The sequence below is a fragment of the Fistularia commersonii genome, chromosome 15, assembly GCF_037954325.1.
Source record: "Fistularia commersonii isolate RoL2024-O1a breed Wild chromosome 15, RoL_Fcom_v1.0, whole genome shotgun sequence".
NCBI classification, from domain to species: Eukaryota; Metazoa; Chordata; class Actinopteri; order Syngnathiformes; family Fistulariidae; genus Fistularia; species Fistularia commersonii.
In genome coordinates, this window is record NC_141298.1 from 9,408,075 (window position 1) to 9,479,724 (window position 71,650).

The 71,650-nt window shown below is 44.6% G+C and overlaps 7 protein-coding genes and 2 non-coding genes across 9 annotated transcripts in view; 5 read left to right on the forward strand and 4 right to left on the reverse strand.

The window, feature by feature from the left end:
- Positions 1-9,241, forward strand: part of LOC147226411 (alpha-1A adrenergic receptor-like) — a 15,160-nt gene extending 5,919 nt beyond the window's left edge. The window contains exons 3-5 of the mRNA XM_086160366.1: positions 3,045-3,438; positions 8,276-8,397; positions 8,481-9,241. Coding sequence (XP_086016492.1) covers positions 3,045-3,438; positions 8,276-8,397; positions 8,481-8,813 — 849 coding nt within the window. The 3' untranslated portion in view covers positions 8,814-9,241. The remainder of the gene's footprint in view (positions 1-3,044; positions 3,439-8,275; positions 8,398-8,480) is intronic.
- Positions 9,242-12,890: 3,649 nt separating this feature from the next.
- On the reverse strand, positions 12,891-13,796 carry LOC147226412 (odorant receptor 131-2-like). The gene has a single exon (XM_086160722.1). It carries the CDS (start codon positions 13,737-13,739, stop codon positions 12,891-12,893), a length of 849 nt encoding a protein of 282 aa, XP_086016848.1. The 5' UTR covers positions 13,740-13,796.
- Positions 13,797-16,062: 2,266 nt separating this feature from the next.
- LOC147226413 (odorant receptor 131-2-like) lies at positions 16,063-17,019 on the reverse strand. Its single transcript, XM_086160388.1, has one exon. It carries the CDS (start codon positions 17,017-17,019, stop codon positions 16,063-16,065), a length of 957 nt encoding a protein of 318 aa, XP_086016514.1.
- A 2,490-nt stretch (positions 17,020-19,509) lies between these two features.
- LOC147226414 (odorant receptor 131-2-like) lies at positions 19,510-20,331 on the reverse strand. The gene has a single exon (XM_086160389.1). The coding sequence runs from the start codon at positions 20,329-20,331 to the stop codon at positions 19,510-19,512; it is 822 nt and encodes a 273-aa protein (XP_086016515.1).
- A 3,449-nt stretch (positions 20,332-23,780) lies between these two features.
- LOC147226415 (odorant receptor 131-2-like) lies at positions 23,781-24,602 on the reverse strand. The gene has a single exon (XM_086160390.1). It carries the CDS (start codon positions 24,600-24,602, stop codon positions 23,781-23,783), a length of 822 nt encoding a protein of 273 aa, XP_086016516.1.
- An 8,096-nt stretch (positions 24,603-32,698) lies between these two features.
- Positions 32,699-33,554, forward strand: LOC147226416 (odorant receptor 131-2-like). The gene has a single exon (XM_086160391.1). The coding sequence runs from the start codon at positions 32,721-32,723 to the stop codon at positions 33,552-33,554; it is 834 nt and encodes a 277-aa protein (XP_086016517.1). The 5' UTR covers positions 32,699-32,720.
- A 478-nt stretch (positions 33,555-34,032) lies between these two features.
- trnav-cac (transfer RNA valine (anticodon CAC)) lies at positions 34,033-34,105 on the forward strand. Its single transcript has one exon. It is a non-coding gene; the product is annotated as a tRNA-Val (tRNA).
- Positions 34,106-34,421: 316 nt separating this feature from the next.
- On the forward strand, positions 34,422-34,494 carry trnav-aac (transfer RNA valine (anticodon AAC)). Its single transcript has one exon. It is a non-coding gene; the product is annotated as a tRNA-Val (tRNA).
- Positions 34,495-35,220: 726 nt separating this feature from the next.
- LOC147226419 (uncharacterized) lies at positions 35,221-38,310 on the forward strand. Its single transcript, XM_086160957.1, has 2 exons — positions 35,221-35,358; positions 35,719-38,310. The coding sequence occupies exon 2, from the start codon at positions 35,733-35,735 to the stop codon at positions 38,142-38,144; it is 2,412 nt and encodes an 803-aa protein (XP_086017083.1). The 5' UTR covers positions 35,221-35,358; positions 35,719-35,732; the 3' UTR covers positions 38,145-38,310.
- Positions 38,311-71,650: the final 33,340 nt, after the last annotated feature.

Sequence of the window (71,650 nt, forward strand, 5' to 3'; positions counted from 1 at the left end):
TAATGGTTGTATGTCTCTTATGTGTGGTATAGATGGTAAATGGATCAGGGTGATCTGCCTCTTGCCCAATGACATGCAGGATCGGCTCAGCCTCTCCAATGACCCTGAGCTCACGATAAGCATTGTAGGTAATTAATGAATGGACTTTGGAACTATGTAAATAATAGTATAGTATAGTGATACTAAATACTGGGATTCACAGTCTATCGTTTTTATCATAGGTACTCTTCAACTGTGAGTGATGGAATCTAAAACAAAAATTCAGAAAAACACATTGTATGATTTTTAAGTAATTCATTTGCGTATTATTGCACAAGTAGTTGATCACCTACCAACCAGTAAGAATTGTGGCTCTAACAGACCTATTGGTTTTTCTTAAAGAAGCCGTCTTGCTCCAACTCATTAGCTGTATTAACTGCAACATTTTGAACTCCTTACCTGTATAAAAGACACCTGTACACACACTCAATCAAACAAACTCCAACCTTTTCACAATGGAGAACACCAGAGAGCTGTGCACGGACTGTGTATCAGGGATAAAATTGTAGAGCTGCACAAGGCTGGGATGGACTATAGAACAATAGGCAAGCAGCTTGGTGACCAGGCAACAACTGTCGGCACAATTATTAGAAAATGGAGGAGCACGAACAATCTCCCTCGGTCTGGGGCTCCGTGGGAGATCTCATCTCGTGATGCGTCAGTGATGGTGAGGAAGGTGAGGGATCGTCCCAGATACACGGCTGGACTCGGTCAATGACCTGAAGAGAGCTGAGACCACAGCTTGAAGAAAGCCATTAGTAACACACAACGCCGTCATGGATAAAAATCCTACAGCGCGCGCAAGCTCCCCCTGCTCAAGCCAGCACATGTTCGGGCCCGTCTAATGTTTGCCAATGACTATCGGGATGATCCAGAGGAGGAATGGAAGGAGGTCATGTGGTCGGATGAGACAAAAATAGAGCTTTTTGGTCTAAACTCCACTGGCCGTATTTGAAAGAAGAAGAAGGATGAGTACAACTTCCCAACACCATCCCAACAGTGAAACATGGAGGTGGAAGCATCAATCTTTGGGGATGCTTTTCTGCAAAGGGGACAGGACGACTGCACCGTATTGAGGGAAGAATGGATGAGGCCTTGTATCGCAGGATCTCGGCCAACAGCCTCCTTCCCTCGGTAAGAGCCGAAACACACAGCCAGGGCAACTAAGGAGCGGCTCCATAAGAAGCATCTCAAGCTCCTAGAGTAGCCTCGCCAGTCTCCAGACCTGAACCTATTAGGAAATCTTTGGAGGGAGCCAAAAGTCCTTATTGCCCAGCGACTGCCCCTAAACTTGAAGGATCTAGAGAAGATCTGTATGGAGGAGTTGGCCAACATCCCTGCTGCAGTGTGTGCAAACATGCTTAAGAGCTACAGGAAGCATCTGATCTCTGTAATTGCCAACAATGGTTTCTGTACCAAATATTAAGTTCTGTTTTTCTAATGTATCAAATACTAAAAAGCAAATTAACTAAAAATCGTACAATGTGTTTTTCTGGATTTTTGTTTTAGATTCCATCACTCACAGTGGAAATGTACCTATGATAAAAACGACCAACATCTACATGCTTTGCAAGTGGGAAGAGCTGAAAAATCAGCAGTGTATCAAATACTTGCTCTCCCCACTGTATAAGCAACACGTGTCTGTAAGCCACAGGTCTACATGTGATAACATGAGATATTTACACAGAGAGATGTTACACAGAAATATTTTTTTAAACTTAATTAAATATATACATGTAACAATCTGCAAATACGTATTTGAAATGCTTTTCTTCTGAACAATGCCTGTAACATGGCTGATGAAAAAGATTGTTAATAAACAACAGAAGGAAAAGTCCATCCATCCATCCATCCATACATTCATTTTCTATCCCCGTTTTGTCCTACTCCAGCTGATCGCTATCTTCGTGTTCCTCCCGCGCACTAAAAACATTTGTCGTCTTCTTTGGTGTCGGAATTGAGCGGCCTCAGAATTTCTCGGTAATTTCATCGGTGGGATGTGACAAGGCTAAATGTTTTGGCGGCATGAAGCTCGTAAGCCCCCCCCAAATCCAAAAATTAGCCGCATTGTTGTTTAAGCCACGGTGTTCAAAGCGTGTGGAAAAAAGTAGCATCCTATAATCCGGAAATTACGGTAATGCAGGTGAAGCTGCTTCAACAGCATCCAACCCTGAGAGAGGCTGATCATAAATAATGAAAGACGGCTCAGTTCAATGGAACTTAATCAGTGGATGCTTGAAAATAGCTCCAATGACCAAAGGGGAATGGATATCCAGGTTATTTCCCGACCCACTGCAGGTGCACATGTCACGAATAGTTGATTTGTGGTTTTTTTGGCGGGTCAAAGCTGGCATGGCAAGGTGCTCTTTGGCAAGGGTGGAAGAGCTGGAGCGGTACCAGGTCGTTTGGACCCCCGCCCGTCCTTTCTCTGTGAGCAAGCTCAGAGAAAGGACGGAGCTTGATTTTTCCATTTTTATTTTTTACAGAATAGCCTGGGGGGGAGAGTGTTAGGTAGATATGGGGAGACCCGTGAGAGCCCACTGAGCTGGGGCTCTATCTGCTTTTACAGTGGGTTATCTTTGTGATAGTCTTTGGGAGTGTGTGTGTGTGTGTGTGTGTGTGTGTGTATGTGTATGTGTGTGTGCGGGGGTTCATCCCAGGCTGACACATGGCCGACACTGACGCACGACCATCCGGTGTCATGGCAACACAATTCGGATTTGTCATTTAACCCCGTGCACTTTTTAGAACGTGGGCGGAGACAGGAGAATCTGAGAAGAACCTTGGAAGAAATCTGCAGGTTCAGATCTGCAAAATCCAGGCACAAATATCGTCCAACAGCCGGGTTCACTCATGAGATTGTTGACCTTTGAGAGACGGGGTTGCACCGAGCATTGCTTATTAACCAGAAGTAGCATCATGGTTAATTAGCCGATGTGTTTGTTCTTATGTGAAAGGATGAACAAAGCTTTACTTTAGCACGTTGACCTCTGACCCCCTCGCAGGACGACACGGTGTGCCTGATCACGGAGGAGCCTTTCTACGCCCTCTTCTCCTCGCTGGGTTCCTTCTACATCCCGCTGGCCGTCATCCTGGCCATGTACTGCCGCGTCTACGTCGTCGCCAAGCGCACCACGCGCAACCTGGAGGCCGGCGTCATGAGGGAGCGGCAGGAGGACTCCAACGAACTCACACTGAGGATCCACTGCCGTAACCAGCAGATCCACGATCTGTGCTCCAACGCCAAAGGCGGAGGGGGCGGAGCCTCGGCCAGCCGCAGCCCGCTGACTGTCAAACTGCTCAAGTTTTCCCGGGAGAAGAAGGCCGCCAAGACGCTGGGGGTGGTGGTGGGGATGTTCATCCTCTGCTGGCTGCCCTTCTTCCTGGCCCTGCCCATCGGTAGGTGTGCACGAGCAAGTGCTCCATTGTCGTTGGCGTTGCAATGCATTCTGGGTAATGCTGTCTCGACCACCCGTCGACCGCTTTCCGTTGGTGGATGTCTCAGCGGTCAACATCAAACTTGTTCTGGTACAGATTAGCACGATGCGCTATATGCTAAACTAGTAAATCAATCAGACAAGTCAATTTGGCTCATTTGTGTGCAGGTTTTTTCCATCTAAGTGAAGGAGGAGCGTCCCGTTTTCACCCAGTCTGACGCATCCAGGCACCCGGCAAGCGAAAGCTGTGCAGGCAAATTTTGGTATCCCTGGCGGGAATGGAAGTTTATAAATACAGTTTTTTTAAAGGTTTTGAAAGTTGGCAGCACAGTGGCGCTTCTGCTGCAAGAAGGTCCCTGATTGGGTTCTGACAGGATGCCATTCTGTGCAGAGTCTACATCTTCTCCCCGTGTCGGCCTGCTTTTCGTGGGTGATTGAGAAGGCGAATGGTCGTATGACTGTATGACTGTTTAATACGATGTGTTTTCACATGCCAAGATCAATCAGGTTTAGTATGCAAAGATTTAGTGAGCAATGAATTTCATCGCCAACTAGGCAATGAAAACACATTAAGGCGAAAACGTGCTAATAATTGGGAGTGCCTTTACATTAAATACTAAACAAACTCAAAGTATAAATTATGAAAAAAAATGTATTAACAGAAATAGATCAATGTCTGCACGCAACTTTAACATCATTTGATCGGGATTTTATATCATACAATAGTTACACAGGTAATAAACGCGCGCGTGGCCGTTTTCATGAGAAATATGTCGGAAATGTTCCGTTGGGCTGTAAACAAGTTGGGAATGTTTGTGGGATATTATTTATATATATTTTCATCCTACCAACAACGTGTGTTTACGACCTTCAAAAATGGAAAGTATGGGAATATAGATGCCAAATCCCCCCCCCCCCCAAAAAGGGGTGGAGGGTAGAAATGGGAAAAGAGTCCAAACTCCTCATCTCTTCTCTAAATTTGGTGCAAAAGCCCCTGAACGCCTTGCCAACCTACTATGGAGTTAATATCCAGCAGGGAGTCGTTATCCGTCATATCTGTTTTATTACTGGATCCCGAATCAGGACTTTTAATGTTAATCTTCGGCTCCCTCGTGCCTGCGAAACATTCAAACAGATAATAAGTCAGGAGCATCTGCCAGAGGCTCGGACACCACGGGGAGCAGGCGTGAATGTTGGCTCGCCGTCCATAAGCCGGGTGAGAAAAAAAACGAATTGAACTGGCGTATAACCTTGTTATAACCCCACAAAATATAGTAATTACACACCAGTTTCAAGACCAACAGTAGAAATCACAGCTTAAATGAACTCGGGTAGTGGCAGTGAGCAAAGCCAACATTTTATCCCTTCATTTTTGTGCCTGCCGGGCACAGTGGCACCAGACATTCCCGGCGGGTGATCTCACAGAATTCTGCCGGGCTCCTCCGGGCGGAGGGCTCTGGGCAGAATCGTGTTTGGTTTGTAAATACTGCGAGGGGCCACGTCCGTGCCAGCGTGCCGCAAAAAACGGAAAAGGGAAAAAAGGAAGGAGGCCGGATTCGGCTTTTGCTGGGGATCGCCGTTCCAGCTCAAACCGGCTTATCGGGTCTGAACGCTTAAGAAAACACCGCCTTATCTTGATCAACTCAACAGGCTTATTTGGCGGGTTAGATACACTGATATTAATCCTCCTGGGACGCCGTCGCAGATCCGTCTTTATTAAATCTAAGGATCGATGTCCAAGTATCTCAACTTCTTCAGAGACACTTGATGTCTTAACCCAACAAATAACTCAACGTCCAAATTTGGAGTTCATACTCAACGTCCAAACTCTCAGAGCAAAGTTGACACTCGGACCAAACACAAGACTAGACCCAAAGTTTCTAACTACTAACCATTCAAAACGCTCTTCAATATTATATGCTTTGTTCAAGATCGGACTATTTAACCCTCATATTATGTTAAGGGTCAATTTCACCCATTGACCCAATGGGTCAAATTGACCCTTAACATAATATGAGGGTTAAGATACATTAGGGTATCTCGTTTGTTGGCCTGACGATGTGATTCTGTGTGTATCATCCCACCCTGGTCTTCAGCTCTGGCTGGTAAGGTTCTACAGCAGGATGGGAAGCAACCAGGATAAGAATCAGCACCTTCTGACCTGAGGCCGTGGTCCTCAGATGGGGAAAGAGGATGAGATCCTGCTCCCAGTAGAGGAGTGCAAGTGTTTTAGCTCTTGTTCACGAGCAAGATCAGTGCAGCGATGTGGACTCTGCATCAAGCGCTGATCTGAAAGGAGAAGATCTCAACTCTGGTTGGGAGCTTTCGGGGGGTGACCATAAGAAACAGATCCTGGATACAAGCGGTCAAAATGAGTTTCCTCCTCAGCTGTCCCGGCTGTCCCTTGAAGACAGGGTGAGGAGTTTGGTGACCAGGAGGAGCTCAGAGCAGAAACCCACCCTCCTGGACAGCTCTTCCTGGTGAGATATTCCAGGCCTGTCCCACCAGGGAAAGACCTGAACATACTGGGGGTACTCTGTCTCTTGGCTGGCCTGGGAACGTAGCGGGGATTCCCTCCGGAGGGGCTGGAGGAAGCGAACCGAGGAAGGGGAAGGTCTGCCTGCTCGGGCTGCTGCCTCCAATTAGCAGCAGAGGATGAATGGGTGGATGGACAGATCGACGGATGAATGGTTGGATCAGTTGATGGATGTCAATGGATGGATGGAAGGTAGCTAATACACAGTCAAAACAGCCTTTGGATGGATGGATGGAGGGATGGATGGACAGAAAAGTACGCAAAGATAGCTCACGATTAGTCAAACAATAGCCTTTTAGAAGTATGGATGGATGGAAACCCAGTGCTTCGAGGAGGGCCAGACAGTTCTGGATCCAGAAAGTTCTCTGCGATCCTTGTGGACCCTGGCCGGCCGACACCTTGGGGGTTTTGCTTGCTGATGTGAGTCTGACTGCGTCTAACTGCTTGTGTCACTCCTCCGACTAAAATGTCCTTTTAAGCGGTGGAAATGACATTTCTGTTTGAAGCGTGGGTGGCAAAAGTACATTTTAGATGCGGTTCAGCGCCGTGGTTGTAACCGTGCACCTCGGCGTCAGCTGGATTTTGATTATGTTGGACCCGGGGGTGGGAAGCGTTGTGCGTGTGGTGGCACACACACACATGTCAGACTCCAGGAAAAAAAAAAAGATTACTCTGCCGTATTCCAAGCGTGATTGTTTCACGGCCGGACCGAGCGGCTCCGTCATCGAACTGACCCCATGCCAGGTTTACAAGCGGCAGAGTGATGCGGCGTTTCCCCTTTCTGCTGAGTCACCACCTGCACTGCAGCTCCGGTGGACGGACGCTCGACCCCGCCGACGGTTAATCTGAAAGGGAGGGGGGGTTTTTGGGGCGGCATGCAAATTGATAGAGCTGCAGAGAAGGGAATTTGAAAACGATTTCCAGGGAAAAGACGCTGAGCGAAGAGTCACGTCTGGGACCGCGTGAATTGGAGTGGTCGGGAGGGCGACGAGAAGGGCCTTTCTGTGCTGAGTCAGCGCAGAGTTTTCGGGTTCCTCCCTAAAATCACCCACAGATTCACATGAATAATTGCGAATGTGAGAGAATGAATGGTTGCATGTCTCTGTATGATGTGAATGAGTGAGTGAGTTGTAAAGAATGTCTCCATATGAGGCCCTGTGACCCAGCCTCCCGCCCAATGACAGCTGGGATAGGCTTCATTTCCAACTTTAGAAGCTCCTTTTTTTTAAAAAAAAAAAAAATCAATCAGGTGTTTTTGAAAAGGACGGTCAAATATAGGCAGAAACAACAGCCTCAGGCGCAGGATGGCCTTACAAGTCCACGCTCGGGGAGAAATAATCCCAAGTGCAGGAACTTTCTTATCCGAAAGACATCAGAACCTAAATCCAGTAAATCCCCCCCTGCACCAAACAATTTTTTTTTGCCGACCCCCAGAATCCTGGTGGGGTCATTGGAAATCCTCAGAACATCTTCTGAGGCTGGCGTCCAATCAAATATCGTCTTCTCGGCTTTCACGCTGGACCGCAATCCATGTCATTCTGCTGTCACTGATGCCCACCGCCATGTCTGCTTGTATTCACCCATTCATTCATTAGCTATACCGCATGTCCTATACTCAAGGTCCCCGGGCAAAATATTTATCTTTTAAAGTTCAATTACGCTGTTCTAGCTGTTGAAGGATTATTTGTATCTAGATATTTTAAGAGGGGCTGCTGGAAGGAGGTGAAGGGGTGGTAAATACTGCCCCCTGGTGGTCAATATGACCCGCATCCTTTACCTCAGAAGCATAACAATAATAATAATACTAATATATAGCAGTAATAATGATCACTTTTTAATTCCTCTTCCTTCAGCCGAAGGGAATATTCAAATCTTTGTACTTTTTAAGACCTTAAAACATTGTATTTCTTATTCTCCCTCCTTCCTACTATTATCTATTATTGTAATGTTTTGCTTGAAACTCTGGCACAACAATTTCCTTCGGGATAAATAAAGTTGTTCTTATCTTATCTTATCTTATCTTATCTTATCTTATCACGATCTTCTTCTTCTTCTCCTTTTGGCTTTCCCCTTCAGCGAATCAACCTTCTCCATCTCACCCTATTCTGTGTATCCTCCTTTCTCACTACCTTCATAACCAAATAATAATGATCGTGATGATGGTGATAAAATATATAAAATATAATAATAATAATACTAGCAGTAGTATGGTGGTATGGTTTCCTCCTCCATCCCTCCCGTCACGTTTGCCATGTCTCTCCAGGTTCCTTCAACAGCAGCCTGCGACCTCCGGACACCTTCTTCAAGGTCATCTTCTGGCTGGGCTACTTCAACAGCTGCCTGAACCCCATCATCTACCCCTGCTACAGCCGCGAGTTCAAACAGGTAATATACCCGCCCTAAATATTGCAGAAAAATTGTTTTAATAAAGCTCTGTGGACGAAGCGCCCCTTTGGTGTCCTCGCCAGGCCTTCATTCAGATCCTGCGCTGCCGCTGGAGGCGGCGCCGTCAGGGCTGGCACTACAACCACCGCAGCCACCAGAGCTCCAACAACTCCTCCTTCCTGAACGGCAGCCAGCAGACGCTGTCGTCCATCAGCCCCAGCCCACGTTGTGTCACCTCCAGGCTGCGCCCGCCGAGCTGGTCCTCCAACACCGGCCGGCACCTTCTCCCCGGTCTGGAGGGGCAGCCGCGTCCGGTGTCGCCGCTCACCCAGGGCGCCAGGTTGGCGGCGGCGGCGGCGGATGAGTCGAGGTCGCAATTTAAACAGAAAGCGAACCCTGGCGGGTATCGGGGGTAGGGGAGCAGAGGCCGCCCCCGGCGGACGCTGTTGGGACGGGAAACACGAACCCGGCGCCGCCTTCTTCCCCTTCCAGCCGCAGGAGCTCTCCGGAAAAGCCAGGCCGCTCGGGAAACTCCACATCATGTGATGTATCGGGTTTCTCTCTCAGCGCGTGAATGAACGACAACAGATTGCGAGGAAGACGGCAGAAGGAAAACGGGAAATAACTCTTGATGTTCATTCATTCATCATCCATACAGCTCATCCTCCACTGAGGGTGCCGAGCGCGGCTGTCACTGGGCAAGAGGCGCGTTTCGCCCCGGGCCATTCGATCAAAAGGCCGCTTATAGAGACGTACAACCATTCACCTCTCATTCGCGTATCAAAGGCATACGACCAGTCTCTCATTGACACGCCATACACACCGGCGACCATTCGCTCTCCCATTCGCGACTCATAAAATGCAACCATTCACCCTCTCTTTCACACATCTGTGCAATTTATCGTCTCCGACGAGCCCCCCGCATGTGTTTGGACTGCGGAAGGAAGCCGGAGGAGAACATGGAAGCTGCTCGCAGATCGCCCCCCCCAACCCGGTCGGAGTTGAACCGGGGACCCGGAGGCGCTAAGTCACTGCGCCGTCGTCCTCGCTAAGCAATGGCCGTTTGTCGCAGCTCGTGCATGTGGAATGATGTTTTTAATATGACATTATTGTCTTTTTAAAAGGGAGTTTCAGGCGACCCCGAGGCCTGATCGGCCCGAGTGTCGCAGGGTTTTTTTTTTTGTTTCCGAGGCTTGCAGGCCGCCCTTCGGCCACACGATCTCAGAGTGTCATGAGGCGTTAAAGTAGCGGTAAATACTGTTGTGAAAGGAAGTATCGTATCTGTTTGTGAAGTTTTCCATGTCAGTAATTTTTTTTTTAAAGACAAATTGAATGATTTTTAATGATAAAAGTGGCAGAAATACGAACGGCGGCGTTTGGCTTCAACCAAGCAACAAAAACAACACAAAAAAAAAGACACAATATACTAATAATGTGAGTTGTGTGAGTCACTGTAAACGAGATAAAAGATAAAATCGGCCTAAATGTGTCCGTCCTGTCTGTTTCTGCAAAAGGAAAGAGGAAAAATATTCCTCCCTTATGTTACTTTAGCTTTAACATGTTAGCTTAGCTTTTCAAGTGAGAAGCACAAAAGGTTAGCTCTCACAGTCTCTTGGCCTGGTCTACGGCCTTTTTCTGTTCTGACACCGGCCGGAATGCAACCGCAATTCCGCACCGATGACGTTCAACCTTATCCGTGTCTTATTTTTCAAGAATCCGGTCTCCGCGGCGTCCCTAGGGGCTCGGTCTTCGGCCTTGTCATCTTGATCTTCTGCACGTGACGTCAGACAGAATGTCACTGCAATTCTACGCCGATGACTTTCAACTATATTTCATTCATCTATAATCCTTTATTTTCTCTACTGATAGCCAAAGATGGTTCTGGGGCCGGGGTCATTTCCGGCCGCCAGAGAGCGAGAGGTTAAACCACGTCCGTTCACCTGCCAATCACAGGTCCTACATGCACTCCCAGCTGGCATTCAGGATCCTTCCTAGTACCTTGTTATTATTATTGTTTTCTCTCCCTACTTGCCTTAGAGCAGGGGTTCGGCGACCTGCAGCTCTCGAGCCCCATGCGGCTCTTTAGCCCCTCTGATGCATCCAGCAAGTATTTAATTAAAATGTATTTTATTTTAGTTACTTCATTTTTAAAAAGGCACTGTTAAATTTGAAGATTATGGTGATCTTGTCACATCTAAATCAGGGGTGTCAGACTCGCGTCCCTCAGAACAATATTTTGTGGCCCCCTGCCTGAAATCAAATCTTTGTGTTAGTGCGTGTTTTTTCTAACATGCATCTGGGGGTTTTATACAGTGGATTTCAAAAAAAAAAAAAACAGGCAAGGAAAAAATGAAAAAGTATCTATACAATGTTTTTTTTTTGCTTCAAAATTTGAAAACAAAATGATTTTTTGATGAAGCAACATCTAGTGACATTGTTGAAACCTTCTTTTTTTTCTTATTTCTATAAAACCACAAAAATGACAGATAAAAAAACACAGGCAAAATTAAAAACATGGTTTTAATAACCAGAATAGCCAACATTAGTCTTGTAAATATGATACCTCCTCTTATACATTCTACCAATCAATTTTCTAACAAATTCTAATGGCAAATTTTCCAACAGTGACAAGATTTTCTCTTTTGACTCAACAATATTTATAGGGAGTCATTTCATCAATTATTTTTTAATATTCATTTTTAATATTAATTCATCATGTATTTTTTAGAGGAACAAACATTTCACATAAAGATTTTTGTAATTTACCTGTTAACCTCCTTTACACTGAAACAAAGGAAAAATTTGGACTTATTGTTACTTCTAGGTAATGATTTTACTGGTCCGGCCCGCTCGACATCAAATGATGGAAATGAGTTTGACACCCCTGATCTAAATAAAACGCGTTCGAATATTTTTGTCGCTCTTAATAAGCTACTGCACGCACCAGTAAAAGAATGACAGCACATATAGAGAGGACGGCATTTTTGGTTTGCTCCCGGTGGATTTAAATTCGGCTTCTATTTTTTAAATAAATACAAGAAGGACTCAAACAGACACTGAGTATTTTGCTTAAAAGTAACCTTCAACCCAATGTCCTTTTTTCAGAGTTCAAAAAGTGTTGTTGCATGCAGAAATAAAATTTCATTTTCTCTGCAGTTGTTTATTGATTTAAAAAAATGCAACACGTATTTTGTTTATACATAGCATAAAGGAAAAAAAAATAATGTTACATGCCTTAGAGGAACCCTTATGGTCATTTTATTGGTTAGTATGGTTAGTATGGACAATGAACAGTTTTCGCAACATCAAAGTTTTTGTAGAGGGGCGTCACTTCAGAAGATCTTGTTTATTTTAGCAAAGCGGAAAATAAATAAGTGTGAAAGCAGGACCATGCGCTCGGTGTTGCGCTCAAGTCCAACCCCCGAGCGGAAAGGAGTCATTAACACCGTGGGGCAAAGGTCGGGTCACCCGTGACAGGATTTGGGTTTTTTTTTCAAGGTCAATGGTCAATGGTGGGTCAATGGTGGGTCCAGGTCTGCGGACTGGATTGTGATTTGCCCAAATCACTATCACAACACCACGACAAACCGGTACAAAGTCCTAAAATGCTTTATAAACAGGGAGAATTGGACCCTTGCTGGGGTTGTATTATCATTTGGTACAATTAGCCATCATGAAGCATCCAAATAAATGTGCTGGTGCATTTGTATGCGCTCCTAAAACACTGTAAAATCTTCGTCAGCGATGGACAAAAGGGGCCTCTCGGATTCACAATCTTGAAAACAAATAAATAAAATTAGCATATAAAAGAAGGAACACATTCACCGTGACTCGGCTGTTTTATCAGACATTAAACCCCCCGGCCTTTGTTTCCCCCCGTCTGCACTTTACACGCAATTTCCAAAGACTCAGGATCGCATTGGTTTTCAGTTAATTCACAAGATGACAAGTCACCAGATTATATATAACGATACTTCACAAATTAGCAATAAATGTAAAAAAATCTGATATACAATACAAATCTTGTAACACAAAGAATAAAAATCCTGTGAATAAGTGAATAATTGACAAGAATAGTATTAAATTGTAAATACAACAAGGGGTCATGTCGATAAATTTGTCCTCCGCCCCACAGAAACCCAGCAGCCGCGGGAAGTGGGGGGGCTTTTTTGGTATCATCATTTATAGTTCGGGTGTCGCTTTGCATTTTAATAAATGTGATCGTTTAATTAATTAAAAACTTATAATCGTTATAAATGTACTTTTACCCCTACTGCCTAGCGGGCCAGTTCTGTGAATGCGATCGGTTGCACATGATGCAGTAAATATCGACATCGCTGATTATGAAAGGTTTAGCGTGGAAATTTCAAAGTCTCCCCTTAAAAGATGAACAGCTCTATCCCCGTGACAACAACAACTCACATTTAACGTCTGGACATTGTGTTTTATGAAATGAAAAATGTAAATATGAGCCGTCTTTGGATGGGGTGGGATCAGCAGAGGTGGTACAGGAAGACGGATCGGAAGGTCCGGTCTCGGAAGCCGTAGATGAAGGAGCTGAGACACCTGGGGAAAAGGGACAGAAGCACGTAGAGGAACGTCTGGACTCGCACGAATGTGGTCCTGCTCACCATCTTGGCGACCATGACGGTCACCGGGTTGAGAACGGTAGAGGAGAGGCTGAGCGCCAGCTGCACCAGGTGCAGCAGCAGCGTGTTGCGAGCCTTCAGCGCCGAGGCCCTGTCCGTCGAGGCCGACCTGGCCGCCATCATCACGCCGATGTAACTGGAGACGACGGTCGCGCCCGCCGAAACGAACAGAACGCAGGTGTAGGCTTTCTCAAAATCGACGGTGGCTTGCATTTGAAACAGAACCGGCGAGTTGCAGAGGGTCGCCATCTGCAGGCTCTCCAGCTCCTCGAAGGGAAACTGGAGCAGCAGCAACACGCGGAGGAGGACGCCGAAACACCCGAAGGCCCAGACGGCGCCGACGGCGGCTCCCGTGCTCCCGCCGGCGCTGATGGCGGCGTGTCTCAGCGGGTAGCACACCGCCACGTACCTCTCCACGGACATCGCCGCCAGCGTCAGCGGGGAGATTTGGTTCAGCAGGCTGGTGAGCATGACAAGAACACCGCACGCGGGATAGGTCAGCGTCAGCCGGCACGCTGTCAGCAGGTACAGCGTCTGGCTCATGGCCAGGTGCGCCGTGTCGGCGAAGAGGAGGTTGAAGAGAAAGACGTAACGGGATGTTTCACGGAACACCGGTTTGCTCCGCAGGGTGAACAGCATGGTGCCGTTGACGGCGACGAACGCGCAGCAGCAGAGCACGATCGGGAACGCCATCAACGCGATTTCCAATACGTCCAACAACTGATGCTCGGCGGTGGCGTTGACCCGAGAGCGATCGACCCCGAACATATCGGAGAGGCCTTCGAAGGCGGCGTTTAACGCCAACCACAGAACCAGAGCGATTCTTTTGTTTCCTTTCTCCGCGGCTGAGTGACAGCGGGTCATGGTGGAAGGCGCCGGCGTTCAGCGCGCGCACATTTCCCCGGTGAGCGACTGCGCTCCGTCCTCATGGGTCTGCGGAGGCTCGCCCGGCTTCACCCGTGGTATATGTGCTCAGCCTCCACGCCCCCTTTCCTACGGCGTCGCGCTCACCGATCCGAAAACGTGAAATCACATGATGTCACGTCAGCCGAAGCGCCGATATGACATCATTCCCCATCGTCCACGAATCAGTTAGTTTACCCGTCTTACCTCCGAGCCTGGCGTCGTGGCGGCGGCCCGTTCCTCTGGGGTATCGGATCGCAAATGAAGAGTGTGTTTGTTATCGAATTGTGTGTTTTACTTTCATCCGTCTTCTGAGTGTGTTTCATTTGAAAATTTGTCACTTCCGCCTGCACCTTTTTCCCATGTGCCAGTCAAATGGGCAATTTTACCCCGAACCGAAAACAACCAGTTCTGAAGTATGGCAAGTAGATATGGGTGTGATTAAAGGTGAATTTAAAAAAATGGTTCATAATAGTTAACTAAGGGACTTTGGCACTTAGTCAACGTAACACATCCTGCAGTCATATGTATGTGTTAAGAGATGGGGCTGTGAGAAACTGAATATCATTATGGTTTAGAGAAAGGAAACTGGAATAAAAAACAAAATATAAATATGAAAAAAATCCCCAAAATGACAAATCAAACTGTCGTTAAAAAAATACATAAATATGAAAAAAATCCCCCAAATGGCAAATCAAGCTGTCTTTAAAAAATATAAAAAAACAAAATATAAATATAAAAAAAATCCCCAAAATGACGAATCAAACTGTCTTTCAAAAATATAAAAAAAAACAAAATATAAATATGAAAAAAATCCCCAAAATGACAAATCAAACTGTCTTTCAAAAATATAAAAAAAAAACAAAATATAAATATGAAAAACGCCCCAAAGCGACAAATCAAACTATCATTAAAAAAACAATAAAAAAGAAAACATTTTTTCTTTCCTCTTCCACTCTGCCATCTGAAGAAACGGCCTTTCGTTTCGGCAACTGTGGAGACCAAGAGTCAAAAGGTCAAATCATGCAACGTTGATATTTTATTTTTCGATTTTTGTGCGGGATTTCCACAAAATCCGTTTAAGTTGCATGGAACGAAAATCAAGGATCGTTTATTTTAAAAGCCGTGTCAGATAGAGGGAGACTGTCTGGTGATATTATGGGCTGGTCTATTTTCTGGATTCTGAAGGGGTCAGAAACAAAACCACCCATCACCACCACCATTGTTTGTTCTCCCTGAAGACAGACAGCGCCCCCACTCCCTTTTATTTAATTTTATTTTTTATTTTCAAACCTACAATCTACCCTGTCTCTTTCCAGTCACTGAACTGTGTGCAATGTACCTAAATCAAATTTGCATCTGAATATTCTCACGAGTGTCTTTTTTTTTTTTTTCAACTTAATTTATTTATGTTATGTATATATTTGACACTCATATCTTAAGATTTTTTCTCCTTTTTTTTTAACAATAAAGTGCACCAGCTCATGGGAAGTAAACCCTGCAATGTTTCATGCAAAATCCGCAAAACTACAGTATGTTAATTCTATTCTATTCTGTTAACCATTCCCGCTCCTTTGTCTCATATTTAAAAAAAAGAACCACTTGGATATGATAGTGAGTGACACTTGCAGAGCCCTGCAAACAGGGGAGAAGGATCATCAAAAATAACAAAAAATGACACCATAGCAGCCAAATCAAACATTACCATATAAGACAATTTCTGACATTTACTTGATTATTTCCACTGATTTTTAATAACACATCTTAACGTTCCCACAAGACGAATAATAACTATAGTATAATAGTATGACCGGATCTGGATGAGGGGTTGCTGTTGATGTGCGAGTCAAATTGCAGCAGATTCGGTCAAAAAGAACATTCCCCTTGGATAAATGTAAAATTTGAAATAAATTCACACCAAGCCATTTGTAATCACAGCAGCAAAAGATTATATTGATGTTTATCTGTGTGTCAGACAGGCCCACACACACGCCTTGATATCTGTAACAATTAAACGCTAACACACATTTATAAGGAGCTTCATCTTCAGCAGTTACACTTTAAAAGCAAATTACTACACAAGGCCTCCGGAAAAAAAAAAAAAAAAAAAAAATCATTGATCTTTCGGCTGCACGGCGGGGACTTTTTTCAAGCAGCAGAAGTGATACATCAGGACGGGTTTGAACGTCTGATCCCTGATGCCGTAGATAAGGGAAATTAGACACCTGGGGGAAAGGAAGACAAACAGGTAAAGAAAACTCTGAACCCGCATCACATCAATTAGGCTGGTAATTTTGGAGATTGCAAAAACAAGAGGGCTGAAGATGGTGGAGGAGAGGCTGAGCAGCAGCTGCACCAGGTGCAGCAGCAACGTTTTGCTAGCTTTGCGAGCGGACGCTTTGTCCGTGGAGGCCGACTTGGCCGCTATGACCACGGCGATGTAGCTGGAAAGGACCGTCAAGCCGGTCGACGCGAGCAGAAAAGCATTGTAGCCTCTGTCGTAATTGTGGAACGCCGGCACCAGGAACATGACCAGGGTGGTGCAGAGGGTTCTCATTTGCAGGTTCTCCAACTTTTCGAAGGGAAACTGCAGCAGCAGCGCCAAGCGGATGAGGATATTTAGCAGGGAGAAGGTCCAGACGGCGGCGACGGCCACCGCCGTGTTCTTCATGGTGACGATGGCGGTGTGTCTCAGCGGGTTGCAAACCGCCACGTACCTCTCCAGGGACATCACCACCAGCGTCAGGGGGGAGATTTGTTGCACAAGGTGGCCGAGCATGACAAGAATACCGCAAACGGGATAAGTTAACATTAACTGGAAAGCATGAGTCAAGAACAGAATCTGGCTGATAACCAGGTACCAGGTGTCAGCGAGAAGGAGGTTAAAGAAGAAAATGTAGCGGGAGGTTTCACGAAATACGGCTTTGCTCCTCAGGGCCACCAACATGGTCGTGTTGATGATGATCAATGCGCAGCAGGACAGCGTGATGGGTGTTGCGAACCAGCCGATTTCCATCAACAGTGCTAAATGTAATTGCAAAGAGGTCTGCGACTCGTTTCCGAACGGCATTTTCGAGAACGATTTCTGAACAAACGAAAGTAGGGAGCAGGAAAGCGCAAGCGGTTTCGCCAAGCCGACTCTCCGAGATCGCAGAGGGCGGGTCATCGTCGAAGTTGCACGCGTTAATATTTTGCGTGCATCCTCCTCTTCCCCGAAAGTCTCTTACCCCTCCGGCACGAGCAGAGCGGCTCATCTGAGGGAGTCATCTGGCTCTGCGAGCTGTTTATGAGTTATGTCTTCACGTTGTGCTCACATGACGCCACTTCAGCAGCCAATCCCGTCGCACCTGACTTGTGTATGTGTGTGTGTGTGTGTGTGTTGGGGGGCAAACCTTTTGGACATCATTGTGCGGCCCAGTCATGTCGCTCCGAACTCATTTCTGTGTTTATGACAGTATTGGCACATTTGTATACATCGGCTCAAGAAAGATGGTGTTGCTTTTTACGTTGAAGATTTTATGCCTAGATAGTTGTGTGTAACTCTGATTTCTGACACTGAATAAAGCAAATTTTGTGTTAATGCTGTCGGGCCCACATCTGCTCCGTATGTTTTATCATTCGCCTTTTAAGGCGCTGCAGCTTATGGTCTGAAAAATACGGTTAATTAACATAAAACAAGCTGAATTGTTCTTAGAATCGCTGTTTGTTGCGCCTACTTTTTAGTAGGCATATAAGCGATGGTGTGATTGTGCCGTTACAGTATTTCAGGATTACAATGAAAAGTCAGACAAGCTTTGCTCAGACGGTAGCCACAGACAGAGATGGTGAGCGGGGACTTATTGATAAAATATGAAAACTTTCTGATAAGATTTTTTTTTATTATAAAAAGCCACTTTCTGTTTGTTGCTGCCAAAGCTAAGCTTTTTTTTTAAAAAAAAAAAATTTGAAAATGAAAATGAAGCCAACTTGGGATGTTGTTTGTCCATCGCCTAAAGTATTCTGCTCCAGTCTAGGAGTGGAATGGAGGTTTTAGATTTCAGTTTGATATTCTGGATAAACCCCGCAAAGTCCTCCGGTGAGCCCTCTCTACCTTTCTCCTTTTGGGGAGTTTGCAAAGCCCTTAAAGCTTTAGATCATGGAAAATCTCCCGGACTTGATTTAAGAAACCCTTCTAGATGATTTTGTAGCATAGCTTATGACAATACTTTTCAACCTCATGATGGAAAAAATGACATTCCCTCTTTTAACACATACATTCGTGTCTGACAGTCAGCCTTTTCCTTGTATGTACATTTAGTACATTCAAATGCAAATATTTGCTTGTTTCAAATATTGCCATTTTTGCTGATCACTCTTGGTTATTTAGTTAATTTGTATTCTTTATATATTATATTGTTCCTAATTACATTAGGTGACTCTGCCTTCTCTTATCCTGATGATTTTGTTCTTTCTTGTTCATTTTGTACATTGATTTTGTGGCCTTTTGTCATTTTTATTAATTTTCATAACATGGTTTCTCTATTTTATTTTCATTTTTTATGGCAGTAAGAGGCTGGTGTTGCTCTCATTTTGTTGGATGCTGGAGCCAATCCCAGCTGTCATTGGATGAGATTCACCCTGGTCACTAGCCAATCACAGGGCCTCTTACAGAGACATGCAACTATACACTCTGTCATTCATAATAATAATAATGACTGAAATTCAGATTAATGCAATTATGTTTTTATCAACTATTTTTATTTTTATATGCTACTTTCACCTAATGTAGTCCCTTAAGTAACATTACATCTCCTAATGCCAAACCTTTTCCCATCCACATAAAGTAAGCAAATTGAATATATTATTTTCAAAGCCATATTGGACACAATTTTTCTCTATGCTGTAAATTTATAGCTGCAGAGTAAGGTGCATATAAATAAAGTTTTACTTTACTTTTTGTCTGACTTATCATCCTGCTGGTGCCCCCTAGTGGCGAGGAGGATCAAATGTATTTTTCAAATTTGCAAACAGGAAGATACAAATATGGAGATAGTGATTGCTGTCATCACAGATAGAATTTATTTATTTATTATTTATTAAAGATTTGAGGCTTTTTGTTCAGTGGATTCTTTTATTTTGGGGAAATGTTTCTTTTTGTTTGTTTTTTTATTAAATTCTTCAATACTTATTGAATTCTTTTTCAATCATTACTGCCATGGAAGACACTTGTGTTTGAAGCCAAGCTCTTTCCTATGTGGGCAAGATATGATTACGATTTTTGCTGAAAGGGAAAAGGTATAATTGAATTTCGCTCATCATCTTGTCAAAAACCGCTGAGTGCTTTGTGAAGAGTCTAAACCAGAGGGCATTTTGTTGACAGGAACATTTACTTTTGTGTCACAAATATTTAAAATTTACATAAATTGTGATACAAGAAGGAAACGTATTTAAATAAACAACTCATAACAGCGGCCATCGCATCACCCGTTTTGACATAAAAACACTTGATATCCCAGAACCGCCTGAAAACACTGCAATTTTCTTGATGGGCCCTCTTTTCTCTTTCGACATGAAGGATGGTTCAGTGCCTCTTTGCCGGTTTGAGCAGACAGCAGAGATGGCCCAGCAAGACGGGTTTGATGGTCTGATCTCTGATGCCATAGATGAAAGAGCTCAGGCATCTGGGCAGAAGGCTAATAAACACATACAAGATATTCTGCATCCGCGCCAAAGCTAACCCGTCCAAGACTTTGGAGGCGGCAACAACCAAAGGGTTGAAGATGGTGGAGGAGAGGCTGAGCACCAGCTGCACCAGGTGCAGCAGCAACGTGTTACGTGCTTTATTAGCCGACTCTTTGTTCGTGGAGGCCGACCTGGCTGCTACCATCACGCCGATGTAGCTGGAAATAACCGCCAAGCCGGTGGACGTGAACAGAACACAGATGTAGGCTTTGTCGTAGAGGTCGGCTCCCGGCACCAGGAACATGAACAGGGTGGTGCAGAGGGTTTGCATCTGCAGACTCTCCAGCTCATTGAATGGAAACTGCAGCAGCAGCAGAACGCGAATGAGAATGTTCAATAAGCAGAAGGCCCAGACGGCCGCGATGGCCACCCCCGTGTTCCTGCTGGTGACGATGGCGCCGTGTCTCAGCGGGTAGCACACCGCCACGTACCTCTCCAGGGACATCACCACCAGCGTCATGGGGGAGACCTCATTCACCATGGTGGTTGTCATGACGAACACGCCGCACACGGGATAGGTCAACATGAACCTACAGGCGTAAATCAAGTACAAGATCTGGCTGATCAGCAGCTGTGCCGTGTCTGCAAAAAGGAGATTAAACAGAAGAATATAGCGGGAGGTTTGACAAAACACAGGTCTGCTCCTCAGGCTGAACATCATGATCCCGTTGATGAAGAGGAACACAAAGCAGGACAGCGTTATGGGAGTCAAAATCAATACAATGTTCAGTAACCCCAGTGGCTCCAGTCCAACTGTGACGTTGGTCTGAAATGAACCGACAGATGACATTTCGGGGAAAAGCGTTAAGACCCAAACACATCGGAATTCGTCCAGGTTCTCTTCTCAGAATCCTGAAGGCGGGCTGTGGATAGCGTCCGCGTACATTTTCATCTCCGTCCTCCTTTCTCACGAGCAGACCGGGTCTGCGGGAGTCGCCTGGCCGCCCCCGTCGCATATATGAGCTCAGGCTTCACACCCATGACACGTGACAGCCCTCGAATGGCCGCTGAGACAGCTGACGTCACAGCCTCCTCAGCGAGATCCAAAAGGGTGACATCATGGAACCATGCACTTTTGATGATATCGTCGTGTTTCGGAGAAAACTCAACGGTTTATCGTCGACCAATACATGGATGGTCACGATAAATCCTATTGATCTCATTGATTTCTTTCAAGAAGTGGCAAATGGACACAACTTAAACACCACTTTACATTGACATCCTTTCACATACACTTATGGCGGCAGAACATGGTGCAGCTTTTGGGGTTCAGTGTCTTGACAAAGAACGCTTGGGCTCTCAAAGAGGAGCGATAAGATAAGATAAGATAAGATAAGATAAGATAAGATAAGATAAGATAAGATAAGATAATACTTTATTGATCCCCATAGGGGAAATTCATTTGTCACAGCAGTGCTACAATAAACATAAATATAAATATAAATAGAAATATAAATAGAAATAGAAATAGAAATAGAAATAGAAATAGAAATAGAAATAGAGTAGATAATTAAAAGGATAAAGACAATTACAGAATGACACATCATTGCGAGCAACCTGATGGTTCGGTGTCTTTGTCTGAGGAAACTTTGAGGTGCAGCCGGGAATTGAACCCCCAAACAGTTCCTAGATCCTTTTAAGGAACTAGGCTCTCCCGAAAAAACAGTAAAAGAGCTATGAACCATGGACCTCAGTTTCTATCACCTTTTTTGTACCTACTCACATGAACGTGAGTGGTTTTTAGTATGATAATCATTTAGTAATTTAAGGGAATCCAGTGGCGTGCAGTCAGTAGAGGCATCATGGAGAGAAAAAAATGTAAAATGAAAAAATAAATTAAATGGTTATATTTATTCAGTGATTTGTATTATATAGTTATTTTCCACCAAACTTCACAATTTTTAGTCTTTTTTTTTTTCCAAATTGCTGAAAAAACAAAACACATTTAGCGTTTAAATATGAAGAAGAGACATTCGGTAACAAGGCAACCAGCGGAGCCCACGATGGATTGCGCAATTATTCTGCAAACTGTGCTGGCATGCTATTCGGCTGAGACCCCATTGCTGTCTCTGTGGATGTTGCTATTAAAATTTTCAAACACTTCAAGCACTAATATATGAACTAAATTTCCATACTTTAGCTGATGTGAAATTTTTTTTTGTCAACAACTGAAACGTGTTTCTTGGGATGTCCAGGATTTGGCTTTGAATGAACAGCAAAGACTCAACATCAGCATCCACAACGCAAAGGTAAAGGAAAACCAAGAGATTCATAAAAACATACAGTGGGAACAGGACCGATCAAGGACGACTGTCTTCACTGGCAGTGATTTTTATTGAGGCAGACAGACTTTTATTGCTGAAGAAAGACATGGACGATTTCTACAAGCAAGTTACCGATGCTTTTCTTCAGAAGGAGCGGCGCAAGGACTTCATTTATAAGTAAAAGTTAGGGATAATAAGGATTTTTTTAAAACTTGCTTTTTTCTATGCTACAGTTTGTATATGTAAAGAATGCCGATATGATATTCTAAACAAAATACATCAACTGCTGCCATTAAAATGGTGAATAAGCTACTCCGTTGGGTTCATATATTTGTAAATCTGACGTCAGTGCCCCACCAGCCATGAACCTCACCGCACGTCACTGTAATGGCCTGAGTCACTTAGTCAACCTAAAACACCCTAAAGTCAGATGTATATGTTCGGAAACAAAGTGAGGCTGAGGGAAAATGAAAGGGAGAACTTAGTGATAGTACAGAAAAATTACTGAAAAAAAAAAAAAAAATCTAAAGATGATAAAAATCCCCCGAAAACAAATTGAACTGTGATTAAAAAAAAATCACTTCATTATTTTTCTGATGTATCCACTCTTTTTTTCTTTGAGGGCTGGCATCACCTTTCAGCAGCCATGTTGAAGGGTCAAAAGGTCAAAGCACGCCACGTTTGAATTGTACGTCACGCTGCTTTAAGTGGAAATTTAATTTTTGAATTACTTACAGGATCACGCCGCCAAGTCAAAACATCATAAATCTTTCTCAGTCCCATCAAACAAATATGAAGGATGCGTCTTTCATTTTAAAAGCTGCACCAGATAGAGATAGATATTAAGGCCGGTCTATCGCCTAGATTCAGGAGGGATCGTACAACGATGTTAATCCCGAGTGTCTCGGCGCCATCTTCCGGTTCCCGATGGATGACGGCCCCCGGCAGCGCTGAGGCGAGGAGCAGAGGAGCCCACCAGGACTTCTCCTCCACGCTGCTGACCTTGTAGCTGCGGAGCAAGCCCTTTTTTTTTCCAATCATTGTATATTTTACTTTTCTATAGTTTTGTTTTTCAGTCTGACTTATCTCCTTGTCGTACCGCTGATGCCGCCCCCTACTGGTCAGGAGGCCAAAATGCATTTACAATGTAAATAGACAGAAACAGCTATGGTGATAGCTAGCATTATTTATAGGATTTTTGTTTTTTTAATTTTCTGAGACTTTATTTTGTGAGAGAGCAGTTCTGTCAGGTGGATTTTTTAATTTTTTTTTATAATGTTTTAAATTGTTTGTGGTATTCAACACATTTACGGAAATTTAACTGCGATGGAAGACGCTCCCGCTTGTGGCCGAGCTCTTTCAGATGGAGGAAAAAATATACAAGAAAACTTACAGCACATCTAAAACATTTTTTTTTCACCAAATATTTATCTTTTATTGTTTCTAGATTCTTTTTAAATTGAATTTGCATCGCTGAGGAGGGGGGGGATTGGATCTCACTTATCATCTTGGCAACAGTGAATTCTGAAGCAAAGGACTTTTCAGTCACAACAGAAACATTTCTTCTCCATTTTGTCATAAATATTCGAAATGAACATAATTTAAGATGCAAGGCAGAAAAGTGTTAAAAAAAACAACTCATAACAGCAGCCATCAGTGCACAAAATGTATTTTCATCTGAGACGCAGTGAAGCATAAATAAAACGAGAGAAAAAGAAAATCAGAAAGTAAAACAACTTTATGTTTTTGCTTTTGACACAGTAACACTCCCATCACTTGGTCAGAGAGATCAAACCGTCAGAAACACTGCAATTTTAGGGGCTACTTTTCTCCAAACACGGATGCTTCAGTGCATCTTTGGCGGTTTGAGCAGACAGCAGAGATGGCTCAGCAGGACGGGTTTGATGGTCTGATCTCTGATGCCATAGATGAGAGAGCTCAGGCATCTGGGCAGAAGGCTAATAAACACATACAAGATATTCTGCAGGCGCACAAACACCGCTCTGTCCAAGACTTTCGAAATGGCAAAAACCAAGGGGTTGAAGATGGTGGAGGAGAGGCTGAGCACCAGCTGCACCAGGTGCAGCAGCAACGTGTTACGTGCTTTATGGGCCGACTCTTTGTTCGTGGAGGCCGACCTGGCTGCTACCATCACGCCGATGTAGCTGGAAATAACCGCCAGGCCCGTCGACGTGAACAGAACACAGGTGTAGGCTTTGTCGTAGAGGTCGGCTCCCGGCACCAGGAACATGACCAGAGGGGTGCAGAGGGTTTGCATCTGCAGACTCTCCAGCTCATTGAATGGAAACTGCAGCAGCAGCAGAACGCGAATGAGAATGTTCAATAAACAGAAGGCCCAGACGGCCACGATGGCCACCCCCGTGTTCCTGCTGGTGACGATGGCGCCGTGTCTCAGCGGGTAGCACACCGCCACGTACCTCTCCAGGGACATCACCACCAGCGTCAGGGGGGAGACCTCATTCACGATGGTGGTTGTCATGATAAACACACCACACAGGGGATACGTCAACATGAATCTACAAGCGTGAATCAAGTACAAGATCTGGCTGATCAGCAGCTGTGCCGTGTCTGCAAAAAGGAGGTTAAACAGAAGAATATAGCGGGAGGTTTGACAAAACACAGGTCTGCTCCTCAGGCTGAACATCATGATCCCGTTGATGAAGAGGAACACAAAGCAGGACAGCGTTATGGGAGAAGAAAACAGCATAATCTCCAATATCCCCCGTAGATAGGGTTCAGCTGTGATGTTGGTCTGAAACGAACTGACAGATGACATTTTGGGGAAAAAGCGTTCAAGACCCAACCACCTTTGAATTGTTCAGGTGTCCGTTCTCAGAATGCTGAAGGCGGGCCGTGGATAGCGTCCACGTACATTTCCGTCTCTCTCCTCCTTTCTCGCGAGCCGAGCCGGTCTGCAGGATTCGCCTGGCCGCCCCCATTGCATATATGAGCTCAGTCTTCACACCCATGTCACGCGACAGCCCTCGAATGGCCACTGAGACAGTTGGCGTCACATCCACCTCAGTGAGATCCAACCACGTGACAGCGTAGAAACATGCACTTTTGATTGGGTCTCGAACATAAAAAAATCTACTGGAAGTCTGAAGGTCAACAACCGACATCAATATTATCACTTGAAAATAAACCAGTTGCAATATTTAACGTCAAGTTAATCACTTCGTGGATCGTAATGATAAATCTCAGCGATCTCACCGATTGATTCTACAAGAAGTGGAAAATGTTCTCATCTACTGTAATATCCGGACTTTATGGATTTTTTGGGGGGGCTAAAGAGCTTCACGCAGCTAAAATATTTTGCTCCATCACATCAGACCAATAAAATCACCATGAAATTCTGAGGCCGTTCAATTCTGACAGAAGAAGACGACTTTAACGGTTTTAAGGCACAGGAGGAAGACGAAGATAGCCATCAGCTGGAGTAGGACTAAGCAGGGATAGAAAATAGATTATTCTTAATCTTTTTATCTGCCGTGTTACAGGCACTATTAGAATAAAGCATTTCTAGTATGTGGATGTTACCGGTATGTATTTAATTAAAAGTTTAAAGAAAAGTTTCTGTTTAATATCTCATGTTACAACATGGACAGCTACGGCTTATAGACAAGTGTTACCTAGATATGTACTCATAAATATATATATATATATACATATATATATATATATTTATTTATTTTTAGCCGGTGCAGCTTATTTTCAGTTGTTCTCAATAGCTTAAAGTAGAAACCAATAACCCACTCACAGACTCTCCAAAGGCGTGCCGTGGGAGGCGCAAACTAGACCACTGGCATCTTGGTACACTTTACCAATTCCGCTGTTCTGTCAATCACGCTGGCAGCCACGACTCCCAATCTTCATCGACACCTTGCTTAACCGTACCATCGGAAGCGACTCGATGGGTCAATGTCATGCCTGAGGAATTGAATCCCCGGTAATTTACAAACTAGGAATCATGGACCGCAGTTTCTGGAACCGTTTTAACTTCCACTCTGACACGGGGTTCTTTCAGGCTTCCACAGGAATTCATATGACGGAGGTGATTGGCATTTGGTGAAGCTCATAAGCTGCACCCCTTAACAGATACTTCACCATTTTAAAACCTATTGTGATCACAAGTCTGCTGTTTTCTTTCCACAAAATGGACAGAACCAGCGAGAAATGTGTCAAAGAAGAGATCCAAGCTCTTCTTGGCTTCTGCATCACAGAAGGGTTTCCAGAACTTGCAGCGGAACGTCAACATTTTGGCTAAAAGGAGTTCAGAGTTATTTTTCCCACAATAGACTTTGGTCTCTGCCAGAGGTGTGTGTTTGAGTGTGTCCCTTAACCCTCTTATTATGTTAAGGGTCAATTTGACCCATTGGGTCAATGGGTGAAATGGGTCAAATTAACCCTTAACATAATAAGAGGGTTAAGGTGCACATCGCAGACGCTTCTGACAATCAATCCTTATTGCCTGTTCCAATGCATAAGTAAAATGTTCACCTATAAAAGGCTGGTTCCTGGAGCACTATTCTAAGCTGGAACCAGAACTTTTCTACGTGTCCAGAAAAAGCAACGGACTGAAAGTCGGCAGGGGCAAGGTCTGCTTAAAGTTACCCAGAGAGCGTTACTGCTCTCGTGACTACAGTGTTTTGGTGATTGTTGCACAGGTCCCCTCGTGACTCATTGAGACTCATTAAAAATTCCTTTTCCCAAAAATATTGACACCACTGATGGCCCCTGCGGAGGGCTACTAATGAGGCGCACCTGCAAGACCAGGAAGTTTGACAGAACAGGGAAAAACATTGCAGAGTCAGCGGAGTGACTTGCAAACTTTTGTCTGCCCATAAGGTAAGTACTCAACGTAGGCTCCGATCAGTCCTCTTTCATCGTAAAACATTTAATGGATTCATAACTCGCTCAGCATTGAGGGGGAAGTGAACTTTAAATGTAACACGCGGATTCTTTTAAAGGATAGAATCTCAACAAAGCAATGTTTTCGGTCCATTTCATGGGATTGCGAGGCAATGATGTCACGACCTCCGATTTAATTAATATGTTTACATGTGTTTTTGTTTTTTTTTTCCGCTCCCTCCGCTGCTACGCTGTTCTCAGTGTTGTGTCTACTAATTGACCCGTGTTGACTAAAGAGCCGCCGAGGGGAAGCTCCTCCCAGCTGACCGAATCTCCCGACGCCTCATTTGGGTGCATTAAAAATTAAAAACCTTAATCACCAGTGTTTTCTCTGTCAACGCCCGTGACAAGATCCTCTGGGTGTTTACCTGGATGGGGTCATGTGCATGTGCTCGCACGCTACCGACTCTGGCCAGTTCAAGCAAGTGGAAGCTAAAGAGGTGAAATTTTAGCATCCGAACGCTCTTCGTCCAGCTGGGGTTGCGTCCATGATAGGTCTCATGTCCTTTCATTGCTTCATTTCATTGAAAAACTGAAACAGGCTCCTTGTGGATCCCCTCCGAATTACCATATTTGGAGGAAAACGAAAAAAAAAGAACTTTTCTACGCTGGATACACTGAACGGCGTACCTGGAAACCGTCATTAGACATCTTCTCTTATATGTTCTGTCATAGGGCGCCTCTGTGACTCAGAGGTTAGCACTTCTGCCTCGTGGAAAGAAGGTCCTCGATTCAATTCTAAAAGTCTCTATGTTCTCTCATTGGACCTCCAAATGGCCGGCATGAATGAAAGAGTGAATGGTGATTTATTGGTGACCAGTCAAGAGTGAATCCCGCCTCTCACCCAATCACAGCTAGGATTGACTAATTTAATTGATTCATTTGTTCTCTACTTTTAGAACAGGGTTCCCATGCAAACATGGCTGTGTGTTTCATTTAAGCATCTGCTTTTTCATAATGAATGTGAAAAAGTGTATTCCTGCTTCTTTGCAAAACACTGGAAATTTAACATGTCTGTAATTTTTACCATTTTACGCAAATGTACACTGCGAATACCTGTTATAGAACTGCAGCAGCCTCCATCTCATTGGTCTCAGGTTGGTTGAAGGGAAGCGGTTTCAAACTCTTAGCTATTAGCGCTCCCGCTGTGAAGCTCGTGCAAGTACATCCATGCAAAATAAACAAACTGGTCTGCCATTCACTTCCATTGTCTGGAATGGGTGACAGAGACAGAGGGAAGGATGGCAAGAGAGCGAGAAGGAAGCTGGGAACCAATCCACCTTGAACATACGTGATAGCGTGTATTAGTGGAGTGAAGAGGAGGCTCCAGAGAGGTGGTGTTTAATCCACCCATATCTTCAAGCCTGTAGAAAGATATAGACAAAGACATTGGATGTTAAAAGACTGAGCCATCAAGAAGATGTTGATACCCGCCGATCCAAGGTGTATCCTTTGTTAAGCTTTTGGTTTTAACCTGGACCCCTGCTGTTTGGATTTTAACATTCATTGAAATCTCAGCAACGATTTGATCCATGTCGCTCAGATGGCCTTTTGACGTGTGACAAGAGAGGGCAAATCTCTTCCCTGATAGTTAAGCTCACCCTAGGACCAAGAATTTATGAGAAAAGCAAGAAATGGTGTCGCAGGTGGCTTTTTGTGGCCTAAAAGCATGCCCGCGAATGAGCAATAAGACTGATAGCTAGCCACGTGCAGCAGCGTGTCATTAGCATATCAATGTAAGCCCAAGAACCCGGGGAACATCGCCAGGATACAATTAAAAATAATAATCTGTGGATTTGTGAGGATTTTAAGTACCGGAGCAGCATGTGTCTGGGCAAACATACAAACTCCACAAGCGGTCCCTTGGACCACTGTGAGCAACATCAGATGTGTGCACTGTGGTCACGCCTGTTACACATTCATCGAAGTTACACGGTTTATTAAAAGAATCAAATTACAGCAGTCATTTTAATTAAGTGATATAGTCCACTTCCAATGACAGGCAAAAATTCTGTTCATGACCTCCGTAGTATGCTAACACCATTGAAAGAATAAATATTTATTTTAACTATGGCTTAACATGAACTACAAACTGAGCCACACCACCTTTAAAGTCCAATTTTTAAAACACAGTTAGCATTTTTATTATAAAACTCTGACTTGTATTACGAGAATGAGTTTGTATGTCAGTGTGTGAAGCTCCTACTGTGGTCTGGGAGAGAGATATATCTGAGAATGCTTCATTATTTACTTGAATTCAGCATATTCACTGTTCATGGCCTCAATGACCTCATACTCCTTGGCCAGTGTCACAACGTCTGCTGATCTATACTCAAAACCGATGCCTGAGCTCAATACCTCAATGTCAAATTCAGACCACTCCTTTAATTCATCCTCTGGAAAACCAACATCCAAGTGATCACAGAGGAATCTCACCGGTATTTCTGGCATCAAGTGCTGAGGCCCTCATCACCTCTTTGACCCGGTCACTCCACTGAACATCCATCTCATCCCTCGGGTATTGAGAACGCAACTTCTCGATCTTTGCTCTTGCAAAGCGGTGCCCTTCCATTACAGTCAGGTTGTGTCTTTAAAAAGAAAGACAGAGTTGTGCCAGCTTGCTAAAAACATCTCCCAGAGCAGTGGGAGTAACCTTGAACTTTGGATCGGTCAGCTTTTTGTAGCAGTAACTTGCCACTGGATCTCTGTTGTCAATGGATTCTCTCTTGCAGAATACTTCCAGCACAGTGCAGTTCCTCAGAACAGAATTCACATTTTTGTGCCGTGAATAACTGTGGATCCTCATCAAGAATCTTCGCTAGGCCTTCCAATTTTACAGTGGATCTAGAGAAAGTGGAATATACTGTTCTTTCCACATCACGAATCAAGGGTACATCTTTCCACGCATCATCAATGCCCAAGTCCTCACTATGGGCCGCACAATGTTGTTCGGTAAGATATGAAGCTGCAACTCTGTTGTGCTTTCCTAGCATTACCCATTGTAACGTTTTTATCTTATTTTCGATTCAGGTTGGAATTTTATTTTGAGTGCAGATTTTCTGTGTGCAGACACCATGTTAGCAGCTTAGAGGGAACATTGCCGGGCAGTCATGGGCAGACCTCAGCCCGCAGGCCATATATTGGACTTTTTAAATCGTCCCGCCAAACTTAAAGTTTCATTGTAATCAAACATCATTAATTTTATCTTATGAGCAGATCACGGAAAAGAAAAACGGACAGTGGCTGCCGTGTGTTTAGTCAGGACTCGAGTCCGATCAGTGGCTGTATACCTGATATGCTAAGAAACCGTTGCAGTTTTCAAAGAATACAATATCAAGTGTCACTTTGATACGAAGTATGCTAACTGTGCTAGTGAGCGGCCAACGCAAGAATGGGCTGCCACAGCTCAGAGGTTGTCTAATTTACTGACCCGGCAAAAATGTTTTCACCGACAAACCGTGATTCAAAAGTTGAGTACAAGTTCCAACAGGTGGGGTACGGACACGATGGCAACACTGAGACTCCAAAAAAAACAACAAAAGAATTCATAGATTTTACTGAGGCTCTGGTTGAAAACTTCGTAATAGGAGATCGCAGATGAAACAGGGAAATCGGAGTCAGACAGGAGAGCATGGAGGCTCTTGAAAAGATGGACAGGGTCGGTTCCAGGTGGTTTCCTGTGGCAAACAAGGCAACCTGTCCACTGGGAAGGGAAAGAAGCCAACCTGGCAACCGGTGGAACTGGAAGCAAAGCTTTTCAGTCCCCACTAGTTCCAGCTGCGCGTCCAGGAACTAATGAGCTGGCAAAGTGGAATCACCGGACAGAGCACCGAGAACCGGGACAACCAAGGCAAGTTTTAATCAAATTAGCATTTCCAAATCTCCGGAGGACGGCACAAAAGCTATCACAAAGTTTGGCTCGACCTACATATGTGAGCAGATTTTCATGAACTGCCCCAACAAAACTATCATAATTTCTGTTACTTTTTTCACACGCTTTGAACACTGCGGCTTAAACAACAATGTGGCTTATTTATGGAGCGATGAAATTACCATGAAATTCTGAGGCTGTTCAATTCCAACACCGAAGAAGACCACTTTAATAGTTTTAGAGCGCAGGAGGAAGACGGAAATAGCGATCAGCTGGAGTAGGACAAAGCTGGGATGGAAAATGGATGGAAGGATGGACTTTTCCTTGTGTTATTTATTATGAATCAGTCGTGTTCCAGGCACTGTTCGGAAAAAGCATTTCCAGTACATGTATGTGTATGTATATAATTGAAAGGTTAAAAAAAAAACGTGTCTTTGTAACATCTTTCTGTGTGAATATCTCTTGTTACAAAACGGACACCTGTGGCTTAAAGACAAGTGTGGCCTATACATATATATATATACATATATATATATGTATAAAAAGCTTATTTATTTAGTTTTAAAATACGATAACACCAGACTTTGATGCACTGGCGTGAAAGGGAGATCAACGATGCTGTTCCTATGGTAACTGAATGTGAGTTTCTCTTACGGTGTTTGGAAATCAGTGCATTTGAATAACAATTTGTACAATGAGCCTTGCTGATCATGCTTTGCTAAAAGGCCATACATATAATTGCTTCGAGATGTATTTCTGCTCTATTTGTGTCATTACCGTAATTTCCGAACTATTGAGGGCACAGAAATATGGGCCGCTCCATTTACCTGATCGCTATCTTCATCTTCCTCCTGCGCACTAAAACCATTAAAGTTGCCTTCTTCAGCGTCGAATTTCACGGTAATTTCATCGGTCTGATGTGACGAGGCTAAATGTTTTGCCGGTGTGAAGCTTGATTGCCCAAAAAAAATCCATAAATTAGTCACATCATTTTTTAAGCCACAGTGTTCAAAGCGTGAAGAAAAAAGTAGCAGCTCGTTGGAACAGGTAAAAAAAATGTCAGGTGCAATATAATATTGTTTATATATGTGTATAAAGGACTTTTTCAGAAAATTAGAATATTGTGATAAAGTTCTTTATCTTCTGTAATGCAATTACAAAATCAAAAATGTCATACATTCTGGATACATTACAAATCAACTGAAATTATTGCAAGCCTTTTATTATTTTAATATTGCTGATTATGGCTTACATCCCAAGAAAACTCAAAAATCCAATCTCAAAATATTAGAATATCATGAAAAAGTAATTTTTGTTTTTTTAATTACATTACAGATGATAAAGAACTTAATCACAATATTCTAATTTTCGTGGAGGTTCTCTTTTGGAGGGAGGAGAACGGAGAGGATCAGGGTTTGGACGCGGTCAGAGGAGGGACCGAGAAGATCTGGGTTGAAGGATCCTGAGATTGGAATTCCAAGAGAATGACCAGATAAGGGGTTCCTGGATGGAGTTTTTTTTTTCATCACTTTTGCTCGGTCTGTTATAAATCTGACAAATAATCAGTCGCTAATTGAAAGAATACCACAAAATGTAAACAAGTTTCAGCGGCGGTGTTGGATTTCCTGGTTTTACCCGATGACGTATGATGCGGACCAGGGTGTTACCATATTTGGCGACTAAACTGATGTACTCAGTCAGGGACTGGGCTGGGGGCGTTCATAAAAGCTGCTGCGAAAACCAGCGACGCCTCAGAGCGACCCTGCGCTCTTGAATGCACGTCAGACGCTCCGGTCGAACGCCGCCTAGATGATTTTAGGTTTGTGTTACAGGGGCACCGGCCGGATAGTATTTCGGACTTTCTAAAAAATGTCTCTGTCCAACAGCACTGTCGAGCTGTGGTATCAAGGATTACTGGAGCGGGTGATGTTTTCCAGTCTGGCCACGTTGCCTTGTTGCATGTTTTTCCTCATCAACATCTTCATGCTATACGCATTGAGGAGCAAACCCGTGTTTTGTGAGACGTCCCGTTACGTCCTTCTCTACAACCTACTTTTCGCAGACACGGCGCAGATCGTAATCAGTCAGGTGTTGTTCCAGCTGGCCACTTGCAGAGTGATTTTGTCGTATCCTCTTTGCGGTGTTTTTGTCATGCTCGCTAACCTCACCAATGAAATTTCCCCACTGACGCTGGTGGTGATGTCCCTGGAGAGGTACGTGGCGGTGTGCAACCCGCTGAGACACACCGCCATCGTCACCATCAGAAACACGGGGGTGGCCGTCGCCGCCATCTGGGCCTTCTGTTTATTGAACAGTCTCATTCGCGTTCTGCTGCTGCTGCAGTTTCCCTTCGAAGAGCTGGAGAGTCTGCAGATGAAGACCCTCTGCACCACCCTGGTCATGTTCCTGGTGCCGGGAGCCGAGTTTTACGATAAAGTCTACACCTGTGTTCTGTTCACGTCGGCCGGCGTGGCGGTCGTTTCCAGCTACATCGGCGTGATCATAGCGGCCAGGTCGGCCTCCACGAACAAAGGGTTGGCGAGCAAAGCCCGCGACACCCTGCTGCTGCACCTGGGGCAGCTGATACTCAGCCTCTCCTCCACCATCTTCAACCCTTTGATTCTGGTGGTCTCGAAGAGCGTCACGCGGGTCGTTCGCGTGCGCTTCCGGAACAGCTTGTACGTGTTCATTTTCATCCTGCCCAGATGTCTGAGTTCTCTCATCTACGGGCTCAGGGATCGGACCATCAGATCCGTCCTCGTCTATTATGTTTGTTTTCGACTGAAAGCACAAGTCAAGAGTGAGACCTCACGCTGAGTTTGCGTGTGCGGTTTCTCTCGCACACCCGCGTGCCCCTGTGTAGCAAATTGGTGTGTGACTGACTGATATCCGACAGGGTTTAAGGCTCAGAACAGCGGCGTGTTGCTCTCCACAAACTCCAGCTGGATTCGTTGCTGAACATTGAAACCTATTGCAATGTGAACAGAAAAGATACTTTCAAAACAATTATAATGTTTCTGTTTTTATTTTTTTTACCTCTTAAATATATGGAATGAGGGATATAATTATAATGTTTCTGTTTTTTTTTTACCTCTTAAATATATGGAATGAGGGAAACGATTATACTGAAAACTAATATGTGATCACATAACCTAAAACACAGGTGTCACACACAGACACATTCAACCTTATATCTCCTTTCTGTTAAATGATCTGATCTTGAATTACACACACCTGAACAGCGTTCAGTTATTTGAATAGCTATATAAAAGTGTTTTTGTTCCCCGTTATACAAGTTTCCGTAGTGTAGTGGTTATCACGTTCGCCTCACACGCGAAAGGTCCCCGGTTCGAAACCGGGCGGAAACATTATTCACTTTTCTGAAAGATCCATATTTTATATAAAATAAAACCCACCAGACAAACTGTTTGCATTTTCTGCTTGAGCATGTATATTATATTGTTTAATATTATTGAAATGTTTTTAGCCGCGTGGGCTGCGGGGGTATGTTGTCATTTTCTGTAATTTTGCGTTTTCCAATAATTGTCCAATAAAATAAAGGTGAAAATATCGAAACCAGCGAACGTGCAATTATTGATTCACCACCCTTATATCAACGTAAACATAAAACGTATACATGTATAGAAAATATTTATAAGGGCTAGATTTTCGCGAAGCCTGCAGGTTTCCGTAGTGTAGTGGTTATCACGTTCGCCTAACACGCGAAAGGTCCCCGGTTCGAAACCGGGCGGAAACACGTATTAACTGTTTTTTTCTGTCTAAAATTTTATTTCGTACAAATTTAAAAAAAATCACTATGGTCTGAGCGTTTTACAACAGTGATACCTCATTGACTTTGGTGGCGCTTGATGAAATTCGCTGCGGACGTAAAGAGTGAAAGGAGCTTTATTTTATTTTCACGAACATATAACCCCCATTTCACTTATAGCTTACGTAAAGCATCGTTTTATTACTGTAAGTACTGCAAACTCGGCAAAACTTATTTATTGAAATCACATTGTCAATTTTCCACGCAGACACATTTAAATTGGCATGCACGTAGTAACTTGAGTGGGCTGTTTTGCCGGATAAAGCAAACTATTGCGATAATGATTTTACCGGGGAATAACTGGTATGCAATATTGACATAAAAAAAAAGAATTAAGGTTTCCTGTCGGAATTATATTAATTTATTCAATTACCTTTCTGCCGATTCGTTTATTTATTGTGTTTGTTCAGTCAGACATTTGTTCGTTTACTCGCTTGAGTGACAGGCGTCGGGCTCGCGCGGTAAATTCGGGGGAATGTGGTTGGATGGCGCGTCCAAACAAACGGGCCCCATGCCATCTTTCTGACACCTGTGATTGGTTTATTACTCGGTAAAGGCGGGTCAAGTTGAGGGTGAACACGTTTCCTATTGGATGGCCGAAGGATGTGTTTGAGTGATCCTGTGCGGGCATATCAGTTTAGCCTACTCAGTTCACCAGACCCGGCGCCAGTCGCTGCACTCGAATGAGTTCTTGTTTTGAACAATTCGTTTGAACAAGTTGTTCTTTTGGTTCATTTAGGGTTCAACAACACCGACTTCATCTGGCTGCGGACCGTTAGGACGCACTTGTCGGTAAGCGCTTTCCCATCACCTCTGTTTGCCTCAAACGGCTATAACACCGTCTTAGCTTTCCCTCCTGGTTGAAACCTCAGCGACGCAAACATTTAACGGATTAAACTTTAACTGCACTCCGGGAACAATGTAGTCCGGCACGGCATATGTCTCGCCGTTTCCCGCACAGTGGACGACGTGTGTCACGTTAAAAGCAATGTCTTTTAAACGTCACGGAAGGACACTTCCGGGTTGATGGCGGCGGCCATATTTGAAGGTAGTCGTGTTGCGTTCACGCTTCAGCTGTTAAAATGGTTTTTGGTCTATTTTCATTGATATTGCTGATTCAGGTTTAACTCATGGAGTCTCTTTTCACTCTAGGTCCAGACAGCAACATGGACGTTATCGACAACAGCTACATCTGGCAGCGTCGCATCCTGCACGGCGTCCGGGGCCAAAAAGTCATGGTCCCCTTTCCCGAGTCGGTCCGGGTTGGTCTTGATTTCAACGCAGCACTGGAGCGAGATGAGAAGCTGGATGTGAGTTTGCTGACTAACGGTTTGATGCTGGAGCTCTTGTCCTTCGCTAAGACCGTGGTGAAGTCAGAGAAGTACTTCTTGTTTGAACTCCTGGCGTACAACTTTGACCTCAGCATTGACATGGACAGCGACATGCTGTACTATGAGTACGCGAGCCGCATCCACCACAAGGTCAAGCTGGTGAAGGAGCAAATCAAGATGAAGCCCCAAAGGCTCAAAGAAGTCTTCACGATCCCAGACCTGAGTTTTTTGATCGAGACTTCGAGTTTGGACACAGCAAAACGTTACTTTCCGAAAAGGAACAATACCGTAGACGTGTCTACACTGACTGACGTGAGCAGGAGCAGCGCGTCGTCCCAAGGTATCGGCGCCGCATTTGTCTTCAAGAAGCCGCGGGGGCGATTGAAGGTGTGGACCGACGCGTTCCCCTTCTGCCGGGAGCTTGGCTTGACACTGGCCATCCAGCCAGACGAATCCACCCGGCAGAAGCTCGACCCCGGCCTGATCAACAACGGCGTGATGATGGAGTTCCTGGACTTCGCCAAAGTCCTCTGCGGACTCCACGGCAAGATCGTCAGCGACTTGGTCAAGCAGAACTTTGGCCTGGAACTGGACAGGATAAGCTTCCGCACGCAGGTCACCAGGCTGATGGAGCGGAAGCAGGCGTCCAAGCTGGACGGGACCTGGCCGGAGGTCCTGAGCGAGCGCTTCAGACTTCAGAGCAACAGACAGGGTGAGGGAAGCAAAAGGAAGCAAGAAGCAGAGGCGGACGAGGAGATGGGCTCACCGAAGAAGACCAGGACGATGCCAAGGAACACCTCGCCAGACGGTGACCTGATGTACACGTGTCCCCTGGAGTTTGACATAGAAGTGGCGTCCGAAGCCGGGGAGGGGCTCGCCTCCAGTCCTTTCCTGGAAGACCCAGACCCAGGCACAGCTGCCAAAACGTGGAAGCAGAAACTCTGGACGCGGCGCGGCAGCCGCGTGAAGGACATATTGAGGGAGGGGCGGGTGAATGATGTGTTTGTCAGCTGCCGGGAGGCCGGCCTGGACTTGAACGTCGGCTCCGGGAACAAACGCCACCTAGACCCGCAGCTCCTCACCGGCCGCGTCCTGTTTGAAATCCACAAGTTTGCCACGGAGCTGAACAGGAGCCACCAGAGCTTCTTGTTCGAGATTCTGAACAAGAACTTCCGCCTTGTCCTTCAGAGTGAGGCACAGAAGTGTAACCTCCTCTATTTCATCATCACCAAAGAGCAGTTCCTTCAAAACCACGCAGACGGGAGCAAAAATGATTTCCTGTGCAGCCCCTTTCCCCTCCCCGAAACTTACGTCGGCGGCCACATTGAGCCTGGACGGGATTCCAAGACGGACTCCGACCGTGAGACGCGCGGGAGCTCGGAGGAGGACACGGAGCTGCATCCCTTCTGCAAGAAGATCGGTCTCAGCCTGTGGTCCACAAACGAACGGCCCGGCCGGCACAGGTTGGATTTGTCCGCCTTGACCAACGGCGCTGTCCTGGAGGTCCTCCTGTTCGGGCGAGAGCTTTGCGGGAGCGTCCCGGAACTGATGAGGGACCTGCTGGAGCACAACTTTACCCTGACGCTGGAGCGAAAAGAGGTGGAGGCCATGATTCAGAGCTGTCTCTCCGCGCAGAAGAGCGTCACGAAAAATTCGAACCTGTCTTTCAGGATACCTAACGGGTTAAACCCAAACGGGGCCAGTCGGGAGCCGGAAGCAGGCGGCCGTACCGAGGCGGAGGTTTCGGTGTCGCCGGAGGCTGGCGGCGAAACCAACAGCTCGATCCCGCGGCAGGAGAAGAGCGCCGGCGGATTCGGCGCATGCAGCGCGATCGGGCTGGACCTGGACGTGAGCAATCTGACCGAAGCCAAAGCCAAGCTGGACCTGCGTGTGCTGACCAGGCGGGCGCTTTTGGAAATCCACCGCTACGTGCAGCAGAACTGCCTCCGCTATGTACCGGCGCTGTACCAGATCCTGGACTACAACTTTGACCTGAGCTCGCAGGGACACCGCAAGGTGGAGTTCGCTTGGTCCATCGCCTCCCAGGTCATCGCCTTGGCGGGGAAGTGGAACAGGAAGAGAAGCTACCTGGACAGGGTGTTTGAGCTGCCGTTCGAGCTCCCGGAGGAGCCGGACGACGCCTGCAAGGACGAGCCGGACGGAGATCCAGGCGGGGCCGAGCCGAACGGAGACGACGTCGTGTTCGTCCGGAAACTCGAGGCAGTGGACATCGAGGTGGAGATCTAACTTGCCATGGAAAAAAAGATGAGACGCTTTCTGGAGCCCCTTCAAACATGCCATGGCAGATGATGGAGATGTTCTCGCAGGGAACGGCCTGAGTCATCTTCCTCTTCAGGCTCTTGAGCTCCCGCCTCGTTTGTTGTCAATCAATGACCAATTAAAAGTGTTTACAGGGTTCAGTGGCTCCATCTTTCAAATAATCCTTTATTATTCTGAACGGGAAACCGTGAGAGACAAAAAGCCCCTGAACGCCTCACTCATGCAGTAACTCAATGTGGCCACTAGATGGCAGCAGAGCTCCATTGCATGTTCCAACACCGGTCCTGGTTGCTCAATGTTTTGAGGGAAAAATTATTTAAAATAGTCATTGTGTAAGTTATTTATTTATGATTTAATATGCATTTTAATTATTTTGCCTTTTTTTAATTGGTTAAAATTCTAGAGGGGATTTTTTTTTTTGTGAATTTTAGTTTATTTTCTATGAAAACTTATCAAGAACTGAACCAGAGAATCTCTCAGTCCCCCCTGAACCCCGCTTGAAATGAGACATTATAACGTTTGCACTTTAAAAAGACGTAAAATGTGAAAACACCCAACGGTTGTTTGTCTTTCATCCCTCGTCTCGTTTTACGTGATGATTTTAGGATCCGACGTCACCATGACCGGCGCTTCTCGCTGGATCTCCCATGATTTAATGATTCCCTTAATGGCATGCAGTATTTTATCGTTCATTTCTATTTCTTACTTTCGGATAATCATTGCGATGCAGACATTTGTTATACATAAGAACATGATCATTATTTGTGTCTGCCCCTGACTGGAGCACGCAGGGCTTCAAATGGTCCGTCATTTGTAGTAAAACAGAGTACAACAACATGAAACTAAAATAACCCACAGCAACCTACATTAGTAAATCAGCTCAAACATTTTAAGTGATTCTGTTTTGGATTCCGAAACTCTTACATGGACAGCAGATATACAGTTGAATACAAACAGCTTTAGCATGTTTCCAGGTGACATTCTGTTTTTAGCTTTAAAAATAACCACTAATATCTGCAGTTTAGCTTTCAATAACCCTGATTTGATAAATGGCAGTGTTGTTTCATCCATGCTTCTACACAAAAATAAGTGAAACACGCAACATTGTCCCAATCCAGAAAATATTTGGTTTTTATTAAAGTAGACCACAATCTCAGACACCTTTGTTTTAACACATGTGATGTTTATTACTCCATCTCTCGACTACATCTCTTGTTTTATTGGCAACGAAGATAATTGCCATATTAGATTGTGTTACATTTGCTGTCTTTCATTTGTGATGTTCTTTTGGAAACTTTTTGCCAATATATATTTTCACTCTACAGTCATGGCCAAAAGTTTTGAGAAAGTCTGTTCCTTCAGGGTTTTTAGGTGTTTGCCAGATGTCTCTATGGTATAATGATATACAATTAGAAGCATTTCACAAGTATCAAAGCTTTTATTGAGAATTACATGCAAAAGGTCAATATTTGCAGTGTTGACCCTTCTTTTTCAAGACCTCTGCAATTCTCCCCGGCATGCTGTCGATCAACTTCTGAACCAAATCCTGACTGATAGCCGTCCATTCTTGCATAATCAATGCTTGGAGTTTGTCGGAATTTGTGGGTTTTTGATTGTCCACCCGCCTCTTGAGTATTGACCACAAGTTCTCAATGGGATTAAGATCTGGAGAGTTTCCAGACCAAGGGCCCAAAATCTTAATGGTTTGTTCCCTAAGCCATTTTGTCATGACCTTTGCTTTATGTCAAGATGCTCCATCATGATGGAAAAGGCATTCTTCATCAACAAATCGCCCCTGGATGGTTGGGAGAAGTTGCTCTCGGAAGACGTTCTGGTACCGTTCTTTGTTCATCGCTGTGTTTTTAGGCAGCAACCCCACACATGTATGCTCTCAGGATGCTTCACTGTTAGCGTGCGAAAAGACCAATGGCAGCGCTCACAAGCCTTTTTCCAGATGCCCCAAACAATCGGAAAGGGGATTCATCAGAGAAAATGACTTTACCCCAGTCCTCAGCAGTCCAGTCCTTGTAACTTCTGCAGAACATCAGTCTGTCGCTGATGTTTTTTTGCTGGAGAGAAGTGGCTTCTTTGCTGCCCTCCTTGACACCAGGCCTTCCTCCAAAAGTCTTCGCCTTACTGCGCGTGCAGATGCACTCACACCTGCCCGCTGACATTTCTGCCCAATCCTGTAGCTGAAACAACTTCAGGAGACGGTCCTGTCGCTTGCCGGACTCTCTTGAGCGCCCTGGAGCCTGTTTGGCATCCATTGAACCTCTCTCCTTGAAGTTCTTGATAATCCTGTAGACGGTTGACTGAGGTGCAATCTTACTCGCTGCAATAAACTTCCCCGTTAGGCCTTTTTTGTGCAATGCAATGATGGCTGCACGTGTTTCCTTGCTGGTAACAGATGAGGAACGATGGCAACATCTTCCACTTCCGAGTGTCCAGATCATGAGAGATTGATCTCCAGCTTTGTCCTCATCAGCACTCACACCTGTGTTAATGTGTGTGTTTGCTGGTCCTTTTGTGGCAGGGCTGAAATGTGGTTTTAGTAATAAAGTTCAACGTTTCAAGGCAAATAGGGACTATGCAAATAATTGCAGTTGAGTGGATCACTCCTCATAACATTCTGGAGTATATACAAATTGAAACTGCAGACTGTAAAAATTAATAGCTGTGTTATTCTCAAAATTTTTGGCCATGACTGTACAGTGTGAGTCCTAGATAATGATTTTACCACTTTGTTAGCATAGCTTATTGATGTAAGTACTTATGTACAGTATGTGAGTTCCGAGATATGGCGAAAAATCACATTATGTCTCGCCGTAGGAACGGATTTCCGCCGTAAGTCGAAGACCCCCTGTATACTAAATAAACATAGCGTAGGTGTGTGTGTGACAGCAAAAAAAAAATAGGGGCAATGAATGTCAGAAAAGAGGTTTAGAAAAATAATAAACAAACTATAAGGTGGAGTAACGAGACAGTGAATTATCCAAAAAGTACGAATAAATGTTCAGAAAAAGAAAAACAATGAAATCCCTTATTATTGTTCAGCGCACTCTTATTGTGACCTCAGAATCCTACATTTCTCATGCCAATTTGCGTGATTGCACGCGCCTGTGTGTGCGTGTCTATATGTGTGTGTGTGTGTGTGCTGAATGATGCGAAAAGCCGAATGCGCTGTGGGAACAAAAACACACCTCGACACTCGGGGGAATCCAGAGCGAGAGGCGATGAGGGAGAACAGGGAGATGGAAGATTTCCCTGTAGACACACACACACACACACACACACACACACACACATTGGAGAACAGGAGCCCGCCAAGCCCTGAGGTCAATGTGGAATCACGTTCAGACTTCAGTCACGATTCTTTTCCATCCTGGCGACCGACGGAGAGAAAATAGAACCCCAGACCGTCCCATTACGCAATGGATCCAGCAGAGGCAGCCACTTTGCAATCATCTCCCGCGATCGCGTAACAAACGGCATCTTCACACCGTGTTCAACGTGCACATCGGAAATCTTGCTCCCCCCCTGGCGGTCGAACTGAAAACTGTTTTCACACTTTCCTCACTGTAGGTAAAGTTCTCAGAGCTTTTCCAGGAGGTCGTCTGTTTCTTGGTGCATTGAGACAGCCAGAGCACCAGGAACTGTGGACCTCCCAGAACTCCAAGGCCGGTGCTTCTTACATGGTGGAACTCATAAGCCGCGCCATTTTTGAAAAATGATCGCTGTCACCGATCGACTATTTTTACGGCAAAAATTGGAAAGAAGCGTCGAGAAAGGGAACGACCTTGTCGTCTTCCCCCTTTTCTTGTTTGTTTTCTAGTGCGGCGCTTAATGTGCACGTTGCGGACGCTTGTTTACTGCCTGCGGGAACGCAAAAGTTAAAAAAAAGTTGGGAACCCTTTGCTGTTTCCGAAACGTGAGAGAAAACAGGGACTGGACAAAATCTGACAAAATTTGACAAAATCAGACAAAATCTGCGCTGTCAATCAAACAAACAACGAAAACTCATTAAAAGATAATAATAAATGATAAAGTATCTCATATAACAGATATTTCTATCTGTATTTATGTTGATTAGTTGTTTTATTATTCTTAATGTCACATGGACTAACTCTTGTTATTGACTCGTGTTGGTGGTTTAGGTTAGGAAGCGGTTTGCAGTGTTGGAAATAAGATTTTGCCTGAAACGGAAAAGTAAGTTCAAATGCTTTTTGGAAAACCAACACACACACACTCATGCGTGCACGAGGACACACTCAAACGTGCACCGCAGGTGTTCCTACTTTCAATGGCTCATATTTTATTCATTCATTCACTTCATTCCATTTTAGCCATGAAACCAAGTCATACCGTACCCTCCCAGTCATTTCGAGTCATGGACCCCATTTGTGCAGTTAAACGCACAGTCTTTACACACACACACACACACACACACACACACACACACACACACACACACACACACACACACACACACACACACACACACACACACACACACACAATTGACTGATCAGCATTTTTCCTATTCGGTCCTGACTGTGATGCTTTTAGCTGTGATCCGGATGACAGTTTGTGTGTGTGTGTGTGTGTGTGTGTGTGTGTGTGTGTGTGTGTGTGTGTGTGTGTGTGTGTGTGTGTGTGTGTGATTCCGCTGAAAAGTGCAGGTACGACGGTAGAAGGTTCGCAGGCTTCACCTGCAGTCCAGAATAATCCGATTGGCCCAGCTAAAACCTCAGATAATGACATCATGTGGGCCGGTAACCATAGCGACCAAGTTATTATATACATCCAGGGGAGCAGCGCGGCAGAGATTCAATTTTAAAGCTTAAACCGTAAACTTTATTTCATCGACTACACATAATGGATAATGACGATGATTTATTGATCGATTATGAGCACATTAACAACAAGTTGAATTAGAGACAACCTACAATAAGTGTTTTTATTAAGTATCAATAACTTATTAATTCAATTCCCAGGTTTTGGAGGCCGCCGGAACCGTGAAGCGAACGCCATCTGGATGACCCTCCACCCGAGCCGACCAGGACCTTCTAAGTGGTCGGGACATTGAAGATGATCAGATGAAGCGTTTCCTCATATCCGGGTAATTTCTTGGCTTTTTTTTTTTTTTTTTTTTTTTTTTTATCGTTCTGCCTCGGCGCTGCAGACGATTCAAACTCCTACTTTTGATACATTTTTGTGACAGGGCTGAGGTGGGGGGGGCGGATGGGTGGGAATCTCGGGGACCCGGCCGGGCCGACGGTGACGAGTCACCTTGGCGCCGGGAACCGGAACGAACCGGCGACTTTTTAATTGGGACAGGAGAAGAACGCGGCTGAGAAAAACAATGTCAGGCCGAATAATGTCACGACTTTAGTCATCCCGACGAAAAGAGGGAAGGAGGGCGAGACGCGCTGGACGTCCGGCTGAGCGTCAGACGCCGGATCAGGTCCAGGTGAGATGGGGAAGAACCGGGAGAGATGGAGGACCGACACGTTTCCCTCTTGGTCCAGATACAGCTCCTCCTATTCTCCCCCCCCCCCCACGCCAGAGTTGGTATTTGGCCAAAAGCAACAGGATGAATTAGCGGACGACCCTAATCCGGATGGATGGGAGCCGGTGGATCCTGTCGTCTGCAGGTTCGCTGACGGCCAATCAGCAAATCCAATGTGACCGGCGGGAAGAAAGAGAGACACTGCTCATCCACCGCCTGCAGGAGGGAGGGAGGGATGGATAGATGGATAGAAAGGTGGAGAATAGATAGATAGACAGGTGGGTGGGTGCAAGTTAGATGGATGATAGATAGATAGATAGATAGATAGATAGATAGATAGATAGATAGATAGATAGATAGATGTGATGGATGGATGGATGGATGGATGGATGGATGGACAGATAGATGGATATAAAGTTCAATAATGGATTGATGGGTTGGTTCATCATAGATGGAGGACCAATGGATGGACGGATAGAGGGATGGATAGATAGACAGGTGGGTGGGTGCATGGATGGATGGATGGATGGATGGATGGATGGATGGATGGATGGATGGATGGATGGATGGATGGATGGATGGATGGATGGATGGATAGATAGATAGATAGATAGATAGATAGATAGATAGATAGATAGATAGATAGATAGATGGATGGATGGATGGATGGATGGATGGATGGATGGATGGATGGATGGATGGATAGATAGATAGATAGATAGATAGATAGATAGATAGATAGATAGATAGATAGATAGATAGATAGATAGATAGATAGATAGATAGATAGATAGATAGATAGATAGATAGATAGATAGATAGATAGATAGATAGATAGATAGATAGATAGATAGATAGATAGATAGATAGATAGATAGATAGAAAGTTGGATGATGGATTAATGGGTGGTTGCTTCAGAGATGGATAGATGGAGTACCGATGGATAGAGGGATGGATGGATGATGGCTAAATAAGTAAGAGTCCTTCCTGTTCTCAAAGTGTGTCAGCGCTTTTATTTTGGAGCCGATCAACCAGACCAGGAAGCAGTTTCCTCATTGCCGTCGGGGACTGAACGTCAAGCTTGACGCGGCTGCAAATTTACAGGAAGCTGCACTTATATTCCCCGCCAAAATAAAAGCACAGAAAGCACTTTTTTTTTTTTTTTTTTCCTTTGGCGCCAAGACTAACATCTTGACGGAGGGTACAGTGTTTTTCTGTGTGATGATGAGTGACTGGAGGTCAGAGGTCAGCGCACATCTTAATCCACAGCTGTGTGGCCGCGGGCAGCGAGATGGGGGGGGCAAGACGGCGGAGCTCGTGGAAACAGGAAGTGATGGCTGGAATAAGTGCAGAACACGAGCGCCCCGAGGGAAGAGGAGGAGACGAGCGAGGGGAAAGAATAACGGGACGCTCCTGACTCGCTTCATTAATCCAGAGGATCCAAATACCCCCCGCGGCCAAAAACACAACGTGTGGACACACACACACACACACACACACACACACACACACACAGACACGCACACACTGCAACAGTTGTATGGACGACATGTGGATTTCAAATTTAAAGTGCTGCTTATTGTTACCTTGTTACATGTGATTGAATCATGTTTAAGAACTACAAACATTTAACAAACAATTTTTTTTTCTGGAAATATTATTTATCTATTCATTTATTTAATGCACCAGATAATAACATCAATTGATAATCAATTCTTGTTTGTTCTTCGCTGTTTTTTGAGTTGGAAACAAAAGGCGTTTAAGATTTAATTTAAAAAAAAAAAGAGCAAACATGCATGACAGTGCTTCAAATTTGTTAAAACGAAAATTAAAAAGGAAATGAAGTCAAATAGAATTATAGTTAATTTACATTTTAAAATGTTGAAAATCAACCAAGAACTGTCAGAGGGTTGTATTACCATGCATGAGGATTTAGCGGGAAATAGTTCCAAACAAATGAATCAGCTTGAAATATCACAAAGTTTGTGTGTGTGTGTGTGTGTGTGTGTGTGTGTGTGTGTGTGTGTGTGTGTGTGTGTGTGTGTGTGTGTGTGTGTGTGTGTGTGTGTGTGTGTGTGTGTATGCGCGCGCATTATAAACCATGAGTCATGTGTCTCCGGCTGCAGGTGGATTCGTGACAGTTTTTCACGCCTCCAGAAATTCTTCACATCTGCATCTGTTCTGAAAGTTTTGGGGAGTCACCTTCCAGCCCCTCACCGCCTCCATGGATGGATGAATGGACAGACGGATGGATTGATGAATTGATGAACGGATGGGTGGACATAGTTCCAAAAATGGCTGGAAAGCAGGTTAACAGTGGCCTTGAGCAGTAATTGTTTGGAAGGTTGGATGGATGGAAAGAGACATGCACCCTAAAAATGGATAACAGTCAAACGATAGCTGTTGAGCAGTAACTATGTGGATGGATGGATGGATGGATGGATGGATGGATGGATGATGGATGGATGGATGGATGGATGGATGGATGGATGGAGGATGGATGGATGGATGGATGGATGGATGGATGGATGGATGGATGGATGGATGGATGGATGGATGGATGGAAATAACATTCACCCAAAAAATGGCTAACAGTCAAACAATAGCCGTTGAGCAGTCAGTATGTGGATGGGCAAATCGATGGATGGATGGATTGACGAATGGACGGGTGAACGAATGGATGGATGATGGACAGCCGGGCGGACGGTTGGACAGACGTGAAAAATGGCTAACAATCACCAAACAATAGTTGTTGAGCAGAAACTATTTGGATGGAAGCATGGATGGATGGAATAACACAACAGAATAAGAAAATAACAGAAGTATGTAACAGACACACAGGACTGAGTATCACTTAGACGCAGCTGCACAGTGTGTGTGTGTGTGTGTGTGTGTGCATGAGTGTGTGTGTGTGCATGTGTGGGTCAATGTGCATTATGATTATTCATCGTGCCCAGGGGGGGACTTCATAATCGCTCTGATATCATTTGTCAAAGCGAAGCCAAAAGAAATCAGAGCTCCCGGTGTATCATCGACCCGATCCAGAGGAAACTCTGAGTCTGTGGAGACGCCTCGTCTCAATGCGCTCACCAGCTCACTTGACTTCCCGGAAGTTATTATTGTTTTTCGTTCATCATCTATACAGCTTATCATGCGGTCATGGTCACGGGAAGGCAGCCAGTCATTGGACTCAACCTAGACCCGTCAACCAATCACCTCCTCACTCCTACGTCTTAAAGAGACAGTCGGCCTCTCGTTAGCAAATAATCAAAAAAAAAAAAAAACAACAGTAAATATCGAAATAAGTCAATAAAAATTAAGTTAATGATATGTAAAGTGGGAGTTGTTGCACGGTAAAACATTTATTGCACAGACTATTCCACATACAAAGAATTATTGCACACATTCACATTATATATAGGGAACATAGTAACAACCATTCATCATCCATAAAATCAGTCATTCATTCATTCACATGTTATAAAGAGACCTTGAAACCTAGAAAAATCCAACCTTTCTCCAATGAACAAATAAATTAATGAAGTGTTCTGTAGGAGAGATTTTCACCCATTCATTGTCAGTATGCTTCCTCTGCTCAGGGGGCCGCAGCCAATCAGAGCAGACACTCGGCAGGAGGCGGGGTTTACCCGGGCCAATCGCCTGTCAATCACGCGGCCGCAAAACGTAAACATCGTGACCCGACCCAGAAGCGGCTCTTCGGGCGACATGTGACGTCCCTCTCTGTGAAGCTCAGACGCCCGACTGCTGGGACGGAACCCAAACACGGCGAGGAAATCAGCTGCACTGATTAAAAAGTGTGACTATCAGGGCTCGCATAAACCAGGTGACACCGCTGTGTGTGTGTGTGTGTGTGTGTGTGTGTGTGTGTGTGCACCTCATCGCTGACATTTCCAGGTCGCTTGCTTATGAACTGTCCCCCCAACTTCCTCCCGCTGTCTTTCCACACCCCCCCCCCTTCCCGTCCTACCTCATCCCCCCTCTTCCTCTTCATCTCCACCCTCCTCCTCCTCCTCCTCTGTCGCTCCATCCCACATCCCTTTCTTCTCACCCCTCTCTTCCTCGCCCTCCCGTTCACCTCCACTGTTTGCACCCCCCTCCTCTTCCTACACCTCCCTCCCCCCATTCTTACCTCCATCTGTGTACATCTTCCCCCCCTCTTTTCTCTCATCTTTTCCCTCCTTCCCCCCATCTCACTGTCTTTCCTCTCCCTGTCTCTCCATTTCCACCTCTCCTTCTCTTTCACCCTTTCACGCCCCCTCACTCCTCCGCACCGTTCCAGTAGGAACTCCCCCGTGGGCATCTATAGGAGCTAAACTGAAAAGATTTACACTTGAAGCCATTTTATGAACTCTTTCCGTGGAGTGTTTGTGCACGTGCACGCCACGGGGGTGTGTGTGCACATGCACATGCACATGCACCCTCCCCCAACGTGTGACGATCGCTCACATCTAGTTTAAAAAGCCAGGCCCGAACAGTACAGTCAGACACGCTGATGAAATTTCAATTTTATTCAAATTTTTTAATCAATTTTTTTTCAAACGTATGTAGCAGCAGTCTTTTTAAAATAATTTTATTAATAACATTATTGTTCATTATCTCTGTCTCCACTTGTTTCAGTTTTATATTTTTACATGGTTTTCAAATGTATTGGCCTTGTGTTGTATTCTTTTATATGAATTCATTCATTCATTGTTTATCCATACAGTTCAAGTCTATTCCAGCTGTTATTATTTACAACCATTCACTCACTCATTCACATTTAAATCTAAAAGTCATTCACACTTAGAGACATGCAACCATTCATGTGCTCATTCACATATCATAAAAATTCATTCACGTTATATAGATATGTAATCATTCACCCATTCATTCAGAGCTCATATTTCACTCTCTGAAGTCACACATCATACAGAGATATGCAACTATTCACTTACGCACACACTCTTATCATACACATTCAACCAGTTACTCAGTCATTTCCATGTTATATAAATGTAACAGCCATTCACCCTCTCATTCACATGTCATAAATGTTCAATCTTTCTCTACTTCATGCACTCATCACATAGAGACATGCAGCATTCACACACACAAATAAACATACATTCACCCTCTCGTTCACTCGTAAAGACACACTCACTCTGTCATCACATGCAATCATTCATTCACACGTCCGGACAATTTGGGGGCTCCACCGAACCTCCTGCATGTTTTTTGACTGCAGGAGGAAACCGGAGAATCACGGATGAAACCCACTAAGACACAGGGAGAAGGAAGACCTTAGCGTGGAAATTCAACCGGAGACTTTTTTCCAAATTGAGGCAGAAACTGTGACCAGTCTGTCGCTCTGTATTTTGATTTTTGATTGCTGAATTGCTCAAAAAGCGGCCAAATTGGACAAGGCTTGGTGACAATGGGATAGCTGGTACCTAAGCACAAGCTTGTGTGTGTGTGAGTTTGTGTGTGTGTGTGTGTGTGTGCTGGGAATAAAATGGCCATAGAAAATGCTTGACTTTATGTTTTGAGCGAGCGCTTGGAGACGGAAAGCAACCGTAACCCCCGCCGACACAATAACGCTGTGTTTACATCATTACACAATAGACGCGCTCACACTACCGCCGAGGGGAGGGGGGCATGTGTCAGGAAAGGGGCTGCAAAGGGGTTTGGAGAGGTGTGTGTGGAAAGGGTGTGTGTGTGTGTGGAGGGGTGTATGGAAGGTGGGGGTCGCTGGGAGTCAAGATGCTGAAATCAGCGAAAACATTTTGCTTCACAAGAGTTTTGCTCCATTTAAGGCTGCTTTCACTGCACATTCAGCCTGACACTGAGAGCAGCCGGCGCGCACACACACCTGGACACACTACACCTGCGCACACACACACACACGCATGCATGTACGCACACGTGCGTGCTGGCACACGCGACCGGCGGGTAAACAAAAGCTGACAATGATGAGACTCCCGGAGGCCCGGATCTCGTTACAGCAACACATTTTCTCCAGATTGTTTTCCGGGGGAGAAACATGATGTCAGCCATTTACAGCCTCCGGAATATATATATTTATTTTAACTCTTTCACGCCCTAACGCGCCTCAGAACCTTCGTGAAATGATTAATTCCCCCCCCCCGCCCCCCTGCCTCGAGAGTGGAAATTATTCACGAGCGGGTGTTTTTTTTTTTTTTTCCCCCCACGCCGATTCTGGATTGACACCGGCTCTACTTCTTCCCCTTAAAGACTCGCCAGACGCCAGTAAACGCAGTGATGTGTGTCTGATTTATAAGGAATAAATTTTAAAAAAGTGCAATTGCATCGCCACAACATTCCCAGTTAAAAAGAAATGTCCGACAGGGACGGGCTTGGAAGTGTCTGTCATGAATAATCTATGCAGCTCCGTCCCCGGTGAATAAACACATAACGACCCTCCGTCTTTTCCCTGTCGCGATAGCGGCGTTGTAAAATAAATGGCGACCTGCTGGTCGTATCTCTTCGTGACCCTTGTGGGAGGTGGTTGGTGCTTTTGTGTCTCCGGGCTCTTGAGATACTACATTTCCCACAATCCAGCACAACATTAGCGCCGCTTCTGAGTAACGTAGCCGTAGCGGCGAGCATTTTAGCTGAAGGCATCCAACTCTCCAGTGTTTGTTTTTGTTTACCTGCTGGAGGAAACTGACAAACAGCACTGTTCACCCTCTCATTTGCGCGTCATATAGACATCACTTATTCACTCTCTCACATCATATAAAGATATATAACCATTCACTATCATCCATACGTGGTATAAAGATGTATAACCATTCAAAAAATCGGATAAAAAAAAAACATACAAGCATTCACCCTCTCATTCACGTGTTATAGGCAGAATTATTCACCCTCTCATTAATTTGACATATTGAGATATACAAACATTCACTCACTCATTCACTTCTAACATTTGCTCAATCATTCATGTCATACAGAAACTTACAATGTTCACCCTGTCATTCACTCATCATATAAACATACAATCATTCACCCTGTCATTTGCACGTCATATAGACATACAATTATCCTCACGTCATATAAAGACATATAACCGTTCACTCTCTCATCCACACGTGATATTAAGATACCGTTCATTCACTCATTCACACACTCATCATATAGACATACAATCATTCACCCTGTCATTTGCCGAGCGTATGGACATACAATTATTCAATCATTCTCACGTCGTGTAACCATTTATTCTGTCATTCACACATCATATTGAGACATACAAACATTCACTCAACCATTCATTCATAATATAGACATGTAGTCATTTGCATGTCATATAGACATTCAATTAGTCTCATGTCATGTAAAGAGATTAAGATATATTACCAATCATTCACACATACAACCATTCACCCTCTTATTCACATGTCATATTGAAACATACAAATGTTCACTCACGTCTAATAGACTTACAACCATTCATTGTGTCATATAGTCGTCACATAGACATACAGGGATTCACACTCGTTCGCACGTCATACAGAGACATACAACTATTCAGTCACTTATTTACGTGCAACTATTTACTCACTCGTTGCTACATCTGTACAATGTAGGGCCTCCATTGATCTTTGTTTCCGAACTGTTGCAGGAACCCGGAGAACCCTGAGGAACTCCACGCAGACACGGGGAGAACAGGAATACTTCACATCCCTGTGGGAATGGAACCGAGGACCTTCTCTTCTGTGAGGTGGATGCATTTATCACCTCATGCTTATTTTTTGTATATACTTCGTCTTGAGCTGTGAGCGGGAAGCCCGGCGTCCAAGGGGTTATTGTGACATCTCCCACGTGCAGACGCCAAAACGGTTAAAAGTGGCGACGTGTTTTAGCTGTCGGTGAATAAGAGCGGCATAAAGGGGATAATGAAAGCCGTAAATCACACAAGACACAAACGCAGGTTTTATGACGGCACCGAAAATCGGCCTCGGAGGAGCGGCGGGTGTTTTATTACTCGCATTTTCGGTCCCGGCGGCCACCGAACCTTCATGGAAGACTTTTGCAATCAGATGTGTAGTTTGGCCTCACGGCCTCTTGCGGGTCGGAGGCGGCGAGGGGACGTCCCCGGCTGCGACGTTTACTGAGCTTCCTCCTCTCCCCTGACGCTGATTTAAATTTAATTGTCTTTTTTTTGCCTCCCAATCTCTGTGGCAGGCTTCCACATCACAGCAAGAAGGCTCTGACGGGGTGGCCTTCCTGTGCAGAGTCTCCTGCTTCCCCATGTCGGGGTTCCTCCGGGTTCTCCGGGTTCCTCCCACAGTCCAAAAACATAACAGGAGGTTCATTGGAGACCCTGAATTTCCAAGATGTTTGAATATATGTCTATATGACATGCAAATAGAACAGAAATTTCCTTTAATTGTTCAACAGTGGGGAAACTTCAACCCCTCACAGCAAGAAAAAAAAATCAAAAATGACAAACTAAAAATAATTAATAATTATTATTAATAATAACAGATTAACATATACAATGATGATATAATACATATCAATAATATATAATAATATATTGGTAATATGATATATTATTATGATGATATATATATACTAATATATCATAAATAATATAATTTTATTATATAATACTGATATAGTATAATATAATAATAATAACATATAATATATTAATAATAATATGACAATCATCTAATAATATAATAATAATGATCACACATTAATATATTATTATGATAATATATTATTATAATATTAGCAATTTATCAATAATATATTATTTGTATTATTAATGATATGTAATAATTACATACAAACAGTATAGAGCTTGTTTAACAAGTTGCCACTAAACAATATATAGACAGTATATGAAACGGTGAGGACGGCACAACAGAATAGAATAGCATAGCATAGCATAGCATCCAGAGTAGAGTAGAATAGAATAGAAGATAAGGGCCACGTTGGCCTCACAGCTTCATACGTTTATATGTGAAGTTTTCTTGTTACCTCCCGTGTCCATGGGTATAGATTGTGAATAAATGAATTAATTTAATCACCGAAGAAAATCACTGACTCCTTGTCCAAATCTGCTTGTTGTGGCAGCTGGACTTGAATTTCGCCTTCATCCGAGGCTTCTTCAAGTCTCCAAGGGGCTTTTGCAGAACTGATAAGGGGTGAAACGTCTTTAAGTGAAGATTTTGACAAGAATTCACCATGACCTGGGTGACTGAGAACCTCCACTGATAGAAAATGATTGTGCTGCTGCAAATTAAGCCACGACTTTTCTTCCAGTCTGGTTCACAGCGTAACAGGTGATCCTCACATTTGTTTTCCATTGGTGCAGATTGTATTCTGGAGGGACCAAGACGCTCTTCTCCATTGGATTCCTCAACAAAGACAAAATGAATGAATGAACAAATGAATGAATGTTGCATTTTATCTACCTGACAGAGACTTTTGGCCTGGGATGTGTGTATAAAAGCACTCAGGTCCAGGTGATTCGCGATTGGGATTTTCAAGCGGAATCGTTTCCCCTCCATTATTGAAGCGAACAGACGAGCTGCTCGTTCTTTAAAAGTGACATCAAGACGGGAGTCGAACACAATGGACCGAAAGTGGCTTCATTATCCAAACAAGGCGGCCATGTTTGCATTGTATCGTCGGTGAATAATTGATGGTCACATGACTTCCCGACGGTCTCTGAATCTTTAAACATGCCCTTTTATGATTCACAGCTGATCAATAAACCATCAGGGTGCATATAGATCAAAAATGGCTTCACAATGCTGGGTGATCGGGGGTGGGCGGCCGGACACACACACACACACTCACTGTGTGTGTGTTTAGTCTTGAATTATTTAGACCTCCAGTCATTAGCAGTAAAACAGAAACACACAGACAAATATTCACACACTGGAGCATTTTATCCACATTAACCCAAGAACACACTTTGGAACGTTCAAATCACGTACACACAACTCACATGCTGCATTATGGATGAGTGACTTGTACCGCCGCGACCGGGAACCTGCTGATTCCTGCATTTCCTGTTCGACATGCTGCTCGACATGTGGCCGGGCTCACAACGCCTTCAGGTCCCAGGATGGAGGTCCGCGCCGAAGTCGGACCGGGAAACAACACAGTTCTTCGGAAGCTAAGGTATCACACACACACACATACACACACAAACACGCACGCAAGACCTACAACAAGGCCTACCGTACCACTTCCTGCTTGGGAAAGGAAGTGATGCTATGTTTCATGCTGGAGGTTTAATCCCTTAATGCCCTACATTCTTGTTTACTATATCCTGCACCTGCGCACCAAAAAAAAACAAACATACAACACCCAGCATCTTGCACACTTCTTCCTAGAACCCAAGCATAGCGGATATAGCAACATACCCTCTACACTTTGCACTACAACCTACACATTTTAACGTGCAACCTGTAAACATGCACGCTGTTTCTTACACCCTACTTTCACACTTTGCACTTCATCCTACATCCCAACCCTCCAGCATCATGCATTGTGCACCCTGTGTCCTACAGCCAGAGGCTGCACCTTTCACCGGCAGTGACGTGCGATGAGGTTCATGGCTGGTGAGCCACTGACGTCATCACAGTCAGATTAACAAACATATGAACCCTACAGAGTAGCTTATTCACCATTTTATTGGCAGCAGTTAGCGTGTTTTGTTTAAAATATCATATCAGCATTCTTTACTTGTAGAAACTGTCGCATAGAAAAAAAGCATTTGTAAAAAAAACATTATTATCTCTTACCTTTACTTATAAATTATATCCGTGCGCCGCTCCTTCTGAAGAAAAGCATCGATAACTTGCTCGTAGACGTCTTCCTTATTTTTCTTCTCTTTCTTCTCTGTCTCAATGGAAATCACTGCCAGTGAAGATCCTGTCCTGTTCCCACTGTATGTTTTGAATCTTTTCATTGCTGAGAATTAGCGCTCCGCCGATGCTGTCGTAGCTGGAACGGTGACCACCGGAGCAACTCTGTTGCCTCAGAAACAGTTTGAATGAGATCCATCTGGGCCAAAAAGTTGAGAAGCTGGAGATTTACATTCATCCCTCACCATTTGTGAGCTATACAGCCCGATGAGATCGGGAAAAAAATAGCTGGATGGCCGCACTTGACTTGCTAACTGTTTACTGTAGCTTGTTATTGCTAATTCTATTATTCTGTGGCCGAATAGTAAGAAGGATCCCTGGGATCAGGGGTGCCCCCTGAAGTGAGGCACCGTCACTGCATGCCTCACTTAATGTCTCTTCGCAGTTGTTTTATGATTACGAGAAACCCGTTACAGTTGTTGAAAAAAAAACTGGACACATCAGCTAAAATACAGAAATTTAGTTCATATATTAAAAGTGTTTTTTTGATAGTGACATCCACAGAGACAGCAATAAGGTCTCAGTGCATAGCATGGTAGCACAGTTAGCATAATTACCATGCGATCCATAGTGGGCTCAGCTAGTTGCCGCATCACCGCACGTCTCCTCTTCATATTCGAACAGTAAATGTGAATTCTTTTTAAGCAATTATGAAAAAAAATAACTAAAAATGGTGAAGTAAAGTGGAAAATAACTTTATAGTACAAATCACTGAATAAATATAACCATTTGATTTATTTTTTCTTTCCATGATGACAGGTGAGGCCCGGCCTCCGCTGCCTCTATTGACTGCACGTCACCGTTCACCAGCAACCTATAAACACAACCTACGCCCCATATAACCTGCTCCCTGCACATAAAAAGAAACACAATAAAAAGATCATAAAACTGAAACAACCTCTGGATGGAGACGGAGGAAACAATTCCATGTTTTTTACACTCCATGCACTAGACACCAGAAATCCGGCCCACCGAACCTTGAATTTTATTACGATTAAAACTGGTTTTCAAAGCATACAGTATCAGCTGTGTGTCCATCAGCGGACGAGGTCGATTCACTTGAAAAAGCACTGAAAAACGTGACAACCGAGGCAAGTTTTACGCCGAGATTCCAATTAGCAATTAGCCTTGTTTCCAAACCTCTGGAAGGTGGCACATAAGATGACATTCAAGCAGACATTCAGCATCATGAACATACACAAAGCCCAGCACAGATAAAGACATGTTCACTGACCAACACGTTCAGTCCATCCTGAAAATCACGACAACAAAACTAATTCCGGATGTTGATGCACCGGCAAGAAACGGAGATCAATGACTCTGTTGATCGCTGAAAGTGAATGTGACTCTTTCTACCGTGTTATGAAATTAATGCATTGGGAAAACAACTTGTACAATAAGCCTTGCATGTCCTTGCTTTGCTAAAGGGCCAAATCCTTTCATGTAAGTGCTTCTATTCTATTCTATGTCATTTATATTATTTTTATTTATATTAGTTGATGCAAACACTCCATCCATCTCTTCCTGACCCGGCCCCTCGAGTCAAAAGCTTTGCCCACCCCTGTCCTAGATCCAAAACATCTTGAATCCGAAGTTACCATGTATACATTACACCCTCCACTGTCCTACATCCAGACTTGCAACCCTTTTGCGTGCAACCTATAAACACAACCTTCGCCCGATGCAACCTGCTCCAATGCACCCTACATGCATCCCGAATCCTATAATCTACATCAGGGGTGTCAAACTCAAGAGAAAGATACCAGGTTTCAGGGTTGAACTGAATAATAGGTATTAACAGTAGTTAATATATCGTGATTTTACCCATCCGACCCATTTGAGAATAGATTTCCCTCCATGTGGCCCCTGAGTTTGACACCCCTGGTCTAGATATTAAGCCCCCCTATACTGTACACCCTATGTCAGGGGTCGGCAACCCGTAACACCCAAAGAGCCATTTGGACCCGGTTTCCTCGGAAAAGAAAACACTGGGAGCCGCAATTACTTTTTGACGTCTAAAATAAAGGTACCACTGTATATATTGCTTTTTATTACCTTTACACTTTGTATAAATAAGTGTGTGGTGTGTTGCTTCTGAAATTCACAAAGTATTGCAGACAAAATTCAATTTTATTTATGTAATGAACTCATTTTGAGCTTTGGGCTTTCAGAGTGTTTAGCGGAGCCTTGACCTGAATTTTAAAAATAAATCAGGAAAAAAATCCCTGTGTCAGTAAACAATGAAAAATAAATATTTGCAAAATATCTTCATAAATATTTCTTTTACCTGGTTTATGGGACTTCCGCTCCTGAACTTCTGCGCACGGCATCTGCAAATCGGGACTTTACCGGCTGGCGGGTATACCGGCTTCTGTGAGTGTGACGTTATTTTGAGCGACGAAAAATAATAAATATAATTTTATTTAATTTTATTAAATATAATTTAATAATATTAAATATAATTTAATAATGATAATTATTAATTCTATTAAAATATAATTTTATTGAATATTTCAAGATCACAATAATCTTCCAACTTAGAACTAAAAGTTAAAAAGGGGAATCAACACAAATGAAATATACTTCAATTAAATATTTATAATTTAATTTTCCCAAGCCACTCGGAGCCGCAGTGTAAAGATGAAAGAGCCGCATGCGGCTAAAACCCATAGCTGTGCCCGACAACCTAGATGCTACGCCTTACACCTTTTAACCTGAAATCTATAAACACACCCTTTGCCCTATGTGCCCTGTTCCCTTCACCCTTCCTCCACGCTCTGAGCCTGACACCCTTCACAGAGGAAAGTAAAGTCTGATGTTTGGACGGTTGACGCCTCGCTGTCATCGTAAAGCAACAGCTGAGAAGGATTTGACAGAGAGGAGTGATGTTTGTTTGCTGATAAAGCTCAATATCAGCATAAAATTCAGATAGGAAAGGGGCCACGGTGAGGGATTTTAAGAAGGAGGCAGAAGCAGACTTAACCTGACACCTCCAGTTTGGATGTTGGGCTTTATGACGCTGTTAAAAAGTGCATTACAAGTTACTTTATCATTTATTACTCACTTTAGCTCTCGTCTGAGATGTTGCTGACATACAACAACTGTTTTTTCCGTGTGTGTGTGTGTGTGTGTGTGTGTGTGTACAAGCGGGACGGTTTATAATAGTGCGAATGCACAGTTTGCAGGAAAATTCTTGTAAGTGGCAGAGAAGCAGCCCGCTTATAATTTATTTATTTGAGCAAGCGGTTCCTTCGGCCTTTGAGTGTAAAATTAATTTTGGATTAATTCATTTTTTCTCAGCGCAAAAACAACGTCACGTCACGTCGATCCACGGACTTGCAAAGCAGCGAGAGCGGCTTCATAAAACATGCCGCTCGGATACACAGAGCGTCCAAATCATGCTTTTACTCAAGTTTGAAATGTCCCAACACGGCCACCATAGCGCATTAAGTATTCATTCATCAGAACGGAATTTTGAGTTGTTGGAGTGCACGATCGGTCAGAAGAGTCACGGAGGGTTAAGAGGATTCGCGGATGGGGCTTTCGACTCGCAAAAATTCGGGTTTGAAGGTGAGTCGGAGACTTCAGGTGCGCGGAGTCGACGGTCTGTGGCGGAGGAAGCAAAGTTTAAAGTAGGGCAGCGAAGAGCAGAACAAAGAAGACGTGCGTGAGTTTTCCTTTAAAAATACATGAGGCAACGCCGCCACTCCCCGCCTATCAAACATTAAGAAGAGCACTCACACACACACACACACACACACACACACACACACAATCGCGGTTAGTCCCATCTAATCGGCCCTGGTTAGCCTCGGCAAGCGCCGGCGCCTTGAAGTTTACACAAAACACCAATCAAGAAAGGATCCCTGCGTCATTACTGGCATATTCGTCTTTTTTACATCTCCTCCGGCCCGTTTCCCGCCCGGAAAAAGGTTAAAAGGAAAAAGTTGCAGTGCTTGAATTAAAGTTTGGCGATTTTTATTTTAGGAGAAAAATTGTTTTTACAGCCTAGAAACATTAAAAAGTGGAATAGTGGACGACCTCAGTATCTTTCAGCCCAGTGGTCCACTGTGTCAATTTCTCTAGTAGATAAGATGCAACATTCATTCGTTCGGTCATTCATTCATTGCATCTTTGCCGCAAATATCGTCATCCCCCGGAATAAGACCTGCACCCCATAGGAAACAACTGTGAGTCTGAACAAGTCGGCAAGGTCGTGACGTCATGACTTTTATTCTGGCAGTCCGTTTTTTTTTGAGCCCATAATTCCCTTCATTAGTCTTTCATTCATTTATTCATTCAAAATCTAAAATAAAATCTTGTAATGTAAAATCTTTTTTTCTGAGTTTAAAATGTTTTGTTGCGTGCAGAAATGTAATTTCATTTGCTCTGCTGCTGTTGATTGATTTAAAAAATGCAACATATATTTTGTTTACACATAGCATAACGTTATTTGCCATGTTAATTCATTTTAAATTTCATCAGGGTTTTTTTGACTCCTGATATTTTCTTCATTATAGAGAAATGAGTCCAAATGGCTCTATGAGTGGTAAAGGTTGCTGACTCCTGTCCATACCGCTTAGCCTGCAGTCAGGAAGCTGGAGCCCATCCCTGCTGTTATTGATCCAGAGGTGGGACTCAAGCTGGAGCAGACTCCAGTCATTCACAGGGCCACATAGATATTTACAACCATTCACCCTTTCATTCGCACTTCTGGGAAATTTAGGGTCTCCGGTGAACATCCTGCATGTTTTGGGACTTTTGGAACCCGGAGGAACCCCACGCAGACACGGAGACGCCACATTGAAAGGCCCCTCTGCGGGAATCAAACCCAGGACTTTCCTATGCGCCAGCATGCCGCAGGGTACAATCTTACTTTTAAAATTTGATTTCAAATAAATGAATAAATAAAATTCGATTTAAAAAAATCTATTAAAAAAAGTTAAAGTTAACACTTTAAATTGTCAAATTAAATAGATATTTTAAAATTTTCAATAAATTTAGATACATAAATAAATATTAGTCAAAATAAATACATAAAAAATAACTGAATTAAATAAAAAAATCAATTTAAAAGAATCTATGAAAAAATTAAAATGTAACATTTTAAATTTGCAAATTAATTTTTTTTAACATTATCAATAAATGTAAATACATAAATAAATGATAGTCAAAATAAATACATAAAAAATAACTGAATTATATAAAAAAATAAATTTAAAAGAATCTATTAAAAAATAAAAATTTAACATTTTAAATTTGCAAATTAAAAAAATCTTGAAATTTTCAATGAATGTAAATATATAAATAAATAATAGTCAAAATAAAAACATTAAAAAAAACAACTGAAACATAGAGAAAAACATTTGAGCAGTGAACATGAAAGCAATGTTTTGAATGTGATTTAAATGAGACGTAAATGGAAGGAGCTGAAATGAGCAGTTGTCAACTGTCAGTGAGAGACCTTCTGTTCTCTGGAGATGAAGGTGGTCGCCGGGGAACAATAGCAGAGTTTTGATATTCCCTTGATAGCAGTTATTCTGAGCTCTCACTGTCTTCTGATCATCGGCGTGCTTTTAAGAGCGACGTCGTCACTCCGGCAAAAAAAGAAAAGCCGGCGCCAGAAAAGCTCCGCCCCCCCCGCCCCACCAACTCGCGTGACAAGCGGCCGGGATTTAGCTGAAAGCGGCGCCCTTTCATCCAACCGAGAGACAGCAACAAAAGCAAAATGACAGCGCCAAAAATATCCCCGGTGTGGAAACAATCGGAACTTCGGATCGAGCGAGAACGGCGTTTGGGTCAAATAAAACGGTTCGTATCTGGCCGCTGATTGGCTCTTACGTTGAGTCATGTGACAAGGTGCTAGCAACAGCGGTATGTCGTCGGCGTATGGAATCTGAGCAGGTGATGCTAACATTAAGAACAGAGGCGGGCCGAGCGCTGACCCATGTCCTCTTGAATTAAAATAATACACACACACACACACACACACACATGCACGGACTCACACACTTAGAAATCTGCTGAAGAGTCCCAAGCTAAACCAGAGAGGCCTTAAACCTGAGTTCCACCTGGTACAAGTGGTTCTCTTCTCCAAGGTAAGTCCCCACCAGGCATGAAGGCTTCCCCCCAACGCCACACACACACACACGCACACACACACACACACACAGCCCAACCACACACACACTCCTCCGAGGTAATTACCAGTGAGTGCTGGCTGTTTCTGATGCCGCGAGGCAGCCGGCTGACAGCCGAGGCCAGCCGGCAAACGTCTGACGGCAGGAAAGGAAAAGAGAAGAAGTTATTATTAAACACCTGATGGAACCCGGATGTCACGGGATGTCACTTGGCGCGGCATCCTCAGCTTCCTCAGCTTCCTCCCTGTTCTCTTCTCACTTCCTGTCGCACGAAATCCCCACCGACCCCCCCCGCGTCCGTGTTACAGGAGAACATTTTTCAATCATGTCCTGGAACCGAAATGAATGAAACTCAGAACCGGCGAGAAATAAAGAACATCTAACCGAAAAAAAAAAAGTTCCCTTTTTTTGTTTTGGTTTGATGTGATGGTGGAGGGGACGGCACGACGCTCCCCTCGCCAAGATGTTGGAATGTGTTTTGAAGACGCCATTTCTTACTTGTCGACGTGAAAAGTCTGAGTGAATGATGGAGAGCGAGACGTGAACAAAGCTGCCGAGAGTGACTTCAGGCCGCCAAACAGCGGGAATGAAGTAAAATTGCAAAGAGCAGCGAATCTGTCTGTGTGTGTGTGTGTGTGTGTGTGTGTTTCAGTCCACGGCTGCTCATCTTTGATGCCTGTTACCATGGTTTCCATTCTTGGCACTGTAGTGAAATCCCCATTTTCCCCTCCTAGCTCAACACTTTGTGTGACCCGCCGGGAGTTCACTGACGCTCCGACGAACCTGAGTTGGGAGGGATGAGGGATTTTCCAGTAAATATGCATTCAGTACATCCATCCGTCCATCCATCCATCCATCCATCCATCCATCCATCCATCCATCCGTCCATCCGTCTATCCATCCACACAAATACTGCTCAAAGGCCATTATTTGCTTGTTAGCCTTTTTTGGGCTTACATCAACTTATCCATCCATCCATCCATTCATCCGTTCATCCATCGATTCATCCACACAATTGCTGCTCATTATCAGCCTGCTTGTTGTCATCCTTCCACATAGTGACTGATCAACGTGCACAGTTTGACTGATTGTATGCAATTTTGGGTGCATGTCTATTTCTATCCATCCATCCATCCATCCATCCATCCATCCATCCATCCATCCATCCATCCATCCATCCATCCATCCATCCATCCATCCGTCCATCATGTCAGATTTTATTTATAAGGCGTTGAATCACAACACAGCTGTCTGATGATGCTTTCCATGTGTCTGCACGATGGTCTTTATATATATTAAAACACATAATGTTAATTGAGCACACACAATGGATTGCATATAAATGGAGCAAGTTTACCCTTTTTTGTAAAAAAAGACCAGCATCTGTGGTTGAAATAAATGAATCAGATATCAAACTTCCTTAAGTATTTTAAAATCCACTCCATTCGACGGCCACTTTTATTTTGGCGGGCTGGACATTAAAACCCCCGGAGTCCCTCTGATTTTAGTGTCACACAAAGACAATAATTCCGGCCTTGTTTATTGGATGGAGACAGTAAATAAAAAGGCTCCCCTGCGGCGAAGGGGAAGGTCCGGCGCCGGGGACGTAAATAGAAAAGAGCTGCCGGGAAGCAGTTGGCGTGTGAAATCACATCTCAAGACTCAGTCCTGACAGGTTTATTTAGAATTTCATCCGGAGCCTCCTGCGGGGCCCGAATGTCCTCCTGAACCATTAATCCTCAACGTTATTCAATTATTTCAGCGGAGAACCCGAGCCCTTGTTCCCCCCCCCGCCACGATCAACCCGGTTGGTATGAAATCCTTAAGATATCAAAAAAAAACCTTGTGGCCAAAATCAGGGAGAATTTCCCCCGTATGTGGAAGAATTAATCCCCGAATTATGACAATGATAGTAAAATAAATTCTCCCAAATGACTGAACTACCGGGAAGCGAGCAGAAATCATAAACATGTTCATGAATAAGTTGAGATGAGATTATCTTCAGTAATAAGAGTCTGAAGGTCAGATTGGAGGTCAAAGGTCGCGTGCGGTTCACCGGCAACCATCTCGAGTTCCCCCTTCAGCTTATTCGACAATCACGCGACATCCGCGCGGAAAATAAAATGCCGACAAGCAGCTACCCGGTCAACGTTTGCGCCGAGGAAATCGATCCAATATGTTTGATTGACAGGCGGCGATTCGCGATTCGATTGGCCGAAGCCTTGCCGCCGTTCCCCTGACTGAGGATGGAGGATCGGTATGTTCTGAGGTGGATGGAGCCGCTGCTGTGGAGGGAAGATGCTTATGTGGGCCACGTGGGGGAAGCTGGGTGGGTGGGGGGAGCATAATCTAATTATACATGAATACATGGACACACACACACACACACACACACACACACATACACACACACAATTACTGGATGACAAGCACACAATTACCTTTTGGCATATAATGGAGCCTGACTGCCTCCTGATTGTGCCTGTTTGTCGAATGTTGCTGAACGAAGGGAAACAACCTTAAAAGGCTATTGTTAGTTTTGTGTGCTTGTGTGTGAGAGTGCGTGCACGTGTGTTTGTGTGTGTATGTATGGGGGAATGCATGTTGCTGACCTCAGCAGTCTAGATCTGTTTCTGTACATGAGAAACCCTGAAGTCTTTCTGCCGGTTCATTAGAATCAAAACATGGTGGCACAAAAACATAAAAACGCGACGCGATGCCAAAAAATAAGAATCGGACCCTGAAACTGAAAAACCCTCAGCTTCCCGGCAGTGTCTCAACTACGCCTCATTTTGCATTTTTTTTCAAGGGAGCTTGCGGAACGGAGCAGTACCACCGAAGGCCCTGAGGAGGCAGCGATGAGCGGAAAGCTCAAGTACAACCGGCAAAAGGAACAAAAAAGAAGAAGACGACAACATGGCGTCGCCCTGACAAGGTAAAACGACCGCTGCCATCTCCTGCGCTTCCTCTTCCTAAAAATGTACTTTTTTTTTTTTTTTATTGAACATAAATAGTACACACAAATATACATATGTACAAATAAACATGGCAAGGTAGAACTGAATGTCAGTGAAACAACCGGGGATGAGGAAGCAATCAGCAATCTGTAGCAATCTGTGTGTAATCAGAAGTTAATAGTGTTAACGGTTTGTGAGAAATGTTTAATGCTAGACATAAAAAAAGAAATTAAAAGGAAATAATTAAATAAATAGATCGACAAATAAAATTAAAATGAAAAAAAAAAAAACGAAAAAAAAAAAACTTGCAAGGGGAATATAGCATGTGATTAAGTTGGCGGCTCACAGGGAATCTCAGACATTAAACTGTATATTTTTTAGTTTTTGGATTTTTCCATAAGTTTTAAGGATTTTTCTATATAATTCAAAATCGTTCATGAAGAAATTAAAATTTGGGGAACATATTTGCATTCTGTTATTGTGAATGAAGAACTTGGCCAGGCCTAAAATAACATTGACACAGGGTTCATCTCTTTTGTTGCTTAAAGGTAAACCAAATGTTATGTCATCTCTTGAGGAGGCCTAAAAATGTACATGTTCACCAGCTCCTCTGCCACCGCCATGTTTTTTATTATCTGAAATGTATGGATGTATCACTCGCAGCCATAGCAACGTAAAGGACGTATGGGAGGTATGTGGGAAATGACATTTGACGATGCTTGAAACAGATCCACCTGTTTGAATATGTGCCTTGACCATGAATGTGACTTTTAGTGTCCTTTTAATTTTGAAAAAGTCCTAGTTTTCTTACATTTTCTACAATCGCCCCGTTTGCCCTGAAACTCCTCCACTCCTCGCTCATCACGCCCCACTAATTTCATCGGTTCGGTCTCGCACGGCTCCATCGGAGGCCAACCTCGCTCACAGAGGTGCACGAAATCCAAATCATAAAAAGTCCCAGCCCAATAAAAACAACCCGATAATTGAGTTGGGTGTTTTTCCAGGGGGCTGAATAAACCTTCAGTGTTTATCTCATTTAAATCCTATTTCCATTACTTTTATTCCCCGTCATGTCGTACACTTTGTAATTTCGGCCTCGATTTCCATGTTTAGTGTTGCGTCTTCCCTCATTTGGGGACGGATTTGCTTCCCGGAATCGTACGGACGCTTTGTAAACAACCAAACTGAATGTTTGAAGTCGTGCAAAAATTCACACTAGCGGAAAGGTTTTCGGTTCCTAGGACCTTTTTGGGAAACCGAGCTGTTTCTCGGTGCGTTGGGACACCAGAGGAGCCAGGGACCGTGAACCTCAGCTCCTAGAACCATTTTAGCTCCTTCTCTGAGGCAGGGTCTTTTTATGGCTCCATAGGAAATATGTGATGTGCGTGCTTAGTGATTGGTGGAACTCATAAGCTACCAGATACTTCTTGCAATGCAGCATTTTTAAAAACCACCGCAGGAAAACACCTGCGATAGTTTTGTGGACCGAACAGGCGGGAAATTGGACCGACGGAGAGTTCCATCCTTTCTGGCCCGCAACGCCGCATAGGGGGTTTCAAGGGCTTGCAGAGGAGCATCAACATTTTGGCCTAAATTAGCCCAGAGTTTGCTACTGCAGGGTTCTTCACATGACAAAGCAGTGCAGGGAGAAGACAAAAACCATCCAGAACATGGGACGCTGTGGCAGCTTCGCCCTCCATGTTGTCCTCGTCGTCTTCCTCTTCTTTTTGGTGGTTTGTATTTGAGTGTACCGCTTTAAGCGCATGTTGCAAGGTCTGCACCGTGGATCTCCACCGCCCAGCAATCCTAAAGTAAAAGGCTCCTTGGTTCTTAAAACAGTTTTGTCCAAAAGCGCCGGGCCTGGATCGACCCGACGTGTTGACGCTGACTAGATTTGTAAAGCAAATGTGTGTGTCAGCCGGCTTTATCAGAATCAGAATAGGCTTTATTGGCCGGGTCTGTTCGCATGGAAAAGGAATTTGGCTCCAGTTTCCAGTCACACCTCGGGGTGACGCGAAGGTTAACAAGGGCTGGATAAAAGAACGTTGTACACATACAAAGCACAGAGTGCGATGCAGTTAAGTAATTAATTAGTTTTCCGCATGGTCGGTGAGGGAGTGCGAAGAGATAAAAAGAACGTAGATAAACAGTCCTTGCATTGAATTACTTCCATTTGACACGCTAGACAGCGATCTAACATCACAAAATGTCTACTTTTCTTATTTTATTGAACTCCTGCGGCGTAGAGTATAGCATAAAGCAGAAACGGTGTACAGGAGGTCCTCGAGTTCCGTTCCCGTCGTCAAGAGTCTGACTTGCGCCTCGGATGCCTTTTTTCCCCCTGATGAAGGGGGAAAAAGTTTCCCAAAAAACAAAAGTACAACCGATGAACACAAACAAAGCCGTCTTCCTGATATAGGGATACGAAATGACATACTGTATTCATCCGCCCTGCTAACCCAACTAGTTCCTGTCTTAATAAATTTCAGAAAGATGGCGATATAACCTCGAAACGCCATAGGCCAAGAACCTCGTAAGCTGAAGACTTTCTGTCACTGTGTATTAGCAATAGCATAAACCCCATTATAGCAAACTTCGCATGTATTAATTAAGCACAGGCTAGCATTCACTTTGACGGGATTTTGTGGACAAAATGAACTTTTCCGGTTGTTGTCGCCCGTTCTGTTGGCTTCATCAGGCCACGATCTCCAGCTCAAAAGAAACTTCCGCTTCCTTCGAACGGAGCATAATGGAGCGTTAAACTAGTTCAGCTCAACTTAAACTCGTATCATTAGCCATCGAGCGATTATTCAAATGTATTTCTGTACTGGCGGGCAGGTAACTCTCGGCCAATCACAGCCCGGGGTTACGACTTCTTTAAATCTACTTTACTTGTTTTTTGAATCATCTGAATAAATCTCAGATATTTGATGACAGACCATAAGGAGATGCGGCTGCATTTACATGAAATGGCGCTGCGGGTGGGAAAAGTGGCAGCGCATTTGGGTTGTGCTGGAGAAGAGGGGGTCCGCCGTCCCTTCAGGATGTGACGGATTTGTTGTGATTAAATGCGGCAGCTCGCAGCAACGGGAGCTTAAATTCCTGCTTGTGGACTTTGAGACAGGAAGTTAAAGAAGGAGATGTTTCTGGCGATGGAGATGAGGACGAAGGAGGGGGGACTGATGAGGCCAAAGCTGCGTTATTGGAGGCAGAAGGGTACAAAAGAAGAGGACGCCAGCGTCATCGAGCAGGAAGTGTAGCTGAAACTCCGGCTGTGGGAATCGGGAAGTTTTCAAAGCGTTCCACATGTGGACCACGACATCTTCAAAACAAGATCTTTGGACACCAGACCGCAGGACACACCAGAATGGTCCACACGCACAACCAGTTGGCATTGCTTCGATTTGGTGATGAGCTAAATAACGCACATACGTGGAGGCACTTCCTGTCTCAATAACAAAACCCGAACGACCTTAACCCCAACCGACCGAGTATTTGTAGCGACTGACAATGTGGTGGAGGTGCTGCCTGGAGTGAGCCTGAACCACAAGGTGGGTCAAAAGAGATGTAGACTCGGAGTCATGGCAGGGGAAGCACAAGTTTGGAGTTGCCCATTGTTGTTATTGTTGATTCACCTACACTTGGCAACTGACTGCTACCTTAACTGTGTAAACTGGGCGTTAGCTCAGGGCTAAGGGACAAAGTGTCTCTGTCTTCATCTAGCAGTTCCAACCTCAACAGCCTCCTAATCCTATCCATCGTCCTCACTCCGAAGGGGAACCTCCATATCTTCATCTGTTGCCTTCAGCTCTGCCTTCTGTCTTTTCCCGAGTGTCTCCAAACCCAACTACATTGCTGGTCGTCTCGGACACCTTTCCTTTTAGACTATGAAAGAATTCAGCTCGTACATGTTTCCTCACCTCTTCTCCACAGCCTCAATTGCTCTAGACCTTCTTCATCGCGAATCCCCCTAGCCTCGCTGCTCCATTCGGGCCCCTTTCTTGTCATAGCAACTGGACTTGAATTTCTTCCATCTCTAAACAGAGGAGGGCACCTTTCACCACCTTTCACCACCATATAATGCCGTACTGGGATCGATACCAAGACGGATAAGCACACACAGACCAGGCCCTCCTGCACCTTCCAAACAACCCGTAAAGATCCACCACCGGAACCAGCCCCCGGTAACTTCCACCTGAGCCTCAGTCCATGTGATCCAACAGGTTTCACTGCTCTGAGAAGTTTGGCTTCACCTTCAGGTGAAAGTACCTTTGTAATCCCCAAAAGTTGTACCTTTGCCCCACCTAATGACACCCCATTAGCATAACAACCCCCATCGACCTAGCTTCTGCCGATCAACTCTTCCATTCATATAATAATTCACCGTGACCTTGACAACTGAGACCCTCCACAGGCATGTCAGGTCCCTCTCATTCAAACACAAATTCTCCGGCTAACCTTCATCCGTTCTTCTGAATTCCCCTCCACCTGCTCCCAACTTTCACTACAGATCACAGTGTCATCTGCAAAGCATCGCAGTCCAAAGGCTGTCGATGCAGGTTTTTATACGTGTCGTCTTTGTCGTTGCGATCGCCGATGAGATATTTCCGGGCATCACTGGCCTTCCAAACTGAACTTACTTTCCAAAACTTCTCCTAATCTCCCCTTTTTCATTAGCAAGCAGTTCCTGGGCCTGTGATAGTTTTAATGTCTTCAAATCCAGAACGCCATTTTCCTCGCCGTTCCTACGCTCTTTGTAAACCTGCACTGAGCGACAGCTCATTAAGTGGAAGATGTGGGTTTGTTTCGGGGACAAGAACGTCCTCGGCGGCGGAGGCAGGAAGTTGTACGCCAGGAAAAAAAAAAAAAAAAAAAAAAAACACTGGAAAAATATATTGTGTTCCAATCTAGTTTGAGGGGTGAATCACGGAGCGCTCGGCGAAACGTCCTCCATATTTAAATTTAACCGCTGACTTGGTGTTCGTTTCCCGTCCGCCGGCCTCTCTGACTCAGGATCTCTGATGTGGAACTTAACCCTTAAAGTCTGACAGGTTTTTTTTTTTTCCGTTTTCTTTTTTTTTTTTCCTCCTCCGTCCTGCAAATCAAAGCGGGCGGCAAAACGTTTGAAGGTAATGAGGTTCCGATAATCTGCCGGGTAATAAGCTTATTTTTAGATCCCTAATCTGCTCCCCCCCCCCCCCCCCCCCCCCAAAAAAAAAAATCAGCTTGTAATCACATTACCGGCCGTGAGGAAAGTCGGCGCGCCTTCCTTCCTTGCGCAGGTTGGAGACACTGACAGCCGTGAAGGATGTTATTACAGCCAACAATGGGGCCGTGCAGTCTGTCTGTCCGTGGAGAGGGGGTGGGGTTCGATGGGGGGGGGGGGGGTAACTGGATTAAAATGCAAATAAAAGGATAACGTGGTGACAATCCAGCGAGAATCTCATCCGCCCAGAATAAAAACCCTTTTTTTAAGCAGGAGCCTCGGGAGATTACGGTTAAAGTTTTGATTAGCCATCGTACACGTTTTAGTTTGTTTGCTGTCGAATGTCTGTCAGTCAGGGTCCCCCGAAACCGAAGGAAAAAAAGGGAGGATGTTTATTTCTGAGGCCGGTTGATTGATGGCTCATTCAGGGAAGAGGTTGTAAATCCACGTCTCTGTGTCCGACGTCCTCCTCCCTCCTCCGGTCCCCCTCCATAATCCTCTCTCTGATAAAATAAGGATTTTCGTCTAAAAACCCCTGGAATCCCATCCGTCACTTCAGTTTTGAAATCCACTCGCTCTCCAAGTCCGGACGGAGCCTCCGGGGATGAAACGGCCTCGTCGGAGACGCGCGGTTTTCCGTTTTCTCTCGACCGAAACCCGATGCCAAAAAATCCCGGCGACCAGGGGGGAGTCAGTGAACAATCCCAGATTGTATTTTTTTTTTCTGCTTCACCGTTACATTTCCACCACGCGTCCCGAAACGGGGGCAAATAAATCAGGTCATCTCGACGGTGCGGCAAACTTTTGTCCGTACAAATGATGAAAAGGCAAAGAGAACGTGGGGATGAAGAAGGTGGAGGGGTTTTAAGTGCTCAACAGGCCAGTGAGCCAAGAAATAACTCATCATAATTGCAAAAATGGACACTCCCACAGTTCAAAACCATGCAGGAAACCCTTATTTGTCCAAACATGTGAATGGTTGTATGTTCTTATATGATCATTTCGGCAGCTTGTATCCGCAATCTTGTTCTTTTGGGCAGTACTCACAGCTCGTGACCATAGACGAGGGTGGGAACAAAGATCAACCGGTAAATTTCACCACCACAGACCGGTACAGAGTCCACATCGCTGCAGACGCCGCACCGATCCTGTTGATCTCCGGCTACATTCTTCCCTCGCTTGTGAACAAGACCCCGAGATACTTGAACGCCTCCGCTTGGGGTAGGACCTCTTCCCAGACCCAGAGTGGGCGTTCCAGCTGTTTCTGGTTGAGCACCATGCTCTGATCCCCATCCCGGCCGCTTCACACTCAGCTGCGAACCGTTCCAGTGAGAGCTGGATCATCATCCCCAAAAAGCAGAGACTCGATCCTGCGGCGACCAAACCGGATCCCCTCGATGCCCTGGCTGCACCCAGAAATTCTGTCCATAAAAGTTATGGACAGAAACGGTGACAGAGGGCAGCCCTGGCGGAGTCCAACCCTACCGGAAGCGGTTCCGACTTACAACCGCCAATAAGGACCAAGCTCCGATACTGGGACGAACAGCCCGTATGACGGGGTTCGGTACTTCATACTCCCAGAGCACTCTCACAGGGTTGCCCGTGGGACACACCGTCAAATGCCTTCTCCAGATCCACTGGAGATCTGTGGGAGTCTGTGGGAGACATGTAAACTGGTTGGGCAAACTCCCATGCCCCCATATGCACCCTGCCAAGGGTATAGAGCCGGTCCCCTGTTCTCCAGCCAGGAAAAAAAACACACTCCTCCTCCTTGACCCTCTTCTCCAGCTAGGCTGAATAGACCTTGCCAGGGAGGCTAAGGAGTGTGATCCCCTGTAGTAGGAGCAGACCCTCCGAGGAGGTCTCAGAAGTATTCCTGCCACCGATCTACAACATCTTGAGTTGAGGTCAGCAGCGTTCCGCTCCCACTGTACACAGTGTAGACAGAACACTGCTTTGCCTTCCTGAGCCGCCAGATGGTGGACCAGAATCTCCTTAATGCCCACCAGAACTCCTCCCACACCCGAGTTTTTGCCTCGGCAACCACCAAAGCCGCATGCCGCTTGGCCTGTCAGTTGCCTCCAGAACCCCAAAAGCCAGAAAGGCCCGATAAGACTCCTCCCCACCGGCATCCCCCACCGCTTGAGTCCACCAGTGGGTTCGAGGGTTGCCGCCTTACGGCTGCAGCTCCAGTCTGCCACCGCCACAGTGGAAGCACAGAACATGGCCCATTCGGACTCATTCGCCCCCCCCACCTCCCTCGGGATATGGCTGTAGTTCTGCCAGAAGTGGGAGTAGAAACTCCTGACAGGGAACTCTCGTAAGCATTGAAGTCTCGCAGTAGAACAAGGGACTCCCTGGTAGGAGCGCTCTCTAGAAACTGAACTGTCGTTGGGTGCATAGCCTCAAACAACAGTCAGATCATGTCCTCCCACCTGTAGGCGGAGGGAGGCTACCCTCTTGTCCACAGTCGGGATCGTCAATGTCAGCGTTTTTTGAGTCTTAATCCTCGCGACGGACGATCCGACTCCAGCATACGGAGACCGAACGTTCCAGTCCCTCTGTCGGCATTTGTTGACCGAAGAACAACCGGATGAAACGCCACGTAACGGGGAAGCGACATATTTTAACTTTGTGTTGGCCGTCCCCCGCGTAGACGAAAACCAGCTTCCTGTCTAAATGTCGCATCTAATCCGGCGCCATCTGCCCTTTTTTTTTTTTTTTCCCATTTTCTCCTTTTATCCT

Bases quoted from the DNA above. Each gene is read 5' to 3' on its own strand.
- LOC147226412 (XM_086160722.1), bottom strand. From the start codon at position 13,739: ATGGCGTTCCCGATCGTGCTCTGCTGCTGCGCGTTCGTCGCCGTCAAC.
- LOC147226413 (XM_086160388.1), bottom strand. From the start codon at position 17,019: ATGCCGTTCGGAAACGAGTCGCAGACCTCTTTGCAATTACATTTAGCA.
- LOC147226414 (XM_086160389.1), bottom strand. From the start codon at position 20,331: ATGATGTTCAGCCTGAGGAGCAGACCTGTGTTTTGTCAAACCTCCCGC.
- LOC147226415 (XM_086160390.1), bottom strand. From the start codon at position 24,602: ATGATGTTCAGCCTGAGGAGCAGACCTGTGTTTTGTCAAACCTCCCGC.
- LOC147226416 (XM_086160391.1), top strand. From the start codon at position 32,721: ATGCTATACGCATTGAGGAGCAAACCCGTGTTTTGTGAGACGTCCCGT.
- LOC147226419 (XM_086160957.1), top strand. From the start codon at position 35,733: ATGGACGTTATCGACAACAGCTACATCTGGCAGCGTCGCATCCTGCAC.